The sequence below is a fragment of the Macaca fascicularis genome, chromosome 19, assembly GCF_037993035.2.
Source record: "Macaca fascicularis isolate 582-1 chromosome 19, T2T-MFA8v1.1".
Lineage (NCBI taxonomy): Eukaryota > Metazoa > Chordata > Mammalia > Primates > Cercopithecidae > Macaca > Macaca fascicularis.
The window spans coordinates 54,323,987-54,376,391 of record NC_088393.1 but is presented as its reverse complement, the minus strand read 5'-3'; the positions used below and the strand labels follow the sequence as shown (position 1 = coordinate 54,376,391).

The window sequence follows — 52,405 nt, the reverse complement described above, 5'->3', positions numbered from 1 at the left end:
GTGGTGGTGCACGCCTGAAATCCCAGCTACTTGGGAGACTGAAGCAGGAGAATTGCTTGAACCTGGGTGGTGGAGGTTGCAGTGAGCAGAGAATGTGTCACTGTACTCCAGCCTGGGCAACAGAGTGAGACTCCAAGAGAAAAAAAAAAAGAAAAGAAAGAGAGAACGGAAGGAAGGAAGGAAAGAAGGAAGGAAGTAAAAAAAAAAAAAGACACTCAGCCGCCAGTGCACCCACACTCCCAGAGGAGATCCAAAAGATGAGTCAACACACAGAGTTCTAGTGCCTACCAAGGTGAGGTTTTTATGGTGGTATAGAGATTGGTGAGTTTCAGAGCCAGTGTGTCCGGTCTAGTCCCTCCCCTTTCCCTAGCCCAGCACAATTCCCTCCATTGAGGATCCACATCACCTCCAGAGGGAGGAGGTAGGGGTCACACCCCCCCCATAGCACCAATCTGGATAGGCCACCCCCTGATGAAACAGAGCAAGCAGTGCCTTCCACAAAGGGGGTAAATGGGGCTAAGAAGGGGGAGGCCTTTTCCTGTGGGAGACCAAGAGTAGCACCATTTGCAGAAAGAAAGCTGGGGGGTAAAGGAGGCACATAGATGGTGGCAGAGAGCTGAGGGGTCCTGGCCTCTCTCCCCACCCGGCAATATGCAGACAGTGCCGTGCCTGTGCGTGTGCCTGTGCGTGTGCCTGTGCGGCTGGAGAAGTCTTCGGACTGCAAACCACCCAAGAGGTGAGGGAGCCCCAGGTGCCCCGAACCATGTGGGGTAAAGTCAAGGTAAGTGCATGTCTGGAGGGCTGGGGTGGGAAGTGGAGGCGGTTCTGGGGCACAGAGATTGTAGGCAATGAGAATGGAGAGGCATGAAGTCCAGGAGCAGCACAGCCTAGAGGGTAGGGGTCTAGAATGGGAAGACTTAAGACTGAAGGAAGGAATTGGGGTAAGTTTAGTGGGGTGGGAAGCCCAGAATAGATTTAGGAGGGTGGGGTCTGGAATTAGAAAGTTAAGGTTATAAGATTCCGAACCAGAGGAATCTTTAGGGAAAAGTCTAGATTCCATAATCAGAAGCATTTGGAGGCTGAATTATAGAACCAGAAGAATTTGGATCTGATATCAAAGACAGCTGGAAGCTGTGAGGCTTAGAAGCAGAGGAATTTATAGAATAAGGCACAGAATCAGAAAAAGCCTGGCTGGGCTCAGTGGCTTATGCCTGCAGTCCCAGCACTTTGGTGAGGCCAAGGAGGGAGAATTGCTTGAGCTCAGGAGTTCGCGACCAGCCTGGGCAACATGGCGGAACCCCGTCTCTTTTTTTTTTTTTTTTTTTTTTAATAAAAAAAGGAAAAACAAAAGCCTAAAATCTTGAGTTCTAGAACCAGAGAGATTTGGGGACCATAAGATCTAGAATCAGAAGGAGTTGAGGGTGGTAAGATCTAAAACCAGAGAACTGTATAAGGCAAAGTCTAAAATCAGAAGATATTTGAAGGCTGAATTCTAGACCCAGGGTAATTTGGAGTCAGATCTTGAGTGAGCAGGAGCTGGAAATGATGAAGTCTAGAGCCAAAGGAACTTACGGAATGAGGTCTAGAATCAGAAGGCACTTGTAAGTCAGTTCTAGAACCAGAGAAACAGCAGATCACCAGATCTTGAATCAGAGGACCCTGGAGGTAGCACTGTCTAGAAGTTGTGTAGTCTGGAACTAGTGAGTGGTGTAGGTCATGAGGTTCAGAATCTAAGAGAACTAGAGCATTGTCTGGTTCTAGAAGAACTGGTTATTATAAGATAAGGACAGGGCTGGGCATGGTGGCTCATGCCTGTAATCCCAGCACTTTGGGAGGCTGAGGTGAGCAGATCACTTGACGTCAGGAGTTCAAGACCAGCCCGGCCAACTTGGCAAAACCCTGTCTCTACTAAAAAAAAAAAAAAAAAAAAAAAAAATTAGCCGGACATGGTGGTGGGCTCCTGTAATTCCAGCAACTTGGGAAGCTAAGGCAGGAGAATCGCTTGAACCCAGGAGGCGGAGGTTGCAGTGAGCCTAGATGGCACCACTGTACTCCAGCCTGGGCAACAGAGAGAGACTCCATCTCAAAAAAGAAAAAGAAAAAAAGAAAAAAAAAGATAAACACATCAAACTCTCTGTACTTGTTTTTGATGAGGGCAAATGAGTCTTGAGTATAGAGAACTGCAGAAAAATAAGCTGAACCTCATAAGGTCTAAAACAAAAGTGATTTAGAAACTAAGAAGTCCAGCCAGGCGTGGTGGCTCACTCCTGTAATTTCAGCACTTTGGGAGGCTGAGGCAGGTGGATCAGTTGAGGTCGGGAGTTCAAGACAGCCTAGCCAATATGGCGAAACACTGTCTCTACTAAAAATATAAAACTTAGCCGGGCATGGTGGCACACGCCTGTAATCCTAGCTATTTGGGAGGCTGAGGCCCAAGAATTGCTTGAACCCAGGAGGTGGAGGCTGCAATGAACCGAGATTGCACCACTGCACTCCAGCCTGGATGACAGAGTGGGACTCTTGTCTCAAAAAAAAAAAAAAAAAAAAAGAGAGAGAGAGACTGACCAGGCGCAGTGGCTCACGCCTGTAGTCCTAGCACTTTGGGAGGCCGAGGCAGGCGGATCACAAGGTCAGGAGATCGAGTCCATCCTGGCTAACATGGTGAAACCCAGTGTCTACTAAAAATACAAAAAATTAGCCGGGCATGGTGGCGGGCACCTGTAATCCCAGCTACTCAGGAGGCTTAGGCAGGAGAATGGCGTGAACCCGGGAGGCGGAGCTTGCAGTGAGCCGAGATCCTGCCACTGCACTCCAGCCTGGACGACAAAAAAAAAAAAAAAAGAGAGATATTAAGAGGTCTGGATTTGGAACCAAATATATTACCAATCAGGAGGAGTGGAACCAACAGGAAGCTTGGCGTTGTGGGGTTCAGAACCAGAGGAAATCACTGAATATAAGATCTGGAACCAGGGGGAGTTGGAGGGTGTGAGATCTAGAACAAGAGAGATTAATTTATAGGAAGAGGTCTAGAACCAGAGGAAGTTAGTGAATTCTAGAACCAAAAGAATCTGGGAGTCATAGACTGTAGAGCCAGAGGGAATTAGAGGTTGCGAGGCCCAGAACCAGACAATTTTTGGGGACCGTGAGGTTTGAAAACAGGCAGAATGAGAGGTTGGTGAGGTCCAGAACTAGAAAGAGCTGAAGATGGTGAAATTTGAAGCAGAGGGATTTTAGAGAATGTGAGTCCTAGCTGGGCACAGTGGCTCACGCCTGTAATCCCAGCAATTTGGAAGGCTGAGGCAGGTGGAGCACTTGAGGTCAGGAATTCGAGACCAGCCTGGACAACGTGGTGAAACCCCGTCTCTGCTAAAAATACAAAAATTAGCTGGGCACGGTGGCACATGCCTGTAGTCCCAGCTATTTGGGAACCACTGAGGCAGGGGAACCACTTGAACTCAGGACGTGGAGGCTGTAGTAAGCCGAAGTTGCGCCACTGAACTCCAGCCTGGGTGACACAGCAAAACTCTGTCTCAAAAAAAAAAAGAAAAAAGAAGAAGAAGAAGGAGAGGAAGAGGAAGAGACGAAGAGGAAGAGAGGAAGAGGAAGAAGAGGAAGAGAAAGAGGAAGGAGGAGGAAGAGGAGGAGGTCTAAAGCAGACCACATTGGAGGTTGTGTGGTCTAGAACCAGTGCAGGTCAGAGGTTATACAGTCTGGAACTGGAGCAGGTTGGAGGTTGCATAGTTTGGAAGCAGAGGAAGTGGAAGGCTGCTCCTGAAGTAGGAGGACCATGAATGAAGTCAGTGTCTAGGCAAAGCTGGGGGCAGCAGGAAGCCCAGAGTGGAAGGGGCAGGCAGGGCTGGCAGGCAGGGCTTGGGGGGCTTTGGCCTCAATTAGAAGTCGCTGGGAGTAACGTCTGGCCCAGGGCCTCCCCCCACTGACACCTGAGGAGGGGGGGAAGATCTTAGTCCCACATTCTTACAGACCCCAGGCAATTCATCATGATTAAAAACCATATCACGAAATTGACAAAAATAAAAATAATAACATAAGGATAGAAGGAAACGTGATCACACTGACCTGTGGATCATTGTTCTCCCCAGAACCTGGAAACACAGATATGACCCCCTGCCAACCCTCCCCACCCCTAATTCCCCAAAATAAAGCCAAGAGAGGCAAAGAAAGGGATAATGAGGTAACCAAGTATTGAGAACCCCAAGAGAAATCCTGAGAGGAGGAGGAGGGAGCCAGGGACCCCCTCCCAGAGGTCACTGAGCTGAGACTACCCCAAAGAGCCCCCAGACTGGGAGCAGGCAGAGGGGTGAGGGCTGAGGTAGGCCGGAGGTGGGCAGGGGGCACATAGAGAGGAGAGGGGCCCCTCTCCTGGCATCCCCATCCTGTGCGTTGGCTGCCGGCTTGGAGTGTGGTTGAGGTCCTCTCTGGGGGAGGAGAAGGCAGATGGGGAGAGGAGGCGGCTCAGTCAGCTTGGGCCGAGCCTGCCGTTGGCTGGAAGTGGTCCCTGGGCTGGGTAGTGTCCTCGTCTGAGTACGGAGAGAGCAGTGAGGGGCCCAGGCCTGCAAAGATGAAAGATAAATCAGAGGACAACCATAACCCCAATGTTTGAAATAATGTTTAAAATCTGAAGGAAATAGAACACTTGAACAAAGGATTTTTAGTAAAGTAATTTTACTTTTGCACAGAGGGGTGCCTCTTTGGCTAGTTACCAGGAGAGCACGCTTGAACAAAGGGGCACGAGAGCCTTTATTTTTGACGCAAGTCTTGCTTTTGTACTTTTTTTTTTTATTGGCTGGGGTCGGGTTATACAATTTAAACTAATTTTGGTTGGCTAAACATTTGATTTGTTTAGATAAGATGGGCACGTTAAAGAAAGCGGAGAGGAAAGGGCAAGCGGTGTCCGCAATGAGTTAGAAAGTTAGTCCTTTTTTTAAATAAGGAAAGGAACGTGAGCTGGTATTGATAACGCCTGGTATTGTGGCGTGTCTGGGCATTCAAAAAAGGCAAAAAGGAAAAAAGGAGAAAAAGGGAAAAAGGCGGTGGGGAGAGGTACTATGAATGAAAGAATAAAAGATTGGTTGGATTATTTGAAGAGAAACCTCATCAGATCCCACACCAACCCGTCTCCCCTTCCTGGGACTTAAAAGCCTGGGTGGTGAGGGAGGCCTGCCTGGATTCAAACGGCAGTGACATCTTGGGCACGTTCCGCTCTTTGAACCTCTCTGGGGTGTTCAGGACTGCAGTGAAGAACCCGAGTCCAGAGCCAGATGCTGCCCTAGTTTGAATCCAGGTGTTGATATTTACTTGCTGTGTGACCTGGGGCAGGTGACTTCACCTCTCTGTGCCTCAGTTCCCTCATCTGTAAGATAGGCTAATAACAGCACCTCCCTCTTGGGCTGTTGTAAGGAATAAATGAGTAAATCTATGGAAGGTGCTTTGAACCATAACTAGTACTGGTGAAAAAGCAGTTAAGTCAGCTGTTGTTACTTGGGAAACCAGGATACTCACACGTACTTCATTTATGAGAGTTTATTCATTCAAAACATATTTACTGTCGGGCGCGGTGGTTCATGCCAATAATCCCAGCACTTTGGGAGGTCAAGGCAGGTGGATTACTTGAACTCAGGAGTTCAAGACCAGCTTGGGCAACATGGCGAAACCTCGTCTCTACAAAACATACAAACATCAGCCAGGCATGATGGCACATGGCTGTGGTCCCAGTTACTTGTGGGGGCTGAAGTAGGAAGATTGCTTAAGCCCAAGAGGTCGAGACTGCAATGAGCCATGTTTGTGCCACTGCACTCTAGCCTGGGTGACACAGTGAGAACCTGTCTTAAAAACAACAACAAAAAAAACCCCCGACACATTTACTGAGCACCTACTTTGTGTCAGGTACTGTGCCAGGTGCTAGAGAGACAGCAGTGACCAGGATGGATGAATCTCCCTGCTCTTGTAGGACCGACATTCCAGTGAGAAGCACCAGTTGGATCAGGTACATACAAGATTTAGCACAAAGCTAGACACAGCACAAGTGCGTGAATCTTAGCTCCTCATTCACAAATATGTGCTGTGAACTTCCTCTATGCTCAACCACTGCCCATCCATGTGCACAAAGAAGAGTACAGCAGGGACCCAGACACCCCTGGCCCCCGCCCTTGAAGGCCTCATACCCAAAGGAGAAGACAGACAGTCATCAAATGATGACCCAAAGGCCTGTGTAATTATGGACTGTTATAAACCATTAGCACATGAAATCAGGGAGGGCTTTGTGTAAGGAGTAATATTTGATTTGAGATCTAAAGGATGTAGTAACATGGCAAAGAACAGAGGGAAAAGTATTCCAGGCAGAAGGATCAGGATATGCAAAGGCCCTGAGGCAGCCTCCTCGAGCAAGGTGACTTTAAAGCCATCACAATGCCCCACAGAGTCTCCATGCAGTCAGCCTTCACCTTTCTCTCCTCTCTGCTTCAGCTACAATGGCCTTGCTTTTCCCCAAATAAGACAGAGACAGCCAGGCATAATCTCAGCACTCTGGGAGGCTGAGGCAGGAGGATCACTTGAACCCAGGAGTTTGAGACCAGCCTGAACAACACAGCAAGACCTCTTTCTCTACAAACATTTAAAAATTAGCTAGACATGATGAAGTGTACTTGTAGTCCCAGCTACTCGGGAGACTGAGATGGGAGGATCGCTGGAGCCCAGGAGTTCAAGGCTGCAGTGAGCTGTGATTGCACTACTGTGCTCCAGCCTGGGCAACAGAGCAAGACCCACCCTGTCCTTCCACCCCCAAAAAAGACAGATACAGTCTCCACCTAAGGGCCTCTGCACTTGCTGTTCTCTCTGCCTGGGACACTCTTCCCCCTGGTATCGTCAGGACTCACCCCAGGTCTTTGCTCAACTATCACCTTCTCAATGAAACCACCCTGATCATACTGTTTAAAACTGAAATCCCCTACTCCAAACTCTTTTTCCTTGCATGCATCATTTCCCCTGTTACGCTTATTTTTATCTCCCACTCTTTTTTTGTTCATTTGTTTGTATTTTTATTTTTTGAGACAGAGTCTTGCTGTATTGCCCAGGCTGGAGTGCAGTGGTGTGATCTTGGCTCACTGCAACCTCCGCCTCCTGGGCTCAAGTGATTCGCCTGTCTCAGCCTCTCGAGTAGCTGGGATTATAGGCACCCGCCACTGCGCCTGGCTGATTTTTGTATTTTTAGTAGAGACAGGGTTTCACCATGTTGGCCAGGCTGGTTTTGAACTCCTCACCTCAGGTGATCCGCCTGCTTCAGCCTCCCAAAGTGCTAGGATTACAGGCATGAGCCACCGCACCTGGCCTGTTTGTTTAAATAGAGACAGGAGCCTGGTGCGGTGGCTCACGTCTGTAATCCCAGCACTTTGGGAAACTGAGATGAGCGGATCACTTGAGCTCAGGAGTTCAAGACCAGCCTGGGCAATGTGGTGAAACTCTGTCTCTACTAAAAATACAAAAAAAAAAAAGCCAAGTGTGCTGGTGCCCACCTGCGGTCCCAGCTACTCGGGAGGCTGAGGTGGGAGGATCGCTTGAGCCTGGGGGCACGCAGGCCGCAGTGAGCAGACAGTACGCCACTGCACTCCAGCCTGGGTGACACAGCGAGACCCTTCTAAAAAAAAAAAAAAAAGAGAAAGCCTGTAATCCCAGCACATTGGGAGGCTGAGGCAGGCGGATCACGAGGTCAGGAGATCAAGACCATCCTGGCTAACGTGGTGAAACCCCGTCTCTACTAAAAATACAAAAAATTAGCTGGGCAAGGTGGTGGGCGCCTATAGTCCCAGCTACTCGGGGGGCTGAGGCAGAAGAATGGTGTGAACCCGGGAGGCAGAGCCTGCAGCAAGCCGAGATCGTGCTGCTGCACTCCAGCTTGGGTGACAGAGTGAGACTCCATGTCAAAAAAAAAAAAAAAAAAAAAGAGAGAGAGAGAGAGAGAGAGAGAAAGAAAATAAAAATGTGAAAAGAAATAAATAGAGACAGGATCTCGCCCTGTCACCCAGGTTGGAGTACACTGGTGCAGTCACAGCTCACTGCAGCCTCGAACTCCTGGGCTTAAGCAATCCTCCCATTTCAGCCTCCCATAACTAGGACAACAGGTGCGTGCCACCACACCCACCTGGTTTTAAAAAATTTTTTGCAGAGACAGGGTCTTACCATGTTTCCCAGGCCGGTCTCGAACTCCTGGTCTCAAGTAATCCTCCCCTCCACAGCCTCCCAAAACACTGTGATTACAGGCATAAAACACTCACCCAGCCCTCTTGCACTTTTTTATTTGAGACAGGGTCTCGCTGTGTTGCCCAGGCTGGAGTACAGTGGCACCATCATAGCTCACTGCAGCCTTGAACTCCCAGGCTCAAGTGATCCTCCCACCTCAGCCCCCAGAGTAGCGGGAACTATAAGCATGCACCACTATGCCCGGCCAATTAAAAAAATTTTTTTAGGCCAGGTGCGGTGGCTCACACCTGTAATTTCAGCACATTGGTAGGTCAAGGCAGGCAGATCACCTGAGGTCAGAAGTTCAAGGCCAGCCTGGCCAACATGGTGAAATCCCGTCTCTCCTAAAAATACAAAAATTAGCTGGACACGGTGGCACGTACTAGCTACTTGGGAGGCTGAGGCAGGAGACTCGCTTGAACCCAGGAGACAGAGGCTGCAGTGAGCCAAGATTTCACCACTGCACTCCAGCTTGGGCGAAAGGGCAGTGTAGAGACAAGGTCTCGCTATACTCTCCAGGCTGATCTCAAACTCCTAGCCTCAAGTGATCCTCCCACTTTGGCCTCCCCAAGCTTTGGGATTACAGAGCCACCTTGCCCAGCCTCCCTCTTGCACAGTTTCTCATACTCGTTTCTTTGTTACAGTCTGTCTCCTGCACTAGAATGTCAGCTCCGCGAGGGTAGAGATTTCTGTGTAATTTGTTCACAGTGAGTCCGCAGCCCCCGGAACCATGTCTGGTGCTTACAGCGTGCTCCATAAATATTTGTTACATGCATGAAGGAAAGAATAAACCGAACGACAGTGACTGTGGCTGAAACAGAGGGTGTGAAGCACAGCATGGTCTGAGATGTGGCAAAGACTGGACCCTACAGGGATCTGAATCCAAATGAGGAGCTTGATCTTTCTTTGACGGGCACTAGGGAGCCATAGAAGGGTTTTGAGCAGAGGAGGGCCAGGGTCCAATTCAGGCTCTGAAAAGATCCCTCTGGCTGATACCTGGAGGTTTCAGGTGAAGCTGTGCACTAGGAAATGACAGCTTGTCTCATGCTCTGTGGAGGGGCTGTGGGAAGCAGCATCACCACCATAGCCACATGGGAAGACATTTCCTTTAATTTGTTGTTGTTGTTGTTGTTGTTCATCTTAAACCATTTTTAGGCTGGGTGCAGTGGCTCATGCCTGCAATCCCAGCACTTTGGGAGGCCAAGGCGGGTGGGTCACCTGAGGTCAGGAGTTCGAGACCAGCCTGGCCAACATGGTGAAACCCCGTCTCTACTAAAAATACAAAAAATTAGCCAGGTGTGGTGGCATGTGCCTGTTATCCCAGCTACTCAGGTGGCTGAAGCAGGAGAATCGTTTGAACCTGGGAGGCAGAGGTTGCAGTGAGCCGAGGTTGCACCACTGCACTCCAGCCTGGACAACAGTGTGAGACTCCGTCTCAATAAATAAATAAATAAAATTAGAAATACAAAAAGTAGGCTGGGCGCGGTGGCTCAAGCCTGTAATTCCAGCACTTTGGGAGGCCGAGATAAGTGGATCATGAGGTCAGGAGATCGAGACCATCCTGGCTAACATGGTGAAACCCTGTCTCTACTAAAAATACAAAAAACTAGCCAGGCATGGTGGCGCACGCCTGTAATCCCAGCTACTTGGGAGGCTGAGGCAGGAGAATAGCTTGAACTCGGGAGGCAGAGCTTGCAGTGAGCCGAGATCGTGCCACTGCACTCCAGCCTGGGTGACAGAGTGAGACTCCATCTCAAAAATAAATAAATAAATAAAGTGTGATCATAGGCGTGCAGGCTCCAGAGACCTAGGCTCGGGCTTCCACCCCAAAGGGCAGCTTTGGAGAGCCCCTGCCTCCCTTAGGGTCTCTCTTCCTCTCTTCTCCGCAGTGCCCATGAGAAGACAGAAGAGACAGGAGCTGCCATTTCCATCAAGGTCATCTCCAAGCACTGACAGTCCCCCAGCACCTTTGGAATGGCTCCATCCCTCTCACACCTCCCAGGGGAGAGGGTGCCCTGGGACTCTGGATACCCAGGTTGCTACTCACCCAGGGGCTCATTCAGGTCCAGGAGGTGGGTGCTGGGGTCCTGCAGCCTCCCTGGGGCTGGTCCTCCTGTCAGAAGGAAACTCTGTGGGAGAGAGAGACAAAGCCACCACCATTATCATCATCATCCTTAGTATCCCAGGAACGGCCGGGCTCGGTGGCTGTAATCATAGCACTTTGGGAGGCTGAGGCAGGAGGATCGGGAGGATCACTTAAGTCTGAAAGTTTGAGACCAGGCTGGGCAAGATAGTGAGATATCATCTCTACAAAAATTTAAAAATTAGCTGGGTGTGGTGGCAAGTGCCTGTAGCCCTAGTTACTTAGGAGGCTGAGGTGAGAGGATCCCTTGAGACCAGGAGTTTGAGGTTGCAGTGAGCTATGATCGTGTCACTGCATTCCAGTCTGGGCGACAGAGCCCCTATCTCTAAAAAAATAATAAAAATAAAATAAAATAAAAATAAGGCCAAGCACAGGGGCTCATGCCTGTAACTCTAGTGCTTTGGGAGGCCAAGGTAGGAGGACCACTTGAGGTCAGGAGTTTGAGATCAGCCTGGGCAACATAACGAGACCCTAGTTCTACAAAAAATTTTAAAAATGAAAGAAGCTGGGCACGGTGGCTCATGCCTGTAATCCCAGCACTTTGGGAGGCTGAGATGGGCGGATCATTCGAGGTCAGGAGTTTGAGACCAGCATGACCAACATGGTGAAACCCCATCTCTACTAAAAATACAAAAATTAGCAGGGTGTGGTGGCGCGTGTCTGTAATCCCAGCTACTTGGGAGGCAGAGGTAGGAGAATTGCTTCAACCTGGGAGGAGGAGGTTGTAGTGAGCCAAGATTGTGCCACTGCACTCCAGCCTGGGTGACAGAGTGGACTCCATCTCAAAAAAGAAAGAAAAGAAAGGAAAGAAAGGAAAGGAAAGGAAAGGAAAAAGAGAAAGGAAGGAAGGAAAAAAAATATATATCCAAAGACAAGATGGCGCAGTGATTAAGGGCTACTGGGGTCCAGTGGCCACCCATCCGTGGTGTGACTTTGAGTCAGTTCCTGTTCAGTCATCCTACTTGTGTTCTTCCAGAGCCTCATTCCCCCTTCTCCTTCTTCCTTCTCCCGAGGACCTGTGCACAGGGACCGTAACAGCGTGCAACTTTGCTCTGTGTGATCCTGCTGGTTAGCTCACGGGAGATACCAGCAGGTGGGGTATTCATTCTTCCCTGTGAGTTGGCGGTGTCCCTCCCTGGAAGGTTTCAGCCCTCATTACCTGGACTCCACTCGCTGCAGGATCTGGTGACCACCCCACCCTGCACCTTCAGGCCAGGGCTGGTGCCCACTTCCCATGCTGTGCCCCAGGGTGCTGCACCAGCCTTGCTGATTTCCCTACGCTATATTAACACCTTTTTCAACAGTCCTGTTATTAAATTCTCCTCAACACTGCATGTGAGTGTGCTACCTTTCCTGTGCAGACTCTGATACAGTTGTTTAACCTCTTCTGTGTAAGCGTGTATAACAGTAACAAGAATATTTCAATAGTAGTTGTGGGGATTAAATAAGTTAATCATGCAAGGAATTTAGAGCTGAGACAGAGTTTCACCCTGTCCTCTAGGCAGGAGTGCAATGGCGCGATCTCGGCTCACCTCCCGGGTGAGCAATTATTGTGCCTTAGCCTCCCCAGTAGCTGGGCCTACAGGTGTGCACCACCACATCCGGCTAATGTTTGTATTTTTAATAGAGACAGGGTTTCACCATGTTGGCCAGGCTGGTCTTGAACTCCAGACCTCAAGTGATTCTCCTGCCGCATCCTCCCAAAGTGCTGGAATTACAGGCGTGAGGCATTGCGTCTGGCCTGTAAACCGTTATATTATCAACCACATCTCATATTCAAACAACCCTTTTCAGAGTGAAGAACCAATGCACTGCTGGAAGCACTAGGGAGCCATGAAAGTTCCTAGAGGGGGGCCTTGCAGAAGTGACATAGTCCAGGCTGGCTTTTTTATTTTTATTTTTTTGAGACAGGGTCTTGTGCTGTCATCCAGGCTGGAGTGCAGTGGCACAATCATGGCTCACTACAGCCTTGACCTCCCAGGCTCAGGTGATCCTTTCACCACAGCCTCCTGAGTAGTGGGGACTACAGGCACATGCCACCACACCCGGTTAACTTTTTAATTTTTTTTTTTTTTTTTTTTTTTGTAGAGACGGCATCTCACTATGTTGCCCAGGCTGGTCTCGAACTCCTGGGCTCAAGTGATCCTCCTGCCTTGGCTTCCCAAAGTGCTGGGATTACAGGCGGGAACCACTGTACCTGGTCCCGGCTTTTAAAAAGGGTATTGTGGTTGCCATTGTGCAGAATGAATAGTTGAGGAGAGACTGGAGGAGGGACACTGTGGGAGGCTGCTTTTGTTTGTTTGTTTAGATGGAGTTTTGCTCTTTGTCGCCCAGGCTCGAGTGCAGCAGCAGGCTCACGCCGCCTCCTGGGTTCAAGTGATTCTCCTGTCTCAGCCTCCAGAGTAGCTGGGATTACAGGCATGTGCCACCACGCCTGGCTAATTTTCGCATTTTTAGTAGAGATGGGGTTTCACCATGTTGGCCAGGCTGGTCTCAAACTCCTGACCTCAGGTGATCCGCCCACCTTGGCCTCCCAAAGTGCTGGGATCACAGGCATGAGCCACCGGGCCCGGCCGTTTGGTTTGTTTTTGTACACCATTTATGGTCAGCCCACTGAGTGTCAGCTAAGGGCCTAATTTCGTTTAATCCTCATGGCAGTCCCGTGAGATGTAACTATTCCCACTTTCTGGATGAGGAAACTGAGGCTCCACGTGGTGATGTCACCTGCCCGAGGTCTCACAGCTACTGGGTGGCAGACCTGGGACTTGAACCCAGGTCAGTCTGATTCTAGTGTCTGCACTTTGAACTCTGCACTAGTAATCCAAGGCCAAGACCTGTTCTAGTTTGGGGAGGGGGTCCCATGGGAGCAGAGAAGCTTCCTGCAGATACCAGCCACATGCCATTTCTCCCCTTACGCTGCTTAGTTTTCCTTCTTTGCACTTACTGCTTTTTTTTTTTTTTTTTTTTGAGGGAGTTTCGCTCTTGTTGCCTAGGCTGGAGTGCAGTGGCACGATCTCAGCTCACCGCAATCTTCTCCTCCCGGGTTCAAATGATTCTCCTGCCTCAGCCTCCTGAGTAGCTGGGATTACAGGCATGTGCTACCATGCCCAGCTAATTTTGTATTTTTAGTAGAGATGGGGTATCTCCATGTTGGTCAGGCTGGTCTCAAACTCCCGACCTCAGGTGATCGACCTGCCTCGGCCTCCCAAAGTGCTGGGATTACAGGCATGAGCAACCACGCCCAGCTGACTTACTGCCATCTTACATATATTGGCAGAGGTTTTTTTTTTTTTTTTTTTTTTTTTTTTGACAAGGTCTCACTCTGTAGCTCAGGCTGGAGTGCAGTGGCGCGATCTCGGTTCACTGCAGAGGTTTTTAATACCCATTAGTGAAACTAGAAGATTAGGCTTCAGTCTTAGCTGGCCCACTGACTTTTTGTACGACCCTCAACCAGCCCCTGCCCCTGTCTGGTTTCCTATCTATAAAACAGGAGGTTTAAGCAGGCTAGGTAATGAAGGCCAGAGAATCCCATTAATCCCCCAACACACCAGGCTGAGGGGAAACAGCAGAAAGTTTTCGGGTTCTGGGCTGGGGGACCTTTTGGGAGGTCTCACTCCCAGCAGCTCCACTCCCTCGTCCTCGTCCTCTGCGCTCTGGGCCAGGGTCCTGGAGGAAAACAGGCAAGAATCTCAGGACACAGCAAACCTGGGCAAGTGTGGGTAACAGTGTAAGCAGGTGATGAGCATTCGTTCACTCCTCTGAGTACCTATTTATTCCTTTACTCACACACCCACCAGTCCATCCATCCATTCATCCACCAATCCACCTTCTCATTTATCCAATGATCCATCACCCACCCACTCACCCAAACAACCTCTATCCATTTATCCTTCCATTCATCCACCTATTTATCCACCTAGTTGTCCTCCATCTATCTATCCATCCTTCCACCCAGCCATCTACCATCCACCCATCTATCCATCCATCTGCCATCCATCCACCATCTGTCTGCCAGCTATCCACTATCCATCCATCCATCCATTGATCCATCCATCCATCTATCCATCCATCCATTGATCCATCCATCCATCCACTAATCCATTGATTCATCCACCCATCCATCGCCATCCATCTGCCATCATCCATCCATCCATCCATCCATCCACCATCCATCCATTCATCCATCCATCCACCCATCCATCCATCCGCCATCCATCCACCATCCATTAATTCATTGATTAATCCATCCATCCATCCCCCATCCATCCATCCATCCATCCGCCATCCATCCACCATCTGTCTGCTAGCCATCCACCATCCATCCATCCATCCACCCACCCACCCATCCATCCATCCATTGATCCATCCATCCATCCATCCATCCTCCATCCATCTGCCTTCCAACATCCATCCATCCATCCATCCATCTATCCGTCCATCCATCCATCCATCTTCCATCCATCTGCCTTCCAACATCCATCCATCCATTCATCCATCCATTCATCCATCCATCCATCCATCCATCCATCCTCCATCCATCTGCCATCCACCATCCATCCACCCATCCATCCATCTATTAATCCATTGATTCATCCATCCATCCATCCGCCATCCATCTGCCATCATCCATCCATCCATCCATCCATCCATCCATCCACCTGCAGTCCATCCACCATCTGTCTGCCCACCATCCACCATCTATCCATCCATCCACCATCCATCCACCATCCATCTGCCATCCATCTACCATCCATGCATCCATCTATCCAGCCATCCATTAATCCATTGATTAATCCATCCGTCTGCCATCCATCTGCCATCCATCCACCATCCATTAATCCATTGATTAGTCCATCCATCCATCCATCCACCATCCATCCACCATCCATCTGCCATCTGTCTACCATCCATGCATCCATCCATCTGTCCTTCATCCATCCACCACCCATCTGCCATCCACCCACCAACCATCCATCCATCCATCCACCCACCCATCCATCTGCCATCCATCCACCATCCATAATCCATTGATTAATCCATCCATCCATCCGCCATCCATCCACCATCCATCTGCCATCCATCCATCCACCATCCATCTGCCATCCATCCATCCGCCATCCATCTGCCATCCATCTACCATCCATGCATCCATCCATCCATCCATCCATTAATCCACTGACTCATCCATCCGCCATCCATCCACCATCCATCTGCCATCCATCCACAATCTATCCATCCATCCGCCATCCATCCATCCATCCGCCATCCATCCATCCGCCATCCATCCATCCATCCATCCATCCGCCATCCATCCGCCATCCATTCACCATCCATGCATCCATCCATTAATCCATTCATTAATCCATCCATCCATCCGCCGTCCATCCACCATCCATCTGCCATCCATCCACCATCCATCCATCCATCCATCCATCCATCCATCCATCCATCCATTGATCCATCCATCCATCCATCCATCCATCCATCCATCCATCCTTCCAGCCACCCATCAATCCATTGACCCATCCATCCATCCTTCTGTCTACCCGGACATCTATCTATCATCCATCCATCCATCCATCCACACTTACACACATACGTACATACACCCTTTCACCTACACATCCATCCATCTGTCCTTCCATCAACCCATCCATCCATCCATTGAAGTGCCAACTATATTCATTAATAATTCCCTCCCTCCCTCATTTAATAAGTCTTTATCAGGCACCCACTTTATAGCCAGTACCAAGCTGGGAGCCTTGGAAGATACCAAGACGTATCCATAAGGATAAGACCACTCTGGATTCGAAATGAGCACATGCTTGCAATTTAGTTCTAGACAGTTTCTTTTCCTTTTTCCTTTCCTTCCTTCCCTCCCTCCCTCCCTTCCTTCCTTCCACCCTTCCTTCCTCTCTCTCCACTCTCTCTCTTTCTTTCATCTTTTTTTTTTTTTTCCTTGACAGTGTCTCACTGTTGCCCAGGCTGGAGTGCAGTGGCACAATCACAGCGCACTGCAACCTCGATCTCCTGGGCTCAAGAGATCCTCCCACCTCAGCCTCCCAAGTAGCTGGGACTACAGGTATGCACTACCACACCCAGCTTAATAGTTTCTCTGACACTGCAGCAATGTCTTCTAAACTCTGACAAAAATTGTCACTAGATCAGATATAACTTTGTTCCAAAGGAGACAGCCCTGGTTGACAGGTGAGAGCTCTGGTTGACAGGATTTGGATAAATGGTGAGAGCAGTGGAGGGCACTCCAGAAGGGGTGTACGGCCTAGGCAAAGGCATAGAGATTGGCACAAACTTGGCAGGTGCTGGGCCCACTGAGGGCCTGGCTGGAGCAGAGATCAGGGTTAGAGAAATGGTGAGGGATGAGGCTGAAGCAGGAGGCAGGGGCAAGACGGGGTGAGGGGATGCTCCCTTGATGTCCCCCCTTTACTGTGGCTCACCTCTTCCGAGCCCCAGCCATGGAAGAGGATGCTGAGGGGTTCCCTCTGGAAGGGTTGGAGCAGCTCAGCCGGGGGTCACTACCCCAGCGGGGCAGCAGAGAGGGCTCAAGGGCTGGAGGTGACAGGCCATGGAAGCTCTGAGCGCGGGGCCGGGGGACAGCCCCCAGAGGTCTGTGGTAGGCCCTGGGTAGCTGCTCGCTGGCGTTGAGCTGGAAGTCATCATCCATGGAGATGTAGGGGGCCAGCATCTCCAAATCCAGAGCATCGGCATCCTGCGGAGGGCAGGAGGGAGGTAAGAGCATAAGCCTTGGACTTGGGTGGACCTTGGCTGACGTCCCAGCACCACCACTTCTGAGTTCTGTGACTGTGGCCAACAGTCTGAGCTTCAGTTTCCTCATCTGTAAAATGGGTATAAGGACTCCCTGAAGAACATGTTAGAGAAATCCTAAATTGGGTCAGAAGCATGGGAGCTCACACCTGTAATCCCAGAGCTTTTAGGAGGCTGAGTTGGGAGCATCAGTTGAGGCTAGAAATTAAGAGACCAGTCTGGGTAACATAGCGAGACCCCCACCTACACAAAAAAGAAAAAAATTAGCCAGGTGTGGTTGCCCATGCCTGCAGTTCTAATTACTCAGGAGGCTGAGGTGGGAGGATTGTGTCAGCCCAGGAGTTTGAGGTTGCAGTGAGTCATGATCACACCATTGAAGTCCAGCCTGAGTGTCACAGTGAAACACTGTCTCAAAAAAGAAAAGAAAAAAAAGAAAAGAAAAGAAAAAAAAAGAAATCCTAAATACCTCAGAGAAACTACTGGTCAAAATCTGAACATTGCGGCCGGGCGTGGTGGCTCATGCTTGTAATCCCAGCACTTTGGGAGGCCGAGGCGGGTGGATCATGAGGTCAGGAGATCGAGACCACGGTGAAACCCCATCTCTACTAAAAATACAAACCGGGCGCGGTGGCGGGCGCCTGTAGTCCCAGCCACTCGGGAGGCTGAGGCAGGAGAATGGCGTGAACCCGGGAGGCGGAGCTTGCAGTGAGCCGAGGTCGAGATCACACCACTGCACTCCAGCCTGAGCGACTGAGCGAGACTCTGTCTCAAAAAAAAAAAAAATTCTGAACATTGAGAAGACTCAGTGAGGGCTTAGAGAGAAGTGGGAAACATACTGGAAACCAGAGGAAAGGGAATTTTTGTCCTGTAGTGGCTGAAAGTTTAGCAACACTGCTGCTTGCAGTTACGTAGAAAGTAGAAAATACAACAAATACACTAGGTGGTCCAGCTAAGACTCCCAGCCAGAGTGTTGAAGGGGCTGCCTGATTTCTTCTTGTTACTTACAGTAAAAGGTAAGAGGAGAGAGAGATAAAAAATATTTCTCCTAAAGGAAGAGATGTTAAACATGAAGGAGATAGGACTTGAAGGTTTTGAATATTCTCAACCTCCTTGTGCAGTGAATAATTAACTGTACCCAAAGAGAGGTCTGGCTTTTGTCCCAGCTCCTGGAAGGTAACCTCTAAACCTCTGGAATTTTCTGAGTGATAGGAGTGTCTTTGCTATTCACTGTGGGTCTTTTGGATAATCTGTGCTAACCAGGTGACTCATGGTGAGCCCCTAGAAAGTTTATGCTAATGAGATAACTCAGGATGGAGGCTGGCCATGCAGAAAAAAACAACCACTGTGATTAGAGGGTTGGGGCTTTGGTCCACACAAAATCAGCTGGATCCAGGGAAGGTAGGCGTGGCATTGGAGACTGAATTCAATTACATGGGCAGTAATTTGTGCAATCATGCCTATGCAATAAAACCCCAATAAAAACTCTCAACATTGATGCTTTGGTGAGTTTCCTGAGTTGGCATTACTCTGCACATATTGCTACATATCAATGCTGGGAGGATAACATGTCCCTGAGGACAAGAAAACTTTCCATTTGGGACACTCCAGTCCCAGATTCCACCTATGAATATCTTCCTTTGTCTGTTTCTGATTTGTATTCTTTTGTTATGATAAAACCACCATCCTAAGTATAGCACTTTCTGAGTACTATGAACACTTCTAGCAAATTATCAAACCTGAGGGAGTCTACAGGAGTCTGGGAATCTCCACATTGGTAGGCAGCTGGTCTAAAGTGAGGGTGGCCCTGGGGGCCCTCAAAATTGTGGCTGATGTCAGAAGTCTTGGGCAGACTCCGCAGTCTGGAGAACCATGCCATTAACCTTGAGTTTGGCTGACTGGAGGAGCCCTCCAGATGGGAAATGATGCTAACATTAAGGAGTGGTCTCTAGGCCAGGTGCGGTGGCTCACGCCTGTAATCCCAGCACTTTGGGAGGCCGAGGCGGGCAGATCACGAGGTCAGGAGATCGAGACCATCCTGGCTAACATGGTGAAACCCCATCTCTACTAAAAATACAAAAAATTAGCCAGACATGGTGGTGGGCGCCTGTAGTCCCAGCTACTCGGGAGGCTGAGGCAGGAGAATGGCTTGAACCCGGGAGGCGGAGCTTGCAGTGAGCTGAGATCCAGCCACTGCACTCCAGCCTGGGTGACAGAGCGAGATTCTGTCTCAAAAAAAAAAAAAAAAAAAAGAAGTGGTCTCTGAGCCAGCCTGGTGAAACCTCATCTCTACTAAAAATATGAAAATTAGCCGGGCACGGTGGTGGGCACCTGTAGTCCCAGCTACTCGGGAGGCTGAGGCCAGACGGTCACTTGAAGCTGGGAGGTGGAAGTTGCAGTGAGCCAAGATTAAGCCACTGTATTCCGCCTTGGGTGACAGAGTGAGACTCCGTTTCAAAAAAAAAAAAAAAAAAAAGAAAAAAAGGTGGTCTCTGAGCAATGAAGAGTACCCTCGGGCCAGGCACAGTGGCTCACACCTCTAATCCCAGCACTTTAGGAGGCCAGGGTGAAAGGATCACTTGAGCCCAGGAGTTCAAGATGAGCCTGGGCAATATAGTGAGACCCTGTCTCTATTTTTATAATTGTTTTATTTATTTATTTATTTTTTTTTTTGAGACAAGAGTCTTGCTCTATCATCAGGCTGGAGTGCAGTGGCACAATCTCAGCTCACTGCAACCTCTGCCTCCCTGGTTCAAGTGATCCTCCTGCCTCAGCCTCCCGAGTAGCTGGGATTATAGGCATGTGCCAGCACGCCCAGCTAATTTTATTTTTATTTTTGGTAGAGACAGGGTTTCACCATGTTGGCCAGGATGGTCTTGATCTCCTGACCTCGTGAACTGCCTGCCTCAACCTCCCAAAGTCCTGGGATTATAGGCGTGAGCCACCGTGCCTGGCCCCCAATTTTTTTTTTAAGTCCTAATGAAAGAACTTCTGATATTTGCCCACATGGATTTCAAAACTGCTATGGACCAGGGATATATGCATGCTCCTCTTCCCCGTCCTTTTTGAATAATAGTGTCTATTCCTGTCTCACCACTATATATTGAGTATGTGGGTGACAGATGACTCATCTCCATTAGTCCACAAGCCAAAATGTTGAGAGGAACTGTACTCAAGGAGTTTCCCCAGCACCCAGACCAGATTCAGATGATCAGATTCTGGACTTCAAGCTGATGCTGTAATGGGAAGAAACTTTGGGAGACTTTGGGGGGCCTTGAGAGGTGAGTGAGTGTATTTTGCATGAGAGAGAGACATCAATCATTGGAAGTTCCCAATGATCCCTGCCTCTTGATGTTCACACTCTTGTGTTGTTGCCTCCCACAGTGTACAGGATTGATCTATATGACCAGAACAATATGGCAGAAGCGATGGTTTGTCACTTCTGAGATTAGGCTATGAAAGACTGTGTCTTCAGTCTGGGACTTGTTCTTTCTGTCTCTCTGCTTCCCCATTTGTCTCTTTCTCTCTTTGTTGGATTGCTTGCCTTAGGGAAGCCAACTGCCATGTTGTGAGGACACTTAGGGAGTCTATGTAGAGGTTCATGTGATGAGGAACTGAGGCCTCCAGCCGAAGCAAAGTGAGGGACGGAGGCCTGCCAGCCACCTCGTGTGTGTGAGCTTGGAAGAAAACCTTCTAACCCCAGATGACTATAGCCCTGACTGAGAGTTTGACTTCAACCTCATGAGAGACTCTGAGCAAAAACCAGCAGCTAAGTTGCTCCTGAATTTCTGATACCCAGTCACCATGTGACATAATAAATAGTTGTTGTTTTAAGGTGTTAAGTTTTTAGACAATTTGTTACACAGCAGTAATAACTAATACATCATGCTGCTGTCATTTTATCTATGCACTCAGTAAATCATCCATCCAAATATCACCCATCCATTTTTCATCCAGCTATCAAAATATCCACCCAAACATTCATCCACCCACCCACTCATCCACCCATCAATCCATCCATTAGAATATCTGCCTAAACCTCATCCATTCATCCACCATCATCCACCTAATGAATACAATGGTCCATCCATCCATCCATCCATCCATCCATCCATCCATCCATCCACTCATTCCTTTAGCCATCCCACTAACTTTCTCTAAAGCCACATATGTGAATCCCCAGAATGCAGGGCTAAGGATTACTCCTTCCATGCCAGCCCTTACCTGAGCTATATCTAAATCTGTCTCCACTGCCTCAGTGTCTTTCCCGGAGGTGAAGAGTCTGTGCACATTCTCTGTTCCCACAGGTAGTTCATCTGGGAGATCAGCCTGTGGAGAGATGGAGTAGAGACTTCAGGAAATCTTGAGCCTGGGAGGTATCAACAGTAAGACAGTCTGCAGCTCAAAGGTAGAAGTGGGGATCAAATGCCCGGCATCTGGGGACAAAGGGGGTCCAATGGCAAATGCAATGAGTTTTGAGCCTGGGTATTCAAAAGTCAGAATGCCTGAGTGTATGTAGATCGACAGAGCAAACATGAAAGTTCCAGTTAGAAGGATCACAGCCTGGCCAGGCTCAGTGGCTCATACCTGTAATCCCAGGACTTTGGGAGGCCAAGGTGGGTGGCACTTGAGATCAGGAGTTCAAGACCGGCTTGGCCAACATAGTGAAACCCCGTCTCTACTAAAAGTACAAAAATTAGCTGGGCTTAGTGGCACACATCTGTGGTCCTAGCTACTAGGGAGGCTGAGGCAGGAGAATGGCTTGAGCCTGGGAAGCGGAGGCTGCACTGAGCTATGACTGTGCCACCACACTCCAGCCTGGGTGACACAGTGAGACTCTGTCGCAAAACAAAAAAAAAATCCGAAAGACTTTTTTTTTTTTTTTTTTTTGAGAGGGAGTCTTACTCTGTCACCCAGGTTGGAGTGCAATGGTGTGGTCTCGGCTCACTGCAACCTCCACCTCCCGGATTCAAGGGATTCTCCTGCCTTAGCCTCCTAAGTAGCTGGGATTACAGGCGTCCGCCACCACACATGGCTAATTTTTGTGTTTTTAGTAGAGACAGGGTTTCACCATGTCAATCAGGCTGGTTTTGAACTCCTGACCTCAGATGATCTCCCCACCTTGGCCTCCCTAAGTACTGAGATTACAGGTGTGAGCCACCGTACCCAGCCTGAGGCCAAGATTTTCAAACAAATCCTCTGGTGTTAAAGGTCTTGGAGCCTGGAGTTTGGGGTGGAAACAATGGCGAATTCAGCTGTCTCAGGAGTAAAGGATGAGGTCAAAGGTCACAGTCTGTATTTCTCTGGAGAGAAGATATTTTCTTGGGGTGGTGAGTGGGGATAGTCAACACTGGATAATATAGACTCACTGAGGTCAAAGGTCAGACTATCTTCACAACAAATAGTGATAGTAACAGGTATGATCTGTTGAGCACCAATAGGTGCCAGGCCCCTACTGAGTGCTTCTCATGAATACTCTCATTTAATGCTCAGAATAACCAATGATGTGGTGACATGTTATTATCTTTCTTTTATAGGTGAAGAAATTAAGGCCTCAAGAACTTGCCTGCCCAGCCAGGGTAATGCCACTGATAAATGGCAGATTTAGGATTGAATCCAGGTCTGTATAAATCAGGACATTAGACATTTTGACTCTTTGAGGTCAAAGTTCAGAGAACTGGATGCTTAGTCACAAGCTGGAGTGGGAGGAGGGTCATCTGTGCCAGTTCCAAACAACCCAGGTTAGGGGCCTGATATGGTTTGGCTGCGTCTCCACCCAAATCTCATCTTGAACTGTAGCTCCCGTAATTGCCACACACTGTGGGAGGGACCTGGTCGGCGATAATTGAATCATGGGGGCGGTCTCCCCCATACTGTCCTCGTGATAGTGAATAAGTCTCATGAGATCTGATGGTTTTGTAAGGGGAAACCCCTTTCACTTGGTTTCATTCTCTCTTGCCTGCCACCATGTAAGACGTACCTTTCACCTTCCACCATGATTGTGAGGCCTCCCCAGTCATGTGGAACTGTGAGTCCATTAAACTTTTTTTTGTTTATAATTACTCAGTCTTGGGTATGTCTTCAGCAGCAGCATGAAGATGGACTAATACAGGGCCTATGGTGTTATTTTATTTATATACATATATACGCAGACACACACACACATAAATATATAAAAATATATTTACATTCATGTATATTTACATATATGCAAACACATCCACACATGCAAACTTATTTACATATATGCAAATATGTATAAATAGAAATACACTTATATACAGATATTTGCATATGTAAATAAATATATATGCATATGTAAATAAATATATATGCATATATAAATATGTTTATATATTTATTTTTAATATAAAATATATATTTTTATATAGACATGATTTTGCGCACGGTTCCTGGGTCAAACTCCCATGGCCCTTGTCTTTTGTTAGAACAGTCTTTTATTAGAACAGTCTAATAAAACAGTTCGAACAGTCTTTTTGTTAGAACATTGGGTGTGTTAGGCCTCATAAAACAACCTCTCCAGCCTTCTTCTGCCCTCCTTTCACCTGCCCCAAGGCAGGTCTCTAATCCCCCCACCTTTCTGATTGCGAGTCATAAAACTGTACCCAGAGAGGGTCCTGCCCAATACCCTGGGAGAAAGAATGCTGACATCATGAAGCTTCCATAAAAACCCAAGAGGACTCGGTTTGAGGGGCTTCTAGATAGCTGACCCATGGAGGTTTCTGGAGGGTGATGCCCAGGGACAGTATGGAAGCTCTGAGACCCTGCATTCCCCCATACCTCACTTGATGTATCCCTTCATCTGTATCCCGTGCAATATCCTTGACAATGAACCAGTAAACCTAAATAAGTGTTATCCTGATTACTGTGAGCTGTTCCAGTGAATTAAACCCAAAGAGCCAGGTGCGGTGGCTCACACCTGTAATCCCAGCACTTTGGGAGGCCAAGGCCGGAAGATCACTTGAGGTCAGGAGTTCAAGACCAGCCTGGCCAACATGGTGAAACTCTGTCTCTACTAAAAATACAAAAAATTAACCGGGCGTGGTGGCAGACACCTGTAATCTCAGCTACTTGGGAGGCTGAGGCAAGAGAACTGCTTGAACCTCGGAGGTGGAGGTCGCAGCAAGCCGAGATTGCTCCACTGCACTCCAGCCTGGGGGACAGAGTAAAACTCCATCTCAAAAATAAAAATAAAAAAAGAAATTCTGGAGGCCCGGACTTGTGACTGTGACTGAAGAGCAGGGAGCAGTCTTGGGAACTGAGAGCCAACCTGTGAGATCTGACACTACCTCCAGGTAGACGGTGCCAGAATTGAATTGGAGGACACCCAGCTGGTGTTCGCTGCTTGGTGTGTGGGAAAAACTGCCCACATTTGGTCACAGAAGTCTTCTTCTGTGTTGACGATCGTTGCATTATCAGGAGAGCAGAGGAAAAACATAGCTTGAGAGAGTTTTTCCCTAACAGAGCCAGACTCTGGAATCCTAACAATTGAAAAATCTGGATCTGCGTCTTAAAGGAACCTCAACCCCATCTCAACCCAACCTCCCCACTACACAGATGGAGAAGCTGAGGCCCAGAGAACAGTCAGGTTTAAGTCACAGGCCAAGACCACCTGAGGGACGGATGGAGCCTTGGATGCTGAGGGCTCATGTGGGGGGGATGGCTTACCGAAAGAGGACTTCGGGGATGCCGTGTGGCCAGCGGGGTGCTGGGAGTGGCGGCTACTGAAGCCCCATCCAGGATGGGTCCCAGGAGGCGACGGAGGTCAGGGCTGCAGAAACGGCGGGGGTCAGCGGCCAGGGCAGCCTCGCTCAGGGAAGGCGGGTGCAGGAAGGCGAGGATCCGGGGGCCAGGGGCGTCTGCAGGACACATGGAGACGGGGAGGACACAGGCTGGTGACCAAAGGCCAAGGACCAGAGCCCTCCACACCAACCCCAGGAACACAGTCGACATCAGCAAGTCAGGATGGCCACTGTTCTTAGTGTGGGAGTAAGGAAGGGGCCTGGAGGACCCCTGCTCGGCCAGGTGTAAACTTTATTTTTATTTCTGAGATGGAATCTTGCTCTGTTGCCCAGGCTGGAGTGCAGTGGCATAATCTCAGTTCACTGCAGCCTCCGCCTCCTGGGTTCAAGTGATTCTGTGCCTCAGTCTCTGGAGTAGCTGGGATTACAGGTGCCTGCCATCATGCCCAGCTAAGTTTTGTATTTTTTGTAGAGACAGGGTTTTACCATGTTGGCCAGGCAGATCTCAGACTCCTGACCTCAAGTGATCCGCCCACCTCGGCCTCCCAAAGTGCTGGGATTGCAGGCATAAACCACTGCACCCAGCCCGGGTGTGAACTTTAGTGGCCAGATTGTGGTGAGGCTCCGAAAACTCCGAGGGGAGGGGATTGGTGGCTCAGATCAGCATTTGGCCATTCCATTCAGCTCTGGGGAGCTTGCACCTTAGGAGAAAAGACTGGCCCCAAGTCCTCAAGGAGGCTGTAAGGTCCCCAGAGGTTAAGACAAGGCCCAGAGCCAGCTCTGAGCCAGAAAAGGAAAGGATATTATATCAGCAATCCCACCCCACACCCAGGAGCATGGGTGGCCAGCAACAGCTGGGAGAAGGTGAGGTCTTGAAGGACAAACCGGGAGAGAGGCTCATCCACGATGGCAGGAGAGTGAAGGAAGAGGGAGAAAGGAGCCAGACTTAGGAGGATCGAGATTACTGGAAGCCAAAGAGCGGCAAAGCCAGAATAGGGAAGAGGCAGAAGCATGGGGACAATGTGGAGCCACAGCAGGATTTAGAGCAGAGGCCAGCAAGAGACTGAAGCAACCATGCCATAGCCACAGGAGGGGAGGGAGGACAGGAGAGAGAAGAGCATTCTGGGAAACTGCACGTGCAAAGGCCCTGAGGCACGAGGCTGGAGTGTTCCAAGGGCTCTTAGGAGGCTGTGTGGTTTGGAGGCGGAGTGCACAGGGAAGGGAGTCAAGAGGCAGGTCCCACAGGGCCTGGTGAGCCATGTTAAGGTGCTTGGGCTTTCTCCCAAGGGCCCTGGGGACACAACCCCTCCCAGCCCCAGCCCTGCCCCATACCAAGGCTGTTCCCAGGGTTAGGGGTGTCCTTCTGAGAGGGGACGCCCCGCTGAATGGGTCTGCGAGAGTGTTGCTCCGTTTGCTCCAGGGACAGCACCACTCCGGTCTCTTCCACCCGGCTGGGGTACAAGACAGAAAGGGGGGTGGGAGTCAGGGAGGGTCCTTGGCTCCAGCCCAGGTAGCCTGTTCAGGTGATGTCCTATTACAGAAGGCAATGGCACCCAGGGGCTTGGAGGGCGTTTCACAGAAAATAATTACCCACATTTATTTGTCTCCTATAAGGATTTGATTTTTGTTGACTGCTTTTTATTCTGACAGCGATTTTTTTTTCTTTTTCTTTTTCTTTTTTTAAGACAAGGTCTCACTCTGTTGCCCAGGCTGGAGTGCAGTGGCACGATCTTGGCTCACTGCAACCTCTGCCTCCCATGTTCAAGCGATTCTCCCACCTCAGCCTTCCGAGTAGCTGGGATTGTAGGTGGACGCCCCTATACCTGGCTAATTTTTGTATTTTTAGTAGAGACGGGGTTTCACCATGTTGGCCAGGCTGGTCTTGAACTCCTGACCTCAGGTGATCCACCTGCCTCGGCCTCCCAAAGTGCTAGGATTATAGGCATGAGCCACTGCGCCCAGCCTATTCTGACAACATTTTAAAAAGAAAGTTAAGTTTGTCCCTTCCCAAGCTCCTTCTGTAAAAGGAAAGGCAGAAAAAAGAGCTGGCATTTAGCACAGCCTGGGCAGAGAGGAGGAAGACTGAGGGAAGCGGGTAGGGCGGCACCGAAAGACAGAAGTGGGAAGAGGCCTAGGAACAGACAGGGGACGCCCAGGGGCAAAGAGAGGGGTGAGCAAAAGGCTTCAGAATACCTAAATATTCTCTTTATAGATTTTAACTTATAAACATATTCTTAGAAAGCTATTGATGAAAAAATATATTTTTAATATAGTCTTCGTTACATTACCAAATAGGAAGAATTCACAGGGCTGTAATTTTTATGAATAAGATTTTATTTATGCTGTTTCTATTCATAGATATTTTTCATATTCAAGGGAACAGGTTTATAAATACTTCCTTATGTCCCTGCCACCTCCCTTCACACAGTCTGTGGCTGCAGAGACAATCTAAATGCTCGCTGGGCAAGTTGGCTTTTGGAGAGTTGGGTGGGGCTGAGGATCAGGCCCTCATTTGCATCTCATCTGCATAACCCGCTTCAGGACAGGATGTAGGTGGGCCTGGTTTTCCCACCAGCTCCTTGAGAAGCTATGACCTCTCCCTATCCTCATTAAACCCTCCCTGGGCTGGAAACATCCCAATTTAGGCTGGATCAAGGCCACCCTTATTCCCCTGAAAGACACAAGCACACACAATGGAACTCGTACACACACTCGGTGCACACAGGCACAAATGGGAGCGCTCGCATACACCTGAGTGCATACAAGGGCAGATATGCTCACACGCTCCATACACTTGGGCTCGAATATGTGCACATGTGACACATTCAGTTCACTTATTCATCATTCCACAAACATCTCCTCGTCAAGCACTACTGTGTAGTGGTTCATAGCAAGGACTCTGTAGTCAGTGGCCTGGGTTCAAATCCCAGCTCTGCTACTTACGCAGTGGTGTGATCTTGAATATGAAAATAAAATATATTATTAAAATTAGGCCGGGCACGGTGGCTCACGCCTGTAATCCCAGAACTTTGGGAGGCTGAGGCGGGTGGATCACTTGAGGTCAGGAGTTTAAGATCAGCCTGGCCCACATGGTGAAACCCTATCTCTACTAAAAATACAAAAATTAGCTGGGCGTGGTGGCGGGTGCCTGTAATCCCAGCTACTCAGGAGGCTGAGGCAGGAGAATCACTGGAACCCCAGAGGTGGAGGTTGCAGTGAGTCGAGATCACACCACTACACTCCAGCCTGGATGACAGAGTGAGACTCCAAATAAATAAATAAATAAAATGAAATCTAAAAAAATAAAATTGGCTGGGCACAGTGCTCACACCTGTAATCCTAGCACTTTAGGAGGCCAAGGTGGGTGGATCACGAGGTCAGGAGCTCAAGACCATCCTGGCTAACATGGTGAAACCCCATCTCTACTAAAAATACAAAAAAAAAAAAATTAGCTGGGCATGGTGGTGCGCATCTGTAGTCCCAGCTACTCAGGAGGCTGAGGCAGGAGAATGTCGTGAACCCAGGAGGTGGAGCTTGCAGTGAGCCGAGATCGTGCCACTGCTCTCCAGCCTGGGCGACAGAGCGAGACTCCGCCTCAAAATAAATAAATAAATACATAAAATGAATTAATTTCACCTGCTTCTGTTTACTTTTTTTTTTTGAGACAGGATCTCAGTCTGTCACTCAGGCTGGAGCAGTGGTGCAATCTCAGCTCACTGCAGCCTCAATTTCCCAGGCTCAGGTGATCCTCCTGCCTCAGCTTCCTGAGTAGCTGGGACTACAGGCACATGCCACCATGCTGGGCTAATTTTTAAATTATTTGTAGAGATGGGATCTCCCTATATTGCCAAGGCTAGTCTCAAACTCCTGGCCTTGGCCTCCCAAAGTGTTGGGATTACAGGTGTGAGTTATCACACCCAGCATTCTGTTTACCTTTTAAGGTGGCTACTAGAAAATTCAAAATGACGTATGTGGCTGGCATCATGCTTTTATTGGACAACATTGGGTTAGATAGTAGTAATACTAGGGAGGGCCGGGTGCAGTGGCTCACGCCCATAATCCCAGCACTTTGGGAGGCTGAGGTGGGTGGATGACTTGAGCTCAGGAGTTTGAGAGCAGCCTGGCCAACGTGGTGAAACCCCATCTCTACCAAAAACACAAAAATTTGCCGGGTGTGGTGGCGGGTGCTTGTAATCCTTACTTGGAAGGTTGAGACAGGAGAATCACTTGAACCCGGGAGGCAAAGGCTGCAGTGAGCTGACGTTGTGCCACTGCACTCCAGCCGGGGCAACAGAACGAGACTCTGTCTCAAAGAAAGATAGTGGTAAGTACTACGGAGAAAATAAAGCAGTGATGGGACTTGGCAATTTAGAAAAGGGCAATCAAAGAAGGTCTGGCTGAATACACAAGTTAATAAGATAATTACAAATGGTTTTAAGTGCTTTGGTGCAAAAGTACAAGATACCAGGAGAGAAAAAGGGGGTGGGGGGCACCTGAGCTCATGTAGGGGCTCAGGAAAGAGGGTCTCCAGAAGTGATATCTGAGCTGAGACTGGAAGGATGAGCAGGCATGACTCAGGAGAAAAAGGAGGAGGGAGGAGAGGAGAGCATTCTGGGCTGGAGGAACAGCCTGTGCAAAGGCCCTAAGGTTTGGAGGGTGAGTGAGAAGGGGAGGGAGGCAGGAGCTTCACAGGGCCTGGTGAGCCATGCTAATGCCCTTGGCCTTTCTCCTAAGGATGCTGGGGAGCCTCAGAAGGGCTCTGAGAAGGGCAGAGACAGGAGGCATAAGTTGATTCGGAGGCCTGGCATGGTGGTTTCGCATCTGTATTGCCGTGCTTTAGGAGGCTGAGGTGGGAGGATCACTTGAGCCCAGAAGTTTGAGACCAGCCTGAATAACATAGTGGGACCCCATCCCTATTTAAAAAAAAATTATAGGCTGGGTGCCAGGGCTCACACCTGTCATCCCAGCACTTTGGGAAGCTGAGGTGGGTGGGTTGCTTGAACTCAGGAGCTTAAGACCAGCCTGGGCAACATGATGAAACTCCATCTCTACAAAAAATACAAAAAAAATTAGTCGGGCATGGTAGTGCATGCCTATAGTCCCACCTACTTGGGAGGCTCAGTCATGCACTCCAGCCTGCATGACAAAGCAAGACTTTATCTCAAAAAAATTTATATACATATATATATGTTGATTTGTATTTCAGAACATTCCTCCACATCTAGAAAAACCCCTAAGGCTTTAGAAACTGATGCATGTCCTATAGGATAACCTTCAAAGAAAAGCTATAATTATTTTTTCTTTTCTTTCTTTTTTTTTTGAGATGGAGTCTCGCTCTGTTGCCCAGACTGGGGTGCAATGGTCTCATCTCCGCTCATTGCAACCTCCGCCTCCCGGGTTCAAGTGATTCTCCTGCCTTGGCCTCCCAAGTGGCTCAGATTACAGGCATGCACCACCAAGCCTGGGTAATTTTTGTATTTTTAGTAGAGATGGGGTTTTGCCATGTTGGTCAGGCTGGTCTTGAACTCCCGACCTCAAGTCATCTGCCCACCTCGGCCTCCCAAAGTGCTGGGATTATAGGCGTGAGCCACTCACTGCGCCCGACCGAAAAGCTGTAATTTTAACTCTGCCTCACAATGTTGTCATGGATACCTCTGCATTCCTAAATGGTGAAAAGCTTCTATGACACATGATGGAGAAAAAAAGCCCCATCGTGATTTTCCCACGACACATCTATTAGAATGACTAAAAGTAACACCAAACCCAAACACCCAGACAATATGAAATGCTGGCACAGATGTGGAGCAACTGGAACCCTCATACATTGCTGATGGGAATGCAAAATGATACAGTCACTTTGGAAAACAGTTTGGCTGTTTCTTCTTCTTTTTTTGGAAATGGAGTCTCCCTCTGTTGCCCAGGCTGGAGTACAGTGGCGTGATCTCGGCTCACTGCAACCTCCGCCTCCCAGGTTCAAGTGATTCTCCTGCCTCGGCCTCCTGAGTAGTTGGCACTACAGGCATGTACCACCACGCACAGCTAATTTTTGTATTTTTAGTAGAGATGGGGTTTCACCATGTTGACCAGGCTGGTCCTGAACTCCTGATCTCAGGTGATCCACCCACCTTGGCCTCCCAAAGTGCTGGGATTACAGGCACGAGCCATTACACTCTTCCCTGACTGTTTCTTTCTTTCTTTTATTTTTTGACACAGAATCTCACTCTGTCACCCAGGCTAGAGTGCAGTGGTCTGATCTCAGCTCACTGCAACTTCCGCCTCCTGGGTTAAAGTGATTCTCGTGTCTTGGCCTCCCAAGCAACTGGGGTTACAAGCATATGCCACCACACCTGGCTAATTTTTGTATTTTTAATGGAGACGGTGTTTTGCCATGTTGGCCAGGCTGGTCTCAAACTCATGGCCTCAACTGATCCACCCTCCTCAGCCTCCCAAAGTGCTGGGATTACAGGAGTGAGCCACCGCAGCCAGCCATGACAGTTTCTTAAATTAAATACACATTTACTGTATAACCCATCCATTCCAATCCTAGCTGTTTACCCAAGAGAAATGAAAACATGTGATCTCATAAAATCTTGTATGAGAATGTTTACAGTAGCTGGTTTTTTGTAATCATCCAAATTTGGAAACAGCCCAACATCTTCCAACTGGTGAAAGGATAAAAAAACTGTGCTCCATTCATACCATGGAATACTATTCACTATTTACAAAGGAACTACTGATATAAACCACAACATGGGCCAGGCGCGGTGGCTCACGTCTGTAATCCCAGCACCTTGGGAGGCTGAGGCGAGTGGATCACCTGAGGTCAGGAGTTGGAGACCAGCCTGGCCAACCTGGTGAAACTCCTTCTCTATTAAAAATATAAAAATTAGCTAGGCGTGTTGGTGCATGCCTGTAATCCCAGCTACTTGGGAGGCTGAGGGAGGAGAATCACTCGAACCTAGGAGGCAGAGGCTACAGTGAGCCAAGATTGCACCAGTGCACTCCTGGGCAACAGAATGAGACTCTGTCTCAAAAAAAACAAAACAAAACAAGAAAGAAAAACCACAACAGGGAGGAAATTTAAATATATCATGCTAAGTATGAGCCAGGCCCAAACGGCTACATACTGTACGATTCCTTGTATGTGACCCTCTGGAAAAAGCAAAACTCTGGGTTCTGAGGACAGTGGTTGCCAGGGACATGGGAGTGTGGGAGGGGTTTACTACAAGAGAATATTTTTGTGTAAAAAATCATGGTAATGGCCGGATGTGGTGGCTCATGCCTATAATCCCAGCACTTTGGGAGGCTGAGGCGGGTGGATCACCTGAGGTCGGGAGTTCAAGACCAGCCTAGCCAACACGGTGAAACCCCGACTCTACTAAAAATACAAAAATTAGCTGGGCTTGATGGCGGGCACCTATAATCTCAGCTACTCAGGAGGCTGAAGCAGGAGAATTGCTTGAACCCAGGAGGTTGAGGTTGAAGTGAGCTGAGATCATGCCAGTGCACTCCAGCCTGAGTGACAAGGGCAAAACTCTGTCTCAAAAAAAGAAAAAAAAAAAATCGTGGTAATTGTGTAACCACTATTACAATCACACTAATTGGTCAACAGCTGGATTGTGATAGTGGTTACACAATTGCATGCATGTGTCAAAATTCACAGAACTGTGTACCATAAAGAGAATTTACTGCATGAAAACCATATATCTTTTTGTGTTTTTTTGTTTGTTTGTTTGTTTTCAGGTTTTTTTTTTTTTTTTTTTTTTTTTTTTTTTTTTGAGATTGGGTCTTAACTACTTTGCCCAGGCTGGTCTTCACCTCTGGGGCTCTAGCAATCCTCCTTCCTTGGCTTCCCAAAGGGCTGGGATTACAGGTGTGAGTCACTGCACTCAGCCATGGCAGTTTCTTACATTAAATACACACTTGCTGTATAACCCATTCATTCCAATCCTAGCTGTTTACCCAAGAGAAATGAAAACATGTGATCTCATAAAATCTTGTATGAGAATGTTTACAGTAGCTGGTTTTTTGTAATCACCCAAACTTGGAAACAGCCCAACATCTTCCAACTGGTGAAAGGATAAAAAAACTGTGCTCCAGTCACACCGTGGAATGCTATTCACTATTTACAAAGGAACTACTGATATAAACCACAACATGGGCCAGGTGCGGTGGCTCACGCCTGTAATCCTAGCACTTTGGGAGGCTGAGGCGGGTGGATCACCTGAGGTCAGGAGTTCGAGACCAGCCTGACCAACCTGGTGAAACTCCTTCTCTATTAAAAATATAAAAACTAACTGGGCGTGTTGTTGCATGCCTGTAATTCCAGCTACTTGGGAGGCTGAAGCAGGAGAATGGCTTGAACCCGGGAGGCAGAGGTTGAACTAAGCCAAGATCGTGCCAGTGCTCTCCAGCCTGAGTGACAAGAGTAAAACTCTGTCTCAAAAAAAAAAAATTGTGGTAATTGTGTAACCACTATTACAATCACACTAATTGGTCAAAGCTGGATTATGATAGTGGTTACACAATTGCATGCATGTGTCAAAAATTCATAGAACCGTGTACCATAAAGGGAATTTACCATATGCAAACCACATATATATCTTCTCGTGTGTGTGGGGTTTTTTTTTGGTTTGTTTTCAGGTTTTTTGGGTTTTTTTGAGAATGGGTCCTAACCACTTTGCCCAGGCTGGTCTTGAACCCTGAGGCTCTAGCAATCCTCCTCCCTTGGCCTCCCAAAGTTCTGGGATTACAGGAGTGAGCCACACATCAAATTTTAAAAAGCAAAAAAGACCCCATGATTCTGTTACATTTATTATTTTAACTTGAATAGAGAGTCCTTCTGTTTGTTTGTTTGTTTGAGACAGAGTCTAACTCTGTTGCCGAGGTCAGAGTGCACTGACACAATCTAATCTCGGCTCACTGCAACCTCCACTTCCTGGGTTCAAACGATTCTCGTGCCTCAGCCTCCTGAGTAGTTGGGATTACAGGCATGTGTTACCACACCCGGCTAATTTTTGGTATTACTGGTAGAGACAGCATTTCGTCATGTTGCCCAGGCTGGTCTCGAACTCCTGAGCTCAGGCAATCCGCCCACCTCAGGCTCCCAAAGTGCTAGGATTACAGGTATGAGCCACCATGCCAGGCCAAACAAAGAGCCCTTTTTAATTTGAATTAATGGTTCACTTAAGCAGAGGTTCATGCAATAAATAAATAAATAAATAAAATAATAAAAATTAACAGTACACACCCATACACATACCTGTGTCCATGCAGACACACACACCGGCATTTACATGGTGACACACATTCCTCATATGTGTACATGTCCACACTCCCTCACATACACTTATGCGTGATACACGTGCATGCTCATATGCACACACACACACATACACCTGTCCACACGTGCCGATCAGGCCCACACACAGCCACTCCAACCCCTCCTCCTGCTTACCTGATTAAAAAATGGACACAGACGATACTCTCCGACTGGGGGCCCCGTCCCCCTGACACCACTGTGGCCTGGGTCTGGGTCCACAGGTAGCCACCGTTCCGGGCCAGGAAGCGATACTGCCCTGTTACTGCCTGGCCCTTGGTCAGCACTGAGGAGGGGGATCGGGAGGGGTCAGAGCCACCAAGGGGGCAACTGAGGAGAGAAAGATCTGGGGGCTGGGTATGAGGGGGTAGGGAAGGAGACAGTTCCCTGGGGCTTGGGGAGCAGGGAGCTGGTGTTGAGGTAGGGAGGGAGGGCATCCTGGGGTGTGGAGAGCTGGGGGGTCCTGGTGCTGGCTGGGGGCCATGCGGCAGCTGGCTCCACGCCTGGGGAAATGGGATACATACAGGTGTGGATGCTCTTGCTGACCGCATCGGAGTCCAGCGCGTGGATGTACTCGTAGGCGGAACAGCCGATCAGGTCATCGGGACTGTAGCCGGCCACTTCTGCGATCCTGGGGGTGGGGCAGAGTGGGGTCTGGTCAGGATGCTACTGGCTGAGAGGGAGGGTAGGTAGAGGGAAGTGGCAGCAGAGGACACGGGAACAAAGCCAGTAAGATGTCAAGAGACAGGATCGTAACCCAGAGAAAAGGAGTAAGAAACAGAGTAAGAGGAGTGCGGTGGGTTGAATAATGACCCCCAAAGATGTCTACATCCTAATTCCCAGAATCTGTAGATATGGTATCTTACATGGCAAAAGGGACTTTGCAGATATGATGACATTGGAAGTTTTTTTTTTTGGTCGGAGTCTCGCCCTGTCACCCAGGCTGGAGTGCAGTGGCATGATCTCGGCTCACTGCAGGCTCCGCCTCCTGGGTTCACACCTTTCTCCTGCCTCAGCCACCCTAGTAGCTAGTAGGGGACTACAGGCGCCCGCAACCACGCCGGGCTAATATTTTTTGTATTTTTTTAGTAGAGATGGGGTTTCACCATGTTAGCCGGGATGGTCTCGATCTCCTGACCTCATGATCCACCTGCCTCCGCCTCCCAAAGTGCTGGGATTACAGGCGTGAGCCACTGTACCCGGCTGTTGCTTGTTTTCTGAGGCAGGCTCTCGCTCTGTCACCCAGGCTAGAGTGCAGTGGTGCAATCATGGCTCACCACAGACTTGACCTCCCAGGCTCAAGCAATCCCCCTGACTCAGCCTCCTGAGTAGCTGGGACTACAGGTGTGTACCCTGTCTGGCTACTTTTTACATTTTTTTTTTTTGGTAGAAATGGGGTCTCACTATGTTGCCTAGTCTGGTCTTGAACCCCTGGCCTCAATCTTCCTGCCTTAGCCTCCCCAAGAGATGAGATTACAGGTGTCAGCCGCCTCGCCCGGCCTGCCTTAGTCTTGAGATGGGGAGATGGATGCAGGTGGGCCCTGCTGTAGGAGCTGGAAAAGGCATGGAAACAGATTCTTTCCTGGAGCCTCCAGAAGGAACACAGCCTTAATTTTGCCTGTAAGACTCATTACTAATTTATTTTTCTTTCTTTAAGATGGGGTCTCACTATGCTGTCCAGGCTGATCTGGAACTCCTGGCCTCAAGTCATCCTCCCGCCTTGATCTCCCAAAGTGCTGAGATTACAGGTGTGAGCCACCATACCTGGCCTAATTTCAAATTTCTGACCTCCAGAATGGTGAGACAGTGAGTTTGTATTGTTTGGAGCCACTGAGTTTGTGGTAATAAAATACAGCAGTAATAGGGAACTAATACATGGAGATGGGAAGAAGAGCTAAGAAAAGAGAGAAAAAGAGACAACATGCATGACATAGCAGAGGAAGAGAGGGGAAGAAAAGAACACAAAAAGAAAGAGAAGAATGAAAATAAAGAGTAATGAGGATGATAGGCCAGGTGCAGGGGCTCACGCCTGTAATCCCAGCACTTTGGGAGGCCGAGGTGGGCGGATCACCTGAGGTCAGGAGTTCAAGACCAGCCTGGCCAAAATCGTAAAACCTCATCTCTACTAAAAATACAAAAAGTAGCCAGGCATTGTGGTAGGCGCCTGGGATCCCAGATACTCAGGAGGCTGAGGGAGGAGAATCACTTGAACCCGGGAGGTGGACGTTGCAGTGAGCCAAGATCCTGCCACTGCACTCCAGCCTGGGCGACAGAGCAAGAACAACAACAAAGTAAGGATGACAATAATGATTTAAAAATTAGACACTTGTGCTTTGCACTGGGAAACTCACTGAGCTGCTCAGAATGACCGTACAAGGCAGGTTCTATTATGATTCCACAGGATAGGTGAGGAAATTGCGGCACAGAGAGTTGAAGTCATTTGGCTAAGGATATGCAGCCAAGACCAACACCCAACCAGGCTGAATCCAGAGTCACCGTTCCTACACACGACACCAGGGCGAGGGATAAGACAGAAGAAGGAAGAGAAGGACAGAAGGAAGAGAGTTGAAGAGAAAAAGAGATGAAAGGAAGGATAGAGGGCGAACAAATAACAGTTTATTTTATTTATCATTATTATTTTTTTAGAGACAGCGTCTCATTCTGTTGCCCAGGCTGGAGTGCAATGGTGCAATCATGGCTAACTGCAGCCTCAACCTCCTGGGCTCAAGTATTCTTCCCACCTCAGCCTCCTGTGTGGCTGGGACCAAAGGCATGTGCCACCCGCCAAGCTAATTTTTTTTTTTTTTTTTTGAGACGGAGTCTTGTTCTGTCACTCAGGCTGGAGTGCAAAGGAGCAATCTCAGCTCACTGTAACCTCTGCCTCCCCAGCTCAAGCGATTCTCCTGTCTCAGTCTCCCGAGTAGCTGGGATTACAGGCATGCACCACCACGCCCAGCTAATTTTTGTATTTTTAGTAGAGACGAGGTTTCATCATGTTGGCCAGGCTGGTCTTGAACTCCTGACCTCAGGTGATCCACCCGCCTTGGCCTCCCAAAGTGCTGGGATTACAGGCAGGAGCCACCGTGCCCAGCCCCGCCTGGCTAATTTTTTTGTAGAGACGGGGTCTCCGTATATTGTCCAAGGTGGTCTTGAACTCCTGGTCTCAAGCAATTCTCCCATATTGGCCTCCCTAAGTGCTGGTATTGCAGGTGTGAGCCACTGGGCCTGGCTTAATGACAATTTATCGAGTGCTTCCTGTGCGCTGGCACCATACTAACTGCTTGACACAAATTGACTCATTTAAGAAAAGGGACAAAGAGAGATAGACCCTAAGAGAAAGACTCAGAGACAGAGAGAGAACGAAAGATAAAAGGAGGCTGGGTGCGGTGGCTCATGCCTGTAATCCCAACACTTTGGGAGGCCGAGGCGGGAGGATGGCTTGAGCCCAGGAGTTTGAGAGCAGTCTGGGCAAATGGCAAGACAGCATTTTTACGAAAAAAGAAAAGATATAAAAGACACACAGAAAATTCAGAGACAGGCAGGCACACACAGAGAGAAAGATGGATGAAGTGAGAGAGACAGAGGAGTGAGAGAAATGTGGGGGTGTGGAGGTGGGGAGGACAGCACACTTGAACCTGGGCAGAGGGAAGTGGGCCCCTGCCCACCTGTCATCACAGTAGGTGAACTTCATGTCCAGGCTGTGGCGGCTGAGGAAGGCCCCCCGGCCCAGCGGGGGCTCCAGGCTGCCTGGGTGGGGGATGGCTTCGCAGATGAGCACCAGGCACTGCAGTGGCGGCTCTGAGTCGGGGCTCCCAGCTGGAGAAGTCTGTGCAGGGGGCTTGTAGGCCCTCATATGTCCAGAGCAATGCAGCACCTGGGGGCCGAGAAGCGGGGACAAGGCAGTGGTGCCTCCGGGCCTGAGACCACCCATGAGGCTGAAAGATGCATCCTGTGGGCCCATCAGGGAGCTGAGATTCCAACCCCATGAAGACTCCAGGTTCAAAGGGGCTGAGGATCCCCAGCCCCAGGCCCATAGGAACCCCTCCTAAGAGAGTTTACAGGAGCCCCAGGTCCCAACTCCACAGACACCCATGCTCCTCGATGCACTGAGGACCCACTAGACCTGACCTGAGTGAGCCCCGCACAGTCCCCAGGCCAGGAGATGCCTGGACTCCAGCACCCTTCGAGATCTTTCGGGGCTCACACCCAGCCCCAGCAGCCCTGGCAGCCCCAGCATCCACGCCCTCCTCTGGCCCGGCCCCGCGCACCTTCCAGGTGGCCGCCTTGAGGTTGAGGGTGCGCCCGCGGCTGGTGAGCGTACTCTTCATGCGCAAGGAGAAGCACCGCTCTGTGGGGGCCTCCACCTTCCTCCTGGACAGGGCTGGGGAGGCCCGGGGGCAGGGGGGAGGTCACAGGCAGTTGCACACAGGCCCAGTGCCCTCCGGCACCCTGGCTGCTCAGGCCTCTGGAAGGTCTGAACCTTCCAGAGAGGGTTCAGACCCTCTCTGGAACCAGAGAGGATCCCCCAGGGGTAGTATGTGTCCCCTCAGACCCCCCAGGGCAGGGCTGTGTCCCGTCAGACCCCCCAGGGCAGGGCCATCTCTCCTCTTCCTACTTGTCTTTGTCTGGTGTTCCAGAGGAGGAGGGGATATGCTGAGGGAGGGGTGGAGCCTCAGCTTCCTCCTCTGTGTGGTGAGGACAGACGCTTCTGGGGAACTCACTCTGTTGGGGGGTCAGGGCGTCCTGAAGCTCCTCTTGGTCACAGGGGTGGATGAAATCAAAGATGCTGTGTCCGATGAGCTCCAGCTGCCGGGGATGAGAGGGGTTGGGGTCTACCAGGGCCTCTCACCCATCTCCTCCATCCCATCCTCATTCCCCTGCTCCAGTTCGCCGGCCTGATTGATTTCACCAGTCTCCCCATTCATGTATCCATCCATTTGTCCATCCATCCATCCATCCACTCAGCAAGCATTTATTCAGCACGTACCAAGTGCCAGGCCCTCATCTATCTATCTATCTATCTATCTATCTATCTATCTATCTATCTATCTATCCATCCATACATCCATCCATCCATCCATCCATTATCTATCTATCTATCTATCTATCTATCTATCTATCTATCTATCTATTTATCTATCTATCTATTTTTTGAGATGGGTCGTGCTCTGTTGCCCAGGCTGGAGTGCAGTGGTGCAGTGGTGCGATCATAACTTCCTGCAGCCTCAACCTCGTGGGCTCAAGCAATCTGATCCTCTCACCTCAGCCTCCTCAGTAGCTGGGACTACAGTCACACGCCATCACACCTGTATATACATATATATATATATAGAAATGGAGTCTCGCTCTGTTGCCCAGGCTGGAGTGCAATGGCACAATCTTGGCTCATTGCAACCTCCGCCTCCCTGGTTCAAGCGATTCTCCCACCTCAGCCTCCCGAGTGGCTGGGATTATAGGCATGTGCCACCATATCTGGCTACTTTTTGTATTTTTAGTAGTGGTGGGGTTTCACCATATTGGCCAGGCTGGTCTCAAACTCCTGACTCAAGTGATCTGCCTGCCTTGGCCTCCCAAAGTGCTGGGATTATAGGCGTGAGCCACCACATCCAGCTTTCGGCTAATTTTTAAAAAAATTTTTTGTAGAGATGGGGGTCTCATCATGTTGCCCAGGCTGGTCTCAAACTCCCGAGCTCAAGCAATCCTCCCACCTTGGCCTCCCAAAGTACTGGAATTATACGTGGGAGCTACCGCACCTGGCTCTTCTAAATGGTATGGACACAGTGACCACACACACAAATCCCTGCCTTGAAGAGCTTACTGGCCAGTGGGGTGAGACAGACAGTGAATGAAAGAACAGATAATAACAATATAACAAGTAACACGAAGAAAACAAAAGAAGGACAAGGTGACGCAATGATGGGAGGCTGCTTTAGAGACAGTGGTCTAGACAGTTTCTTTGAAGAGGTGACATTTAAAAAGACTGCTGAACAAAGCAAGTGAGGAGGCCTTGTGGCCCCCTGCAGTAAGAGTATTCCAGAAAGAGGGAACAGTAAGCGCAAGGCCCTGAGATGAGACTCCATTCAAATCACACTTGTCTGGCAGGCCGAAAACCCAACTCTTCATTTCAGTTTAGGAAATGAGCCTGGTGCTGGGAGGGGACACAGATGAAGGTGGACCCTATTGGCTCACCATGTGAATGGTGCTGGTGCTGGTGAATAGGGAAAGAGGGCGATCTCGCTCCTCTGACAACATCTCTTGTAGCTGGAGTCGAATCCTGGCTGTGCCACTTCCTAGCTTTGGGACCTCAGGACATTCATCTCTCTGGGTCCAAAAAGCTCACTCACACTGACAGAGAAATTGGTACCAGGAGTGGGGTAACCAGGCAGAGAAAAGGAACAGATACCAACTATTGCGCCCATTTATTTGAGATTAAAAAAAAAAAGAATGGGAACTGTCTTGTAGGCCTTGCTATAAGGATGAATTAAAGTTAGTTCTACTTTCTACGCTCGCTTAGGCAGCACGTATGCTAAAAATTGGAATAACACAGAGAAGATTAGCATGGCCTCTGTGCAAGGATGATACGCAAATGCATGAAGCCTTCCATGTTAATTAAAAAAGTAAATTTTACTTTCTAAATGTCTCTTGTTCTTATCTTTCCATCCCCATGGCCCCTGCCACTGTTCCTCTTCTCCCACCTGAGATTGGCATCTACCCATTGCTGATCTCTCAACCTCTGATCTCACTCCCTCCAAATCTACCTCCATGCTGTACCTAGAGGATCTTTCAAAAATGTAAATCTGATTCTACCTCTCTGGCACAACCTCTCCACTGCTTAAACTCCTTCTATAGCTCCCCAGGGTCCTGGAGATAAAGCTAAGTTGGCCTTACATTTGGCCACAGGCTACCCTGATGACCTCTCTAGCCTTTTGTCTCTCAGCTTCTCCTATTGCACTCTGCACCTAGGAGGATAAACTTTTGTTTGTTTGTTTGTTTGTTTGTTTGTTTTTGAGACTGGATCTTGCTCTGTCACCCAGGCTGTAGTGTACTGGTGCAATCTTGGCTTACTGCAACTTCCACCTCCCAGGCTCACATGATCTTCCCACCCCAGCCTCCCAAGTAGCTGGGACCACAGGCGTGTGCCAGCACATCTGGCGAAATTTTTGTATTTTTGGTGGAGACAAGGTTTTGCCATGTTGCCCAGGTGAAACACTGAACTCCTGAACTTAAGCTATCCTCCCATCTTGGCCATTCAAAGTGCTAGAATTACAGGTGTGAGCCACTGCCCATGGCCAACTTCTTTATTTCCCCAAATTATCCTGTTTCTTTCTCACCTCTTGGCCTTTGCCTCCTCTGTTCCCTCTGCCATGTACATTCCTGCCCTTCACTGATCCCATCCATTCTCCATACCCCTTTGACCAGCTAAGTTCTTCAGATTTCAGCTCAGACGTCTTCTCCTCCAGGAAGCCCTCCATTCCCACCCAGGCTGGGTCAGGTACACCCCACCCCTGTGCTCCCACAGCCCCCTAGACTGTCCCATCCCAGACCTGACCATTCTGGGTCTTCCTGTCTAGTGACATACCTATATCCCCTTTGTACTGTGAGTCCCATAAAGGTAGGGCTATGGCTGTCCTGGTCACCACTGTATCCCCAGCATCACCAGTACAGGGCCAGGCACAGAGCCAGGAGCTCCTCTCACCTGACTGAGGCCCAGGTGTTTGCTGACATTCTCCGACAGGTAAGCCATGTCTCCCTCGGTGGTGAGCACCATGACGAAGCCCTCCAGGGCCTTCAGGTAGCAGGCATCCAGTGGTTCTCCCCCTGCTCCCACCTGGTTCCACTCCCCTGGTGCCCGGGGCAGGGGGGATGGGGGCATCTCTAGTCAGTTATGGACTGAATTATGAACTGGCCCTGGGCTAGCCTCCCTCTGCCTTGCCTCATTCAGAGAAACTTACATGCACCCCCGAGGGAGTGGGGGTACATCCTAGTGACCTGGATTCCCAAGGAAGAAAGCAGGACTAAGAAGCGCTGGAATTAGAAGCAGGGCCTCCCGGGGGGCAGAATTCTAAGGAAGTAGGAGTCTCCCAAGGGAACGGAATTCTAAGGATGTGGGTGGGCCTCCTAGGAGGACAGAATTCTAAGTGGATGGAACTCCCCAGGGTCAAAATATGAAGGGGCCAGGGCCTAGGGGGAATTGTAATACAGAGCTGATGGGGAAGCCTCGAAGGGGTTCAACACTCATGGAGGGCAGGATGTTCCAGAGGGACAGAACTCCAGAGAAGCAGGGGCTCCCAGAGGACAGACTTCTAAGGGGGTAAAGCCTCCAAGAAAAGTAAAATTCTATGGGGCAAGTCAAATGGGCAGAGCCTCCCAGAGAATACCACTACCTCCCCCGCTTTCAGGGTCCTGGGATTCCATGGGGTTTATGTGTGAGTGTATGTGTGTGTGTGCGTGCGTGGCAAAGCCCGCTGCACGGTGCAATTCTAACTGGGTGGAAATTCAAGGAGATGCCTACTAAAAGAACAAGTGATGTAGAACTAGAGGGGTGGGGAAGGGACAAGGGACTCTCAGGTTCAGCAATGAAAAGTTGGGCGGCGTGGCCTCCCAGTGGATGTATTACGAGACCAGGGCCTATCCATCTGGGAGAGTCCCCGAGAGGATGAAATCCTAAGGATTTAAGGGTTAGGGGATTCTCTGCGAGTCCTAAGGAGGCGGGGCTTCCAAAGGGCGCGTTCCAGAGGGCGGGGCCTCACAAGTGATCGACTTCTAAGGGGGTGGGACTCCCAGCACGCCAGTAACTCAAAGGGGGCGGGGTATCCCCTGGGAAGTGGGATTCCAGGGGGGTGGGGCTCCGCCGAGAAGACGTCCACCAGGGGGCGGGGCTTTGTCAGAATGCGGCTTCCCGGAGGAGGGGCCTCCATGGGATGTGGGCGGGGCCTGGCCAAGACGGGTATTCCCACGGGCGGGGCTCACCTGCGGTGCAGAGGCGGTGCATGCGCAGGTAGCTGATGGTGAGGCGCATGATGGAAGCCTTGTCCAGGTGGGCGCTGACGCCGCGTGCGAAGGGCAGCGTGTGGGCCAGCTGGTACAGCACCTCGGTCTCCTGGCTGCGCCGGCTGCGGGCCGCATCCCGGGACTTCTCCTTGCGCAGCTCGGTGGTCGACCTGAGAGCATGGGCAGCGTTCACTGGTGGTGACTCGGGAAAGACAAGAGGAGGACGGGACGAGCACCTGGGGAGCTGCCACCTGGGGCTGGGGCTCGTGGAGGGCTGGACCGCAGCTGCGCAGGCCTCGATGTGTGGCCCTGTCGAGTTCGCGGCGCTTTCTGGGCCTGGGACGGCTACACTGTGGAGCCCTCCTAGCCCTGAATTTACCTGTGGTCTTGCCAGTCCATGCTGCCTCCTGCGCCTCGCTCCTCTCTGTGGCGCGCCTAGAGCCGCTCTGTCCCCTCCCTGACTTATCTGCAGTTTATTTCCCGGGCTAGGGACGCCTAGGGGACAGGGAGGGCCCCTGCTGGGAGGGGGCTGGCTGAGCTGGCCCAGGGCCAGAGAAGGGAGGGCCCACGAAGGAGAGGCCTAAAGCCTCCCAGGCCCCCTGCCCTACAGTTTCCCAGAATCTCCTCCTCTGCCCTTTCACTTCAACTGAGCCATCCTGTGAATCTTGGAACATAGATCTCAAAGTCTAACGACGAACCACGAACAGGGGCCCTAAGAGGGGCAGGGACCCGCCAGGGTGACACAGCAAAGCAACCTGTTCTGTTTACCACTCACCCTGCCCTGTAATCCACTTCAAATACCTACATTTTGCATGTGGGGTTGGAAGAATAAGTGTCGTTTTATGAGAAATATCTGCCACCTATCCAGCTTTTACTATTTTGTCACTCCTGGTGCCAAGCGTGAAACTTACGTTAACCCGTCTAATGCTCAGTCAACCCAGAAGGAAGTTGATAACGCCCCATTGAACAGATGAGGACACGGAGGATCAGACAGGTGCAGTGCCTGCCCACAAATAGGGAAGCCTGCCTTTAAACAATAGTCTACCTAAACTCTCAAATTTTCTCTCTCTATGGGCCTGGGTTTATGTCCAGGATTTTAGCTCTTCTCCCTGTTTCTGCCACTGTCTTCAAAATCAAACTCCAGGTCTGTCTGAACCTAAAGTTTTTTTTTTTTTCTTTTCTTTTCCTTTCTTTTCTTTTTTCTTTTCTTCTCTTTCTTTTTTTTGAGACAGGCTCTCACTCTGTTGCCCAGGCTGGAGTACAATGGCATGAATATGGCTCACTGCAGCCTCAACATCTTAGGCTCAGGCCATCCTCCAGCCTCAGCCTCTTTATGTAGCTGGGACCACAGGTGTGCACCAGCACACCCAGCTAATTTTTGTATTTTTTGTAGTGACAGTGTGTCATTTTATTGTCCAGGCTGGTCTTGAACTCCTGAACTCAAGTGATCCTCCCACCTTGGCCTCTCCAAATTCTGGGATTACAGGTGTGAGCCACCACGCCCGGCTTCTTTACTTTCATATAAAATTACAGCCGGAAGCGGCTATAATTTGGAGGGTGAGACAGAGGATCACTTGAACCCAGGTTCAAGGTTACAGTGAGCTATGCTTGTGCCCCTGCACTCCATCCTGGGCGACAGCTGTCTCTAAAAAAAAGACAAAAAACAGGCCGGGCGCGGTGGCTCACGCCTGTAATCCCAGCACTTTGGGAGGCCGAGGCCGGTGGATCACGAGGTCAGGAGATCGAGACCATTCTGGCTAACCAGTGAAACCCTGTCTCTACTAAAAATACGAAAAATTAGCCGGGCATGGTGGCGGGTGCCTTGTAGTCCCAGCTACTGGAAAGGCTGAGGCGGGAGAATCGCTTGAACCTGGGAGGCGGAGGTTGCAGTGAGCCAAGATCTTGCCACTGCACTCCAGCCTGGATGACAGAGCAAGACTCCGTCTCAAAAAAAAAAAAAACAAAAAACAAAAACACAAACAAAAACAGAAACCGAAAAAAACAAAACAGACAAAAAACAAATTAGCAAAAATAGAAAAAATAAAAAATTATTACATGATGTATTACATCTAGTATATTGTATATATAGTCTAGTGTAGTATATTATATATATAGTCTCATCCACATTTATAATATTGATAAATATTACCATTAGTAAGAGGCAGCTGTCATTTGCTAAGCATTTGTGTGCTTGCTACTGTACTATGTATTTTATATGTATTCATCCAATCCTCAGGGGACCCCTAGGAGGGAGGCATTCTATTTTTTATTTATTTTTTTAATTTTTAATTTTTTTTTTTTTTTTTTGAGATGGAGTTTCCCTCTGTCGTCCAGGCTGGAGTATAATGGCACGATCTCGGCTCACTGCAACCTCTGCCTCCCGGGTTCAATTATCCTCCCTCAGCCTCCCGAGTAGCTGGGATTACAGGCCTTTGCCACCACGCCCGGCTAATTTTTGTATTTTTAGTAGAGACGGGGTTTCGCCATGTTGGCCAGGCTGGTCTCGAACTCCTGACCTCAAGTGATCTGCCCACCTCAGCCTCCCAAAGTGCTGGGATTACAGGCGTGAGCCACCGTGCCCGGCGGAGGGGGACATTTTAAACTTCCACTTTACAATGGGGAGACTGAGACTGAAAGGTGAAGTCCTTGCCCAAGAAGCCCCAAAGCCAACAACTGGCAGAGCTGGGATTTGAATCTGGGCAGTGAGTTTCAGGCTTTTTCTCATCCCCTCCTTGGGACCCATCTGAGGGAAGCAGAACCTCTAGGAGGGGTCACTGTCCCTTCCTAAATTCAAGAGCAGAGGCGGCTTCTGGGGTGGCATCAACCCCAGCCTCGGGCAAGAGACCTGTAGCCCCACCACCCAGGGCGAGGGGATATTTTCCTGTCTGGAGGCAGAAGGAAAATAAAATCCTCAGTACAGCAGGGTGGGAGGCACAGAAGAGGGCAGGCTGGATGGAGGGTTGGAGCAGGGGAGATACTGCCCCTGTCCCCGCCCCCTCCCTCCTGGCTGGTGGGGGCAGGGGCCTCAGTCCTGCCTGCCTGAGAGGACATGCCGTCCTGTTCTGTTCCAGCCCTGTTTGTCTTCCTGCCCAGAGGGTGGGGGCGAGAGGGCCTCACGGTGCTGGGGGCCCGACAGAGGGAACAGGGAGTGGGAACCGGCAGGGAGGTGGGGCCAGCGCCTCACCTCCTAGGCAGCTGGGCTCTGTAATCCTCTGTGGCTGGGCTGCTTCTTCCATAGAAGGAGCCAGCTGGTGGCTGCGGAGGGACCCTCCTTCTAACTCCCAGCCTGCCCTCTGGATGTTCTACTGGGAAGTGTGGGTCTTTCCCATCTCACAGACTGGAGGCTAGTTCCTCTGGCTCAGGGTTCCAATCCTGACTCTACTACTTATAAACTCCACTACTTATAAGCTCCACTACTTACAAGCTCCACTACTTACAAGCTCCACTATTTATAAGGTGTGTGACGACTTATAAGCTGTGTGAACGTAATCGTGCTCTGTCGCCCAGGCTGGAGTGCAGGGGCTCGATCTCGGCTCACTGTCACCTCCGCCTCCCAAGTTCAAGCGATTCTCCTGTCTCAGCTTCCCGAGTAGCTGGGATTACAGGCGCCTGCCACCACGCCTGGGTAATTTTTGTATTTTTAGTAGAGACAGGGTTTCACTATGTTGGCCAGGCTGGTTTCGAACTCCTGACCTCAGGTGATCTGCCTGCCTAGGACTCCCAAAATGTTAGGATTACAGGCGTGAGCCACCGCGCCCAGCCAAGGTTAGACTTATTATTCTCCCTCTGTGTATGTCAGAGGTGGAAAGCATGGGTTTAGGAGCTTCTTGGGCTTTAGAGTAACCTGTGGGTTACCCTCCCCATAGTGTGGTATGTGCATGCAATTACCTACATGGTTTTTACGCAAGCATCTTAAAAGGAGGACTGAATAACAGTGATACTGTAATAATGATAGCATTGGTGTGTTGAACACTCACGGAGCTAGAGACCCCATTAAGTCCTTACTACAACCCTACTGAGCAAGAAAAGTGATTTCTCCTTCAAACAGGCAGAAACCGAGAGTCGGAGCAATGGTATCCCCAGCCCAAGTAACCCAGCGCCCTCCATCGACACTGAACTATGTTCAACCACTTCTCAGTGAATCTGACCATGTTCCTGCAATGACTTTCCCCATTTTCCGGATGAGGAAGGAAGCCCAAAGAGGTGATGAAACTTGCCTGAAGCCACACGGCTTTTAGTAGCAGAGCCAGGATTCAAACCAGGTCTGTCTACTCTGACTTGAACTCACTTTGTGGCACACCTATTGGGTGTTCTGCCCCCGACCATCTGCTGCCTCACTACTGGCTCCTCATCTTGATCTGGGATGGTGGAAAGGGAGTGTGATCCCCAGTTTTCTTTGATTTTTTTTTTTTTTTTTTTTTTTTTTTTTTTGAGTCAAGGTCGGGCTCTGTTGTCCAGGCTGGAGTGCAGTGGCCTGATCTTGGCTCACTACAACCTCTGCTTCTCAGGCTCAAGCCATTCTCCCACCTCAGCCTCCTGAGTAGCTGGGACTACAGACACTCACCACCATACCTGGCTGATCTGCGTATTTCTAGTATAGATGAGATTTTGCCATATTGCCCAGGCCCGCCTCGAACTCAAGCAATCTGCCCACCTCAGCCTCCCAAAGCGCTGGAATAACAGGCCTGAGCCACTGCGCCCGGCCTCCCCGTATTTCCAGGACCTGAAACTGAGGCTCAGAGCAGCAGTCACTGATACAAGTCCACGCCACCAGGAAGTGGGTGAGAAGGGATTTGAACCCTGACTTTGGGGCCTGTGCTCTTGGTAGGTGTGCCCACCGCCCAAGGGGCCCCTGCCCTGCCCCTCTTTTGCCTAGCAGCCTCAGTCCCTTCCCCCGTCACACCCCTGCTGCCTCCAGATCGCCCCAGCTGGCCCCATGCCCAGCCCTGGTCCAGCCCCCTGGCACTATGCCCAGCTTGGGACGTGCAGCTGGAACCCTGCCACCCTTCGTCCGTGTTCCAGCCAAGAACAGGGGGTGGGGCCAGGGCCTGGAAGGCTCAGGGTGAGGCCTGAGAATGGGGGTTGGGGCCCAGTGCCCCCCTCCAACCAGGAAGGAGAGAAGTTCACCTCTTCCCTGCCCTGAAGAACTTGCCACCCGTGAGGAAGGCGTAATAAAAGCAGGGAGTCCCTGCTCCACATTCAGGGCTACTTCTGGGCTTTTCTCTTCTGACACTCAGCTGGGTACTGGGGGGTCTTACGAAAAGCACAGAGGATTTGGTGGGTGGGGGCCTAGGTTGTAGCTGGGCAAGGATGCCTCTTGGCACTGCCCAGAGCTGTCCTGACAGACCAGACGCAGGGTTTGGGTTTGCAAAGGGACTTGGCATGAGGGTCTGTGGGAGTCTCTCTGTCCCCTGACTCTGCTTGTTCCCAAGGACATGGTAATCTGGTGGGGTGCCGGTCCCCAAAATCCTATCTTCTCCAGGAACCTTGTACCTCACTAGACACTCTGGGCTGCAAGCCATACCCACCAGGGACTTCCCAAGAGCATCCTTGCCCACAGTGGGATGGCAGCCAGCCCCAGCTAGAGGAAGGGAAGGGGGAAAAGGGGTTTGGGGGGCCCACTCACCATCGCCCAGGCCCTTTTTGGCTGAAGGGCCATCCAGGGGATGCAGGAGGGGACGCAGCGCAGCCAGGACCCGGGTGCGAGTTACGAGTGGGTGGCGCGCGGCGGTGAGATGACTCCACAGGAAAGGGCCGGCCTTGGGTGGGGAGGGGGGAGCACCCCAGCTCAGCCAAGAGGGGCCCCCACCCAGCCAGGAGGGGGCGCTGAGAAGGGCGGGACGACAGCTGGCCCAAAAAGGGTGGGATGGAGTTCCCTGGTAGGCCCAGAGCCAGGGCCTGGAATAGAGTGGGGGAGGGGGGAGAGGATGGGGGGGTTAGAAACATGGGGTGTGCACGGATCCAATCAGGCCTGAGAAACCAGGGAGGAGAGAAGGAGGTGAGGCTTACTGGGTGCCTCACATTGGACAGGGAAAGCTGAGGACCTAGAACATTTTCCAGAGTCCCATGAGAACATGGTCAGATAAGACCCCATGGCAGCGGCCCCAGGGCACAGGTTCCTTGTGTTCCAGCAGAGCTGCACCTGCTGGGAGGTGAACCCAGAAACCCACCCTCTGCCCGGGAAGACCCCAGCTGAGCACTGCGGCAGGGGGCGCCCCCATCACAGCCTGCAGGCTCACAGCACCCCGCCATGGAATCTCCCCAAAATAAAGCTTGAATGAGGCTCCCCTGTCTCTCAGGATGGGGGTGGAGGGGGGAGATGAGGGGCTGGACTTTGGGACGTGGGTCCAGCTTGTTTCCCTGTTATTTAAGGGAGTGACTCTGGCTTTTGAAAGGATACAAAACGTCTCTTAGGAAGGGTCCCAGATGGCTTCTGAAAGGGGTTCCCCTCTGCCCATTTCTAGGGAAACCCAACATTTAGGAGACTGTATCAGGAAGGGTACTATCAGAGGAGATCTCTCCTCTCTTGAACTCAGGAGAAGAATGCCATTCCAAGGGACTCCCTATATGTGGGAAGGCTCAATTTAGGGGTATCCCATATCACCTAGGATCCCAGGGACCTGGTGGAAAAGAACACCCTCAATTTGGGGAGTTCAGAGGCCAGAGGGATCAATATGTGGCGGGAGAATACCTCCCGCCTGGGGACTGCTCAAATGCAATCACCCCTAATTTATCAGGAATCCCAAGTTCCACCCCCAACCAGAAGGGTAAGCGAGCCTTGGGTAACGAAAAATCGGGGACCCCGAAGCCGCTCTTGGCCAGAGGAGCGGGGCAGCCAGAGACATAGGGAATCCCCCACCCCTGCAGTCTCTAAGGGTGGAGAGTGCGGCGGGGATGTGCCTCCATCTGCGCGTCCCGGGGCGTTCTTGTTTCGCACCCGCGAACCGCCTCCCCACAATCCAGCTCAGGGGTCTCCAGGAGGAGAGTCCCCCAATTCCCAGAACTCCTGCCCCCGAACTTCAGTACCTTGCGCGCTGCAGCCCCAGCGCCATGGCTCGCAGGTCGCAGCTCCGGAGCCCTCGGAGGCCCCTAGCCCCCTCCCCTGGCCTTGCGAGCCCCCTCCCCAGCTCCTCCCCACGCCGTGCGGTTGGCTGTGCCGCGCCAGGCCCGCAGCTCTGATTGGGCGAAGGGTATGTCACTCCTGAAAAGGAGGCGGAACCAGGGGAAAAGACTTGGAAAGGCAAAGGGGGTGATACCGTGTAATACACACCCCCCAACCACGCCTCTCGCCGCGGACTTCCTAGACAGTGGAGCCCGCACCGTCGCCTGGCCGCGCCTTCTCTGGCCCAGCCTCTAAAGTGCCAACGCCAGTACTCTTCTGAACTCACCCAGTTCACTCTGCTCTCTGCACCCCAGTCCCCAGCCTCTAACCCCCACCTCCTCTCACCTTTCCATTTCCTAACCCCAGTTGGGCCCTTCCGACCTCCCAATTCCACCCCTTTCAACCCCCTAGCCTCCTCTATCCCTTCTAAGGTATTCACAGAGTACCCTACTTCCCCTCCCCACCCTCCAACTCCCAACCCCACCCCAGTTACACAATCCCTGGCCCTCTGGCACCTCCCCTTCCCTGTCACTCCCCAGCTCCTCCCTGCCGCCCCTGTCCCATACCCCACCTCGCCCCCGTTCCTCCAGTCTGCACCCTCTGCACCCCAGCTTGCCTTCCCCCACCCCCTCTACTCCACCCTAACCTCTTGGCCTTTCTGACTCCCTTTTCAGGTCCCCACTGATGAATAATTAGGCTTATGTCAAGTAAATATGTTTTAATTCAATCACACCTACTTTAAAAAGAGCCGAGAAATAGTTTTTTGTTGTTGTTGTTGTTAACTAGTCAACTATGAAGGGAGAGGTACAAAGTTACCTAGCAATAATGAAAGAATTACAGTTGGATAAGGAACTGTCTGTCTGTCTGTGTGTGTGTGTGTGTGTGTGTGTGTGTGTGTTGGACCACTATTCTGCATTTGGTTGGCAGGGAAGAGGATACTATAGCAGAAGTGGCCTTGTTGAACCTTGAACTTGCCAGGCAAGTTGCTCACCTGAGGGCCTTTGCACTTGCTGTTGTTCCCACAGCTTAGAACACTCTTCCTCCAGGAATCCACACAGCTCCCCGGCTCACCCCAGTACCCCACTCTGTTTTCTTTTGGGAAACCACTTCTCTCTCCTCTTCATCTATTTAATTTGAATAGGGTTTAGCCACTGCTCCGCCCTCACCAGCTCCAGGGATGGACACAGGATCCAGACCTGGCTAATCAGTTGAGTCTGCTTCCCTGGCCACAGTGATTGGTTCAGGGAAGGCACGTTACCTAATTTAGCCCAATGAGAATCAACCCTGAGACATTTGCTGCAACCATCAGGAAACAGGTTTTTCTATTTCTGCTGGAATTGCCGAGCAGACGGAGCAGATGGAGCAGATGGGGCTCACACTGCCACAAAGAGAAGAGAGGCTTTATGAGATGAGGTTCAGTGCAAAAGAGATTGTGCAGAAATGAGCGACTGTGAAAGGCAGTTTTGACCCCAGTACTTGAGTGTCTGGATCCAGCCATACCTGAACTCCAGTTTAATTCTTGGATTTTCAAATGAAACCCACGATTGGCTTTTTTTTTTTTTTCTGTTGCTCTTGTTAAATATTGCTTCATTCACTATTGCCTTTTTTGCTTTGTGCTTAGATTAGTTTGAATGGATTTTAGATGCTTGCTCCCAAGAGAATCTTGATATATAGAGAAACTAACTCTCAACCCTCAGTATGGAGGCATGTGGGATGTTAGAAAAGGAGCAGTCTGAATTATAAAGGGGGGCCGACCATGGTGGCTCATGCCTGTAATCCCAGCACTTTGGGAGGCTGAGGTGGGCAGATCACCTGAGGTCAGGAGTTGGAGACCAGCCTAGCCAACATGGTGAAACTCCGTCTCTACTAAAAATACAAAAATGAGCCGGGCGTGGTGGCACACCCTTGTAATCCCAGTTACTTGGGAGGCTGAGGCAGGAGAATCGCTTGAAGCCAGGAGGCAGAGGTTGCAGTGAGCCGAGATCGTGCCATTGCACTCCGGCCTGAGTGACAGAGTGAGACTCTGTCTCTTAGTAAATAAATAGTAGAAGGGG

The 52,405-nt window shown here is 50.2% G+C and overlaps 1 protein-coding gene and 1 non-coding gene across 43 annotated transcripts; one reads left to right on the top strand and one right to left on the bottom strand.

Moving 5' to 3' along the window:
* Positions 1–4,022: 4,022 nt before the first annotated feature.
* Positions 4,023–50,330, bottom strand: HIF3A (hypoxia inducible factor 3 subunit alpha). 42 transcript variants are annotated; one of them, XM_074023950.1, is made up of 18 exons: positions 50,276–50,330; positions 48,876–49,147; positions 43,229–43,419; positions 41,955–42,100; positions 38,980–39,064; positions 38,527–38,639; positions 37,924–38,132; positions 34,783–34,889; positions 34,397–34,544; positions 29,141–29,242; positions 26,272–26,390; positions 24,866–25,056; positions 21,401–21,505; positions 16,852–17,123; positions 13,945–14,062; positions 10,301–10,382; positions 5,565–5,679; positions 4,023–4,571 (listed from the first exon to the last, which is right to left on the bottom strand). In XM_074023950.1, exons 3-18 carry the CDS (start codon positions 43,275–43,277, stop codon positions 4,478–4,480), a joined length of 2,055 nt encoding a protein of 684 aa, XP_073880051.1. In that variant the 5' UTR covers positions 43,278–43,419; positions 48,876–49,147; positions 50,276–50,330; the 3' UTR covers positions 4,023–4,477. The 42 variants fall into 42 exon arrangements, 36 of the variants coding, with proteins under 36 accessions (XP_073880051.1, XP_065390726.1, XP_073880054.1 ...); XM_065534654.2 differs by having other exon boundaries at positions 48,876–49,008; XM_074023953.1 differs by lacking the exon at positions 29,141–29,242.
* Positions 40,765–40,868, top strand: LOC123570411 (U6 spliceosomal RNA). Its single transcript, XR_006694593.1, has one exon. It is a non-coding gene; the product is annotated as a U6 spliceosomal RNA (small nuclear RNA).
* Positions 50,331–52,405: the final 2,075 nt, after the last annotated feature.

Bases quoted from the DNA above. Each gene is read 5' to 3' on its own strand.
- HIF3A (XM_074023945.1), bottom strand. From the start codon at position 50,301: ATGGCGCTGGGGCTGCAGCGCGCAAG. The intron at 39,065-43,228 runs GTGAGCCCCGCC...CATCCCCGGCAG, and splicing joins GCACCGCCTCTGCACCGCAG to CTGGAGCTCATCGGACACAG. The intron at 26,391-29,140 runs GTAAGGATTACA...CTTGTACCCCAG, and splicing joins CTCCTGTCTCAACCTTCCAA to CCGGGTGGAAGAGACCGGAG.